At 33.4% G+C, this 57,222-nt stretch overlaps 1 long non-coding RNA gene across 2 annotated transcripts; it reads left to right on the top strand.

Annotated features, from left to right (window-relative positions):
* Positions 1 to 15,023: 15,023 nt before the first annotated feature.
* LOC107945697 (uncharacterized) lies at positions 15,024 to 41,091 on the top strand. 2 transcript variants are annotated; one of them, XR_001696668.2, is made up of 7 exons: positions 15,024 to 15,386; positions 15,658 to 15,746; positions 16,027 to 16,051; positions 16,210 to 16,248; positions 16,738 to 18,253; positions 33,991 to 34,146; positions 40,500 to 41,091. It is a non-coding gene; the product is annotated as an uncharacterized lncRNA (long non-coding RNA). The 2 variants fall into 2 exon arrangements; XR_001696669.2 differs by lacking the exons at positions 33,991 to 34,146; positions 40,500 to 41,091 and having other exon boundaries at positions 15,038 to 15,386; positions 16,738 to 18,456.
* Positions 41,092 to 57,222: the final 16,131 nt, after the last annotated feature.

Here is a 57,222-nt window from a genome sequence, read left to right as displayed (position 1 = left end):
ACAGCTTGGCACACAGGCGTGTGGATTGGCCGTGTGAACCAAGTTAGAGAGTTACACGGGCACGGACACGGACTGGAACACAGTTGTGTGTCCCTACTTCGAATGCCCACATGACTTGAGACACGGGCATGTGTCTCAGCCATGTGAGTGACACAGCTTGGCCACACGGCCATTGACCCCTGCAATGCGAAAATTTTCATCTTTTCCTAGAAAATTTTATATATTTTCGATTTAGTCCTGATTTGTTTCTAATGTGTTTTAGGGCCTCGAGGGCTCGTATAAGGGACAATATGTTTGTTATTGATGGAATTTGCTATGATTGATGTTGTGAAGTAAATGATTTATATATTTTATAGTTTTGAAATGTAAACTCTGGTAATGCTTCGTAACCCTATTCAGGTGACGAATATGGGTTAGGGGTGTTACACCCACAATCGATGCAGTTTGTGGTACGAGAATAATAGAAAAGATTGTTTGGTTGAAGGCTTGAAAACATCAAGGATCCTCTTATCCGAAAAGACAGGTATGATTTTAGTCTAAGGTTTATTGCTATAGATATCACAAACATCAATTTTCAAAATTTTTAATTTTTCGCTTGTAAGAAAATCATTTTCGAACCAATTTTCTTTTCCAACAATTGGCATCAAAGCCAAGTTGTGGTATGTTTATAGTGTAAACCAAGATCGAACCTCTCTCCTCATCTTGTTTGATTGATATTTGATAAGATGTGACATTTTTGTAATTATTCGCATGTTTAGGGCAATGTATGTGAATGAATGTGATATAATATATATTTGTTATATAATAATTATTTTTTGCCAAGGTTGTGGTTCTTAGGAAATGGACTATGGACTATCATCTCCACGTATGGCATAAATGTAAATTTTCTAAAAAGGAGTCCAAGATAAGGAAAAGATTGAGTGATTGCGGTTGAAGACCCAATGAATGCCTTGTGGTACAAAACTGTGTAATCATGTTTTTCATTTATTTTCTAGAAATAAAACTATGGAAACCTTGACTAACAATTTTATTTTATTACTCATCTTCTTATATATCTTCTTAGTAATTGTGAATAATATAATTATGATACATATATATATGAGATGATCTGTCTAGGATTGGATCTAGCAAGGGAATATTTGGTTTTAAGCGGTCGAACACGACTCATCTCCCTTTCCTGGGAACCTCCCTTTCCTAGGACCCTACCTAGTGCACGGTTCACATTCACTTCTTCATTTTTTCCCTTTTAAAGAAAAACTGCGAAGAATCAAAATTGTTGACTTTTATGAATAAATGAATGTTAGTATTATATAATTGCCAGATCATGTCATCCGTATATGAGATAAGCATGCCATATAGTTTAGGGATGAATGCCACATTACTTTTCATGCATATATTGACCATTCATGATTGAAACCGAAAATTATAAACCTTGCATGTTTTAAAATATTGAGTGGGAGAAGGTTCTTAAACAAGACATACGGCCTCCACTAATGGTCTTTTGTAATGGCATGAAATGACCTACCCCAAGGTAGACGTTGTCATACAAATTTCACTGAGGAGACTTCCTGAAAGTAAAAAAAAAATTTCTTATGATCACATGATAGTTAGACTGATCCTTGTGGTAGATATTATCATGTGAGACATTAATAAATGCTGTCTTCAAAGAGGAGAACTAGTCACAACATGCTACTAGGTGAGATTGTCCCAAGATGACTCATTTGTGGTGCATGATGCGATAGGTGTTGATTTGATGGTTATACACTCAAGATCATCTAATTAAGTTACTCCCCAAGGAACTATGCTTAAGTTAGAATAATGGCCAAACATTACATGACTATTAGTACGTGTGAATGCCTAACCTGCCGTCAAATGTAGTAGTCAATTTGAGTCAATTTTGTACTTAAGGAGCTTGTTTTCTATGCAATTTAGTATTTTATATTTTTTTCGGTAATTAGACCTTAGGATTAGAATTTAATAAAATAAGTGTTTTTCAACACATTTTGTAGGTGTTGTGACCCAATAGGTTGCCATGGGCCTTAGGTTGTGCTAATGTGTTTAATTTAGTGTGTAGGATGAATATATAAATGCCAAATTGATGTGAGAGCAAGGGACGAGTGATGCACAAGCTTCCCGACCCATCAAAGTACCAAACAATCGACTAAGGCTAGAATTGGGTGTTGTGCCACGACATAACCTTGGTGTGGCGCAACACACATCGACATCTTGCCTAAGTGATTCGAGATTATTTTTGTCCGTGTGATCAAACTTATACGAAGATATGTCACGTGCAGAAGACTTAATTTGGGTTGGCAACACCTCTATAAATAAGACATTAGGGGTTGAATGTAATCAAGTCGTCCTATACACCTTTAAAAACCATCGTAGTTTAGAATTAGTTTTAGATTATTTTTTTTCGGTTTTTAGATACTTTCTTATTTTTATTATTGAATCAGTTTTGATTTAAGGACTTGTTTATTTAATTAAAGTATTCAGTTATATTATTCTTTTCACTTGTTTTATTTCGTTATTCTAATAAAGAGATTTGCTACACCGTTCCTCATTCGATACTTAATCCACAATTATTCAAATCTATTTTCTTCTTTGAATTGGTTCTGTTTCTTACATGGTTCATTTGATCGAAGTCAAGATTATGAATAACATAAGTGGCTAAATCCCTTAGGAGAGATTAACGAGTGGATGGGGGTGTGACTAATGGAGGATTTGAGATTTCTCAAGATGGATTGGTTGGTATAAATTACGTGTTCTTAAACTGTTACAGTTGACAACCTTAATAAGTTATCATAGCATAGACGAGATTAGAAGATAAAGTCGAATCGAGTAAATCGTAATTTACCCTAGTTGAGAAAGTGATGTCAGGAGATAAGAGAGTATCAACCAATCGATTAAGTTAATTAGAGCCGAGAGGTAATAATTTTCTTAATCAATGACTAATCGACTCTGAAGTTTGATCTGCCACAATTCGCTATAGCAGATTAAACTAGTTTCATACTTAATGAGCTTGAAAGTGAACAACTTTATTATGTTTTATTTACTTTTTCTATTTTAGTTTTCAATTAATAAAAGTGTGATTTGAGATGTTTATATGACCTTAGGGACCAATGTAGGCATAAGTGCAGGCTAAGGTGTTTAGTGAGTGTGCAAGAAACTATTCGGAGGTGTGAGAACATGGGACTAGTCACTGTGTTGCCACACGAGAGTTCGATGTTGCAACATAGTGAGCAGGAACCTAAAATACCAAGTCTGCCTTTAGTGTTGTGACAAAGATAGAGGTTGTTGCGACACACCCCTAAAGTTGAGCTTGAGCCAAGCAAACTACCTTCAATGTTGAGACATAGGCAGTGGATTTTGTGACACCAACCCTGTCTATGAAGCAGTAACAAGTTAAGGGCATTATAATTTGCACAATGAAATTTTAACGTCAACCAAACTAGGGTAAGGATGACAACCAACCCTAGTTTTATAAATAGGCTTAATCAAACACTTGAAAGACATCTTTTCTATAACTTAGAATTTTCCTTTCATTTTAGTTCTCAGTTTTTAGTTTCTTTTGTACTTTATTTTTGTTTTGCAGAGAATATGACTTGTGGATTTACAAAAATATTTTAGGATTTCTACACTTCAATCATTCGAATACAAATAACGATTTCTCTTTAATTTTACTCTTAATCTATTTCTCATGTTTACTTTATTCATCAAGTTTATATTGTTTATGAGATCCATGAGGAAGTAATTCTTTTAGGGGGATTAGCGAGAGAATGTGTGAGTAATTAATTACTGTGTAGGGTTTCTTAGCGGATCAACTATTTGGGATAGGAAGAACTTAAACCATAGGCCTAACAACCCTAGGAAGTCATATAGGTGGGAATTAACAAAAAATTTGTATTGCTTATCCGTAAACCCTTACTCAAATCCAGTCTAGACTGTGAGGTTAAGAGATAAGTAGTTCTTGCCGACTTATTAGTTTAGTGAAAGATCGAGATATCCTACTAGGTTAGTGACTAGTTGGTTGAGTAAAACCCAAAATAGGAATTAGTTATGACCACAGAAGCGAGTTAGTCTCCCATGCTTGGATTTAATTGAGTCATATATTAGTTCCCCAATTTTACTATTTTATGCAACTTTATTTCTTTTATTATAAAAAATTACTTTTCCATTTACGATTATCGTACTATAATTTATTTAAATTATTAATTAGATCTATTTACATTTAGGTTAATTTAATTTGGTACTCGCCTCCCTTGGGTACGATCCTTGGAGTACTTACATACTCCGTTGTACTTCTATATTACAACCTGACCCGTATACTTGCGGGCACCACCTTAATTCCATATTTTTAGTAGCAACATTTATAATCTCGACATTAGTATGTCGGGAGGTAGTCAAAGCCCTAATCTGAAGTTAGTTACAAACTCTAAAGCGAGTTAATCTTCTAAATTAGTTTATCGGTTTAATTCATTTGTTTTTATTTCTTTCTTTATTTTTTGTTAGTTATTTATTTTTAATCCTCTTAATCTATTTTATGATCCATCGTAATATTGGGATTAACAATTACTACTTAGACTTAGTATTATAAAAAGTATTTTCATTATTTGTTCTATCCTCCCTTATGTATGATCATCGAAATGCTTTTGATATTTCATTGTATAACTATATTAAAATTTGACCCATGCACTTGAGAACACTGCTGTAACGCCCTGAATTTGGGCCTAGAAGGAATGGGACTTGAGCGTAGGATCAGCTAGGAGACTGCACATAAACGTTTAAGTGTGCAAGAAAATGACACAAATTGCTTGTTTGCTTTAATGGCTAAGTGATTTAGGTGTGTATGGGAGAATTTGAGAAGCCTGGGTTCAAGTATTGGCTTTTACAGAATTTTTTAAATTTTGCTCTTAAGTGAATCTGGACATAGGCAGGTAGGCTGTTTAAATTTTAATGTTAGTTTTATGACACAACAAGAGCCTATGGTGTAGTGGCAAGGTGGCAACACAGGTGTGGCAAGGAGGTGGTGTCACAGGTGTGGTAAGGAGGTCAGAGGTTCAAGTCTCACTGCATGCAAATGAGATTATTTATTTTGCTCATGCGGGGGCAAGAGTTGGTGTTGGATTTGAACTTTGTGTTGGAGCGTTTGAATGGGTCAAATGAGTGATTTAAGGAGTGGATCATGGAGGATTTCAAGGAGAGGATTGGAGGAGAGATTTTAAGAGAGATTTGAGGAATTTGAGTAGATGAAGAAGTGTGTGCCGTTTGGAGGTTTTCCAACTTTGAGATTTCGGCTAAGGGGAAAAAAGGGTGTTATTTTCGGCATTTTGGAAGAGCTTGGTCAGATTTGATCTTTAGGTGCTAAGGTGTTCGATCTTTTGGGGCAATTTTCATATTTTCCTTTTTAGTTTTCGTGTCGGCTATTGCCGGGTTCTAGGGAAGTACCTCTTAGGTTTGTCCCATTCCGCCCTTTTTCTTTCTTCTTTCCCTCACTGAATAGCCAAATTTTCTCTTCTTTTTCTCTGCTGACCAAACCTTCTCTTTCCTTTGTCTTCTTCTTATCTAGCCGAATATCATCCTCTTTCTGTTCTTGATCTTTACCTCTGATTATCCCCTTATTGTTTGAGAATTAATTCCCTTTAATGTTGTGATTCGGTCGTTACACTCCTCTCTGTCGGCTCGAACTCCAAGAGTGTTGAAGTGGTATCAAGTGGTACCAAATTGTCGAAACTCTTTCTCTTTTCTCTCGTTTTAAAGTAGATACCTGTTTGAAGGAAAGTAGTCAACGTTCGTCAGGGGTATAAGTGGGCAAGGCCACTTTTATCGATCAATATTTTGGGGTGTTCGCAGATCTTAGTGCGATTTCACAAACAGGTGAGTAATCATACTGCCTCTTCGGTGAATCGACAAAAGACGAAAAGTAGAAATTTCGGCATCTGAGGCCTCACGAGCGTGCGATCGCTTATGTGGAAAAATTAAGCCCACAACCAAGAGTAGTAGATCAAAGAGACCACTACGAGTGTTCTCGTGCACTTGGACCGTTATGAGCCTCGTTAAGCAAAAATGGGCCGTGTGGGCCCAATGGGCTCGTGGGCCTCACACGGATAAAAATTACGAAAAGTAGCAGAAAATGTATTAGGCTACGTAGATCGCATAACTAGGATTGAATTTAGGCCGAACGAGCCACACGAGTTTGTGTGCCCATTTGGGCTGAATAGTGGGCTTTTGAGCCTAATTGCATGGCTTCGACCAAATGGATCATCTGTGTAGACCTTCGAAAAGGTCGTTAACTTTATCGAAATACCCTCGATGGGTAAAATTATTGAAATACCCTTAATGGGTAAAATTACTGAAATACCCTCGATGGGTAAAATTACCAAAATACCCTCGAAGAGTAAAATTACCGTAATGCCCCCGTTAGGGCAAAATGACTGCTAGGGTTCTATGATATATATTACTGTTGTTGAGTAAGACATTCTGCATACACGAATAATTTATGACATGACATTCTTCATAGGGTTGGGATTTGTTATGGAGGAAGTACTGTTTCTAGTGGCTCTGCCACAATTATCGTTACTGGTGGCTTTACCACATATACTGTACTGGCAGCTCTGCTGCGTTATTATTACTGGCAGCTATGTTGCAATATTGGTGTGTGGGCTGGGTGGGTCGACTTAGTCCCTACATGGTGTGTTGGGTTGGTACGGGTGGTGTGCTGGCTGGATTGGGATGGGTTTGCATACTTGCATCATACTGATACTGTATCGTGCTTAGGCCCACACTATTTCTATATTGGGTTAAGGCCCACATTGTACTGATACTGAATAAGGCACAGGCCTAGACTGTTACTACGTGATAGGGGATTACACACTGAGTTCTCGTAACTCACCCTTTTCTTTTGACAATGCAGGTAATCCCCAACCTTAGATGATTTGGAACTGCGACGGACTCGGAGGTGGCCACACGTTCGCCAATATTTTATTCTAGACCAGTTATTTAAATTTTTTACTTTGGAGTGATTTTTATGTAATAAGGCCTCTGGTATTTTAATTTTCTTTAATTGGGTTATAATTGCTTATTTTGAACTACTTAACGGATACAAATAAGTTTTCACAACAAAAATAGGTTTTCAAGGCAAACACATATTTTTTAACCTCAAGATATCTGTATATGGAGTAGCTTCCACGAATTTTTAGACCTATAAGAACAAATCATTTTACCACGTGGTTTTTTTAAACTTACCAAATGGTGCTAAGAAGTAAGAAATAATTAAATTTTTATTAAATGAATTTCCCCATCAGACTTTAGTTTCGTAAAACACTTCTATGTGACATGTCAGATTCAGCCGTAACGTCTAGGCCGGGTTTGGGGTGTTACAACTGCCTTTCTTAATTATTATATATTTTGTGTTATATTTATTCTATAAACGATAACTTGTTTATAGGCGGTTAATGCCTAAGGAATTAGGTTGATGTACTAGTTGGATGGAAATCTATATTCTTACTAGTTGATTATGATCACCCTGAGGTGGCTTGATTCAATGGGCGTAGGAATTATAGTTGTAATGGCTTACAAATATTTTCAAGGTTTAATGTAAGATGCATGCATGATCTAAATGCATGTCATAACGTTGTGAAAAAATTTTGAACATTTTCTTAATACAAAGATATTAATATATGAATGTTTTATTTTCAATTCAAAGATGACACCAACTCCCTTATCGAACATACTTACTAGAAACAAACTTAGAAAAAATAACTATAAGGAATGGAAAAGGAACCTGATAATTATCTTAAGCTATGAGAAACTTAAAACAATTTTTTATAATAAGTGCACATAGGCCACTCAAGGTGAGGCTAGAAAGCGTTAAGAGGAGTCTGAGGAGATAGCTCATTGCTATATGCTGGCAAGCATGAGCAGCACCCTATTTAAGAAACTAGGGAGTTGGAAGACTACCAAAGTGATTTTGGATAAGTTAGAAGACATGTTTGGAGGCCAACTTGCCTTAGCTCGACAATCTGCTATAACCAGCTTGATGAATGCCCAGCAAAAGCCAAACACTCCAGCAAAAGATCATATGATTACTATTATGGGATATTTTGTCTAGGCCGCAGCTAAAAAGGCCAATTTGGACTAGAACACTCAGATTTAGATAGTGTTCAAAATATTTTCCAAGGACTTTTAAAGGCTTTCGGGCTGCATATAACCGTGGGAACAAGAACATGATACTTAGACAACTCAAAAAGGAGTTACAATCCTATAAGTTGGTGTTGAATGGTGGTTAGCGGTTCTGAAAAGCAGAAACAAACATATTTGTCACTTCTTCTTCAAAGGGAAAACAAAGCATCCTAAGAAAGACAAGGCTAAGTTCTCTAGGCCAAGACAAGTGGAAAGGAAAAGAACCAGAAAGCCTAAAGACTTATCTATTTCTAAATGCTTCTTTTGCAATAAGAAAGGGCACTTCAAGGAAAATTATAAAGAGTGGAAGGAATACCTGGCCACCAAAAGCAAATGTATGAAACCTTTTATGGTAGATGCTTGTTTTGTGGAGGATTCGATAGACTGCTAGGTCATTGATTCAGGAGCCACTAATCATGTTTGTGTTTCTCAACAGGGGTTCGAGGTGGCGAAAGATCTTAGAGATAAGAATCTATCATTATGGACCAAAAATGGGACAATTGTGGTAGTTGAAGCAGTGGGAGATGTACATCTTTAGGAAGATTATTTTGAAAGACGTTTTCTATGTGCCATGTTTCAAAAAAAAATTAATTTATGTTGCATGTTTATAAAGAGACAACTTGACCATGACTTTTAATAATGAAATTGCAATATTTAGAAATTGCAAACTTTTCTTTAATGGATGGATGTCAAATGATTTCTATTTTATCAAGCCAAAGATGTACACATTGCTTTAGATTGAAATATCAAATAAAAGACTTTAAACTTCTCACTCTAATGATGTGCACCGTTGGCATTTGACACTCGGTCATATTAATAGGCAAAAAATCACTAGACTTGTGAAAGATAGCATATTAAGTTTTCGTAAAGAATTTGATCTTCCACAATGTGGATCTTGCATGAAAGGTAAGATGACTAAGCAATCTTTTAATGCAAATGAAAAGAGGACTCAAAAACCCCTAAAACTTGTGCACACAGATGTATGTGGCCCTATAAGCGTTAGTGCAAGAGGTGGTTAGGAGTATTATGTAACCTTTATTGATGGCTATTCCAGATATGGGTATGTATACCTAATGCACCACAAATGTTAAACCTTTGATAAATTCAAAGAATTTCATGTAGAAGTGGAGAAACAACTAGGTTTACCTATAAAGGCACTTTGGTCAGTTCGAGGTGGGGAATATTTGTCTGATGAGTTCTTAAGGTACCTTATAGAGAATGAGATTCTATCCCAGCTAACCACGCTAGACACTCTACAATAGAATGAATGATAGAGAGAAGAAATCGAAAATTGTTAGACATGGTACATTCGATGTTAAGTTATTCAAGCCTACCAATCTCTTTCTTGGGATATGCAATACAAACAATTTTCTATGTTTTGAATGATGTGCCAACTAAGGCAACATCAGAAACTCCATATGAATTGTTGCATGGCAGGAAGCCATTTGTAAAACATTTAAGGATTTGGGGATGCCCAACCCACGTATTAGACAAAGATGCAAGGAAGTTGGACTCACAGATGGAATTGTGCATGTTTGTAGGGTATCCGAGTGGAACAAAGTGTGGTTTGTTTTTTAACCCAAAATAGAAAATTTTTATAGTGTTAACTCAAGCTGCTTTCCTTAACGAAAGTTATATGAATGACTTAAAACCTTAGAGTAAAGATGTACTTGAGGAACTTTTGGGAAATATACAAAACCTTAATGAAACGATCCAAGAATCAACTCCTAATAGTAAACCTGCAAACGATCAGCAACAAAGGGTGCTTCATCATAATGGGAGGGTCTCTCTGTAACATCACGAAATAGGGCCTAAATAGAAAAGTGGTTACGAAACCACAAATCTGAGATAGAAAAGTTTATTGTGATTAATTTTTATGATTTATCGATTGATTTGAAGCATGTGTTAGAATACCGATAAGAAATTTCAGCGATTGCATGTCTGAATTGCATATTAGGGTTTAATTGCAAAAGTGGGTAAATATGAGCTTTAGATGATAAAGGATTATATAGAAGTGCATAATTGAAGTAGAGGTCCTTAAATGGTAATTATACCATTAGATTTTCATGGAAAAAAATGGGCCTACATAGATAAAAATAACTAAAGCTTTAATGAAGGGCATTTTAGTCATTTGGTAATAAAAAGAATTAAAAGGGAAAAAGATGGCAAAATGTGCTCATCTTCTTCCATAAGGGCCAAAACTTCAAGGGAATCCATAGATAGGGTTTCTTCACTTTCTCAAGCTCATAGTAAGTGCATCCAAGCCCCGTTTTTAATTTTTTTATACGTTTTTGAAGTCCTTGTAGCTCGGTTTAGCTTATTTAACCATTAATTCATGTTAGGGTTCATATTTGGAAAAATACCCATAGGTGAAATGTGTTTATTTTGATGTTTTATGGTAGAATATGAAGTTTTAAATTATGTTAAACAACTTTTGCTAGGCGATTTTAAGTGAAAACGAGTAAAACGACATAATTGGTAAAAACACCTAATGTTCATAAGTAAATGTTAGAGTGGGAATTTGATGTTTCCATAGAAGGGAAAGATGTTCAACATATCATAAAACATAAAAATAAGGGATGAAGTTTAATTTTCGAGCTGTGGAGAAAAAGTTTAAATATGCAAAATTTAGGGGCAAAATTGTAATTTTGCCAAAGTTTGAGTCAAGCACTGTTTTGATGAATGTGAGTATTAAATAAGCTAAATTTTCTATTATAGATCAAGAGGAATGAAATCTGGAGTTAGACTGGGAAAAGAAAAAGGTTGAGTACTAAGTTGCTAGATTTGATCGTATTTTGTACTGAGGTAAGTTTACGGTAAACAAATGCAATATTTCAATAATTATTATTAATGTTGTTATTTTCCAGAAATTATGTACTTATTTCATGAAATTATTTAATGTTGACTCAAGTATGAGATGATAGAGAATCATTATAAAAAAGTCCTGTTTAAGCATTAGGAATGTATCGGATACAAATGTCATGACATTAGGGGGATGAGACCCCATGTAAGACCATGTCTAGGACACGGCATTGCATTATTGAGGTTATGAGAGGTCCCACGCAAGACCATGTCTGGGACATGGCGCTGGTACCAAGATGAGAGGTCCCTCGTAAGATCATGTCTGGGACATCGCATAGGAACCGATATGAGAACTCTCATGTAGGACCATATCTGGGATATTAAATTTGTAGTATAGGAAACATCCCATGTAAGACCATGTCTGGGACATGGCTTTGGCATGTTATTATCAGATAGGAGACCCGAGTATCTTTAGTATTCCAAGTGGTTCAACTAGCTAGTAAATACACTATGTTACATGAAAGTTTAGGTAAAAGCATAATAAATAGATTCAAGTGAGTTATAAGGGTTAAGAATAACTCAGTTATCAGTTGAGAAAAAAAATTTAGCAAGGGAGGAGTAAGTTATAATCATGAGTTATTTAAGTAAGCAAGTAAGTAAACAAGTAACAGAGTAAGTAAAGAAGAAAGTAAAGATCATGATATTTGATAACAATTTATGAGTATAATTATTTATAATAAATGTTGTTATTTATTTGCTTGTAAACTTACTAAGCTTTATGCTTACCCCCTTTATTTTCCTTCTTTTTATAGTATCGCCAAGCCAATTTGGGGATTGTAAGGGCATCGGAGATCGTTTCACACTATCAACAGACCATCTCAGTATTTTGTGATTCGGAACGTTTTAAGTTATGGCATGTATAGGGACTTAGTCATTTTGTGTGTGTGTCCTTATGATATGGCTAATGAATAGCATGTAACTACTCGATAATTATTAGCTATTGAAATGACTATTTAAGAACATGTTTTGGTGTTATGTATGCCTAAATGATAGTTAATACAAAGAAATTATAAAAGAGTAAAAATTTGCAATGGAACAGTTTTTGGGCAGCGGCATTAACGTGATTTTGAAAAATCCCCAAGGATAATAGAAATGAAATTAGAGAGTGAATGAGATATATAATTAAACCTTATCGAGTCTATTTTCACATGGAAGAAATGGTGTACGTAAATGAATTTTATATTTTGTAATATTTGAATTTTAGTGAGACAGGATCAGAATGGTTTTTGAAGTCCCCTGTTCTGACTTTAGCAAATCATTAAAAATTGTACAGAAAGAATTGAGTCATAATTTAAATGTCTAGATTCCTTAGTGAGCCTTTTTTCAATAAAAACAAGTGAAAGCAGCATATAAATCTCGTACAATGAGACAATTGATTTCTAGTGAATAGAGGTCAGAACCATTGGACACTGAAATAGGGGAGACTTTAAAGAATTAATTGTACTATTTGGCTAACTCAAAAATTCTATAAATTTTATGATAAGAAGATATATGAGTCTAGTTTTAGGAAAATTTTACGGATCTAAATTTTGAGTTTTGGAACTCAAGTTATAATTAAATTAGTGATTGTCACACAAGTGGACAATTTTATTGTGAATAGTGAAATAAATTATTTTGATTTATTTAGACCCGAACCATTTCTGTTGCATGTTTTAGGGTCTCGAGGGCTCTTTTTAGGGACATATTGATTGAACGTGAGCAAATTAATTTTAAAAGCAAATTTTTATGCTCTGAATTAGTAAGTTTAGTCAGGTAATGCCTCGTGCTCGACTCCGGCAACGATCTCGGGTAAGGGGTGTTACACTCTCGTAGTCCTAAGTTATTCCAATATGGCAGAAGTTCTTTTAACACTAAGTCTACTGAACAAGAAGATGATGACCTATTCACACACGATGAAGTGATGCAAAGTGCTGACACTACACCAAAACAGGCTTTTAGCAGCATTTTTAGTCGCGTTTGGAAAAAAATGCCGCTAAAAATCGAGCATTAGCGGCACTTTACACAAAACACTGCTAAAGATCGAGCATTAGCAGCACTTTCAGGAAATCGCCGCTAAAAATGAGCATTAGCGGCATTTTTACCAAAAACGCCGTAAAAACCTAAGCCCAACGACATCTTTTTCTGACCTTTCGGGGCTTTAGTGGTGTTTTTAAAAAAGCACCGCTAATGCTTAGGGATTTAGTGGCGTTTTTGGAGAAGCGCCACTAATGCTTAGGGCTTTAGCGACGTTTTTGAAAAAGCGCCGCTAATGCTCAGGGCTTGAGCGGCGTTTTTGGAGAAGCGCCGCTAATGCTCAGGGCTTTAGCGGCGTTTTTGGAAAAGCGCCGCTAATACTCAGGACTTTAGTGGCGTTTTTGAAAAAGCGTCGCTAATGCTCAGGGCTTTAGCGGCGTTTTTAAAAAAGTGCCGCAAAAACATTTTATCTGTCTATTTACTATTTAATTTGTTTATTTATATTAATTAAAATTCAATTTATTTTTAATTCAATATTTGATAAAAATGGATAAATTTGAAATAATGACACGTAGAAATAATTTGAAATAAAAAAATAGAAAAATATTTGTTAAAAATTGAAAAATTAAAATACTATTATTTAAAATAATTTTAAAATTTTTTGGGTACATGACTGATTGATTTTTAATTTATATATTAAATAATTTCATATATAATTGTAAAAGATACGATAGTATTAATTTTAAAATATTTAATTAATTATCATTATAGTTTAGGGTTTAATATATATGGTTTAGGGTATATGGTTTGGGGTATATGATTAATTTAGGATTTAAGGCCGGTTTAGGAGTTACAATTTTAAGGTTTATAGATTATGGAATTAGGGATTAGGGATTCTAGTTTAAGGGTTGTGATTTAGGGGTTAAGGGTTAGGGGTTAGAGATTAAGAGTTAGGGATTTAGGGTTTATGGATTCAGTGTTAGGTTAAGGTTTAGGGTTTAGATTAATTAGTGTATTTTAATTTATATTAAATAAGGTTTATGGGTTAGGGTTTAAGGTTTACGGTTTAGATTAATTAGTGTTTTTTAATTTATATATTAAATAAGGTTTAGGGGTTAGTAGTTAGGGGTTAGAGGTTAAGAGTTACTAATTTAGGGTTTAGAGATTTGAGGTCGGGTTAGGGTTGAAGGTTTAAATTAACTAGTATTTTTTAATTTATATATTAATTAAGTTCTTATATAATTGTAAAAGAGGGGTTAAGGGTTAGGGGTTAGAGGTTTAAGGTTTAGATTAATTGGTTTTTTTAAATTTATATATTAAATAATTTATTATATAATTGTAAAAGAGATAATATTAATTTTAATATATTAAAATTATGATTATAGTTTAAATTGTTTAAGAGATAATAGATAAATTATATATATATTAAATGGATTAGGATTTAAGATATATTTTAGATTTGTTAAATGATGAAATTTTATACAATTAATTAATGTTTTTATATTTAAAAATATTTAATCTAAATTTAGATTAAATGGTTTAAACCATTTGATATATTTAAAAATTAGAATTAAAAAAATTGATAAATAAATAAATTAATATAACAGATTGATATGGATAGGTAACTATTTATTTTGGATAGGACCAAATTATAACAAATAAAAATGAAATACAAAAACTAAAATCATTTCACATCGAACATCTAGCAAAATAGTTATATTTTAGTTTGGAAGAAATATCTCTAATAAAATGGAGATTAAATCGAAAATGAATAATATAAAATCATGATTAACGTCTCAATCTTTAATAGAAATTTGATATGTGAGAGATTAATTGCTTACATTAGATAATTTTGATTTAATAATTAATTACAGCCATTTAATATTTTTTCTTATTAAAATATATGATATTTATTTTGAGAGTAAAAATTTAATTTATGAAAAAAATAATACATATTTTATAAAATTAGTTGACTAATAATTTTTAACAGACAAAATAAAAAATATTTAGTAGAACAAAACAACGCCGTTTTACCCCAAATTTTCCCCCGTGAAATCCCTAATCTTACTATCCCTATTGTCTTTTCCCCTCTCCCTTTCTCTGTTTCCTCTTCACCTAACCCTATCAAAGGAACCCAACTTTCCATCTCGCTACCGGACGATGATGTTTTGAGCTCCCTTCTTCATCGTTTTCTCTACTTCCCCTTCTTCTTCTACTCTCCAATGGCTATCACCGCCGCAAACGTTTAACAAAAAAAACAGCCTTTTATTCATACCCAATGCCAGTGTATCCACGCGCGTTCCATTTTCCCATGTCAAGACACTCCCGTGGCGAGAATCCGTTACTCTGCTTTGCTCAATGACCCTCGGAATGCTTTCTTTTTTCTTCAGGTTTCATAGCTACCTGCAATGCTTTCCATTTTCTTCTTCCTAATCTCGATATATACTATTTATAAGAAAATCTATTTTTATGCGCTCCATGTTCTGCAAAACCTTCACTAGTATCTTGAAACAGTTGAATGAATGAAAGAAATGATGTATATAAAGGGAAAAAGGTCCTGCCTGCTGTTTGTATAGATAAGCACACTTGCAGACATTTATGCACATAAATATTCACGTATTTGTATTTTTCTGCTTTCTTAAAATATGTCTTGGTCTACAGGAGAAAAGGGCATTGGTCCTAAAACTGGAAAGCCATTGCACTACAAGGGTTCCTTTTTCTATCGAGTCATGAAAGGTTCCCTGGCCCAGGTTTGTTGTTTTATCTTACTTCTAATCGGGATTTTCCACTAGCTGTTTCCTGTAGAACATGGCTTAGAAGTGGAATGTCGTTTAGTCAATTACTATTGTTTATGCTGTAGGAAACAGGGCTGATGGTCACAACTGCTTTTCTTGTGATATAGTTTTTAAGGTTGTATTTACCATGTTGTGAATCCTCAAAATTTTACTGAACTTCGCTGTGTCCAACCCAGTTTTTTTACACATAAATGTCTTTTTTCTTGTGGACTAACATCTTATGTTTGTTATGTAGGGTGGTGATTTTGGAAGAAGAGATGGTATGCAGTCTTTGCAAAGAGGACTTTTATTTTAATTTTTTGTAGCTGTTAATTGATTTTACTTTAGATAAGATCTCTTTAAGGGTTTCCATCTATGTGACTGCTGGTTGAAGTTTCTCTTGAAAAGCACATTGATATTTTAACTGTACTTTTTCCAGGAACTAGTGGGGAAAGCATATATGATGGGAAGTTTCCAGGTGAGTGATCTCTTCCCATCTATAGAATTATTTCTACTTGCTTATTTTGAAATATTATATTATATATGTTAGCTTTTGTAGGTGTCTGTGTGTGTATGATCTTAATGTTTTTTTCCCCCACAATAGTTCAATTTGAGTTTAGAGGAGTAATAATGCTTTGGTATGAAGAATATCGATATACTGTCTATTTGTTTGACAGGGTGGCCTACCAATGTATGTCACAACACTGGGTTTATATGGCTTTAGTAAGTAGGTTCTCTGTCTATTTGTTTGTTTATTGTCTATTTGGCTTTAATAAGTAGGTTAATGTGTCTGTCTATTTGTTTACAGCTTAATCTATTTGTTTGTTAGTTTATTGTCTATTTGGCTTTAATAAGTAGGTTCTTTGTCTTTGTTGGAAACATATGATATCCTGCTTAGGTAGTTCCTACATTCAAGGACATTGTTTTTGCGAGATTGATTTTATCTTAGTGATTTTTCTGATTGCAGATTCCTGCTCAGGATTTGACAATGAGACGGCTCAGAGGTTATGAAATTAAGGTAGATAGCACTGTAATATTTCCAAACATATATGATGATACTTAACTATTTCTTCGATCATACATGTGAGATGCCCTTGGACATACCCTTGAGCATGTTCTGTAGTTTTGCTGAGCCCTCAATGTGGATCAATGAAAAATGCTGGTTGCATTGCAAAAGAAACTAGCACCTTTAAGTTTGCATTGTGGTTAAGACTTATGTTACTCAGACTCAATGATGACTGTTGGGTGGGGTATATGTCTAACACAGGTATGCTCAATTTTATTTATATTTTCCTATACATTTGGAGGATTGCCGCCCAATTCTTATGTCCAAAACATATGTATATATGGATGCCGGACACAGGTACTTCAAAAAATGAAGAGTTGGAGTAACATGGGTATTTGTATCCGAATGTCAATATATATGTTGAATATCATTGAATGAAACAAAGGAAATGTGGTATTTTCTTGCAAATAACCTGGTTTAAGTTGTTTTATGCACGTGTGCTATGTACATGTGCCTTATACATAGTATTTGCACTTAGTTACATACTAGTTCATAGGCTCGAATTAATATCTTTTCAAGCTGTTTGGGGTTGAAAGGTAACATGATTAATATCTTTTGAGCAGATTATATCAAATATTTTGTGTATTTCTTTTCAAAACAAATAGACAGACCTATTTGTTTGTTTTTTTTTTGTGTATTTCTCATTCTAACAAGCACATTAATCTGTACAAGGATATGCAATTTTTAGTTATAACATTGGACTAATATTTTCTATTTTTCTTCATCTTGAGTTGATTTGTACATGATTTATTGAAAAAAAGCTTTATAAATGTTCTTTGTAGGTAAGTCTTTTTGGTGTTTTTAATAGATTTTTAGTAGTTAACTGTTGAGTAACTTTGGTGCTCTGTTGATGTACCATGATTCAGGATAATCACTTAGTTTAGATGCTTTATAAATGTATATATAATTGGAAGAAGGAATTATTTGATGTACATGAAAAGATTTCTCCTTTAAGAATGAAAATGATTACTTATTGTTTATGGAAGAAGGAATTATTTGGCAAAAAATAAAGAAATAGGACTTTCGAGAGTGCAAAATATCTATGTATGTATAATTGGATGTTATTAATGTTTAAATCCAATAATTTCTTCAGAGAAAAGACAGCAACATTAGTCAACTTTGTTTACCTAATGTCTTAATGATCCACAGATGATTTCATATATGACTCTGATCATTGTTTGAAAATGTTTATGTCATGTTTTATATGTACATAGATATTTTCTTTCATCTTTTGAAATTCATTGTGGAAATGCTTAATGATACTGTTTATGTCAAGTTCTGAGGGGAAGATTGATGTTATGAAAAAGATTAAGTTTCCACAGATGGAGTAGAAATTTGCTAGTAAAATTGTTCAACGACAAGCAAAGAGGCAGCACTACCTTGTCCCATAAAAGAAATTTTGGAAAAGGAAAAGAAGGTCAGTCTCTAATATTTTAGCTTTATAGGTTTTATTATATGTTTTCGGCTATGAGCATATAAACTTATGATAGTTTTGAAAATGGTGCTAAAATGTGGTGGATCTGTATCCTGATGCTACTTTATTGTTGGTGGATCTATAAATTGAAGTGTTTAAATGTTGTAAATTGAAGTGTTTAAGTGCGGGAAAACTGGAAATAGGCATGGCAACATGCAAAAATAGGCATGGCAACATGCAAAAATAAAAAGAGGGAAAACTGGAATTAAACTATCAGTTCTTTGTGATGCTGAAGTTGCTTTAATCATCTTCTCTCATAGAGGCAAGCTCTTTGAATTTGCAAGCTCTAGGTAAATAATATTTTTCTTTAAACCCCCTCACTTTTCAATTAATTTTCTGTTCAACACCAATTTTCATACTTAGGGTTGTTTGATTCTGCCATAAAAACTCTCACTTACGCAGATCATTACTCTCCACAACATTGTTCTTTCATGTGGGGTTTTTCCAAGAACCAAAATTAAACTATATTTTATGACTAATCCCTAATTACTATAACAACTACCGAAGATTCGTCAAAGGGTTCTTAATGATAGCTACACCGATGACGCGGCTATTATAGAAAGATGTGGAGTTTGAATGGTTTAAGAAATGTCAACAAAGTTTCAACCAGTTGAAAGCACTGTTGATCGAAGCACCAGTTCTAGTTCAGTCGGAATCGAGTAAAGAATTTGTGATTTTTAACGATGCATCTTGAAATAGTTTGGGTTGTGTTTTGGTGCAGGAAGGCAAAGTAATAGCTTATGCTTCCAGACAGTTAAAGTCGCATGAAAAAAACTATCTCACGCATGACTTAGAGTTGGTGGCTACTGTGTTTGCTTTGAAATTTTGGCGACACCATTTGTTCAGTGAAAAATGTCACATATTTACCGCTCACAAGAATTTAAAATATCTAATGTCGCAAAAAGATCTGAATCTGAGACGACGCAGATGGCTTGAGTTGTTAAAAGATTATGAGTTGATCATTGATTTTCATCCGGGGAAAGTAAACATAGTTGCTGACTCTTTGAGTAGAAAGTCCTTATTTGCTCTGCGAGCTATGAATACACGTCTGACATTATTTGGTGATGGTTCGATCTTGGTCGAGTTAAAAGCTAAACCGATGTTTTTACAACAGATCTACGAAGCTTAGAAATGTGATAGTGAGTTGCTAGCTAAACGAGTACAATGTGAGTCAACTTTTGATTCAGATTTTCAGACAGGACCCGATGATTGTTTACTGTTCAGAGGTAGAGTTTGTGTACGGAGGAATCTGAAGCTTATACAAAAAATTTTGCACGAAGCTCATAGTGGTAGATTGTTTGTTCATCCTAGAGCAATAAAACGTACAGTGATTTGAGACAAATGTATTGGTGGCCGGGAATGAAACGCGAGATTTCTAACTTTGTATCTAGATGTTTGATATGTCAGCAAGTAAAAGCTAAATATCATGTACCTTCAGGACTATTACAGCCAGTGATGATACCGGAGTGGAAATGTGATAGAATTACTATGGATTTCATATCGGGTTTACCCCTATCTCCGAGAAAGAAGGATGCCATCTGGGTTATTGTCGACTGTTTGACGAAGTTTGCACATTTTATTCCTGTACGTATAGATTTCTCCCTTGACAGATTGGCTGAGCTATATATTTCTAAGATTGTCAGATTACACAGAGTGCCAGTCTCCATTATTTTGGATAGAGATCCACGTTTTACATCACAATTTTGGAGAAAGTTATAGGAAGCTCTTGGTAAATGGTTGCATTTTAGCACTGCATTTCACCCTCAGACCGATGGTAGGTGCAAACGTGTGATTCAGATTCTCGAAGATATGCTTTGTTACTGTGTGTGAGAGTTCGAAGGCAACAGAGAGAAATATCTACCATTAGTTGAGTTCGCGTATAATAACATTTTTCAGTCAAGTATAAAAATGACACCGTATGAGGTTTTGTATGGTCATAAATGTCGAACTCCGTTATACTGGACTGAGCTTAGTGAGAAAAATATAGATGGGGTTGATTTGATTTGTGAGACTGAAGAAGAAGTGAAAGTAATCTGAGATAGCTTGAAAGTAGCTTCAGATCGTCAGAAATCGTATGCAGATTTGAAACGTAAAGATATAGAATTCCAAGTCGGCGATAGAGTATTCTTGAAAATATCGCCCTGGAAGAAAGTTGTTTGATTTGGTCGCAAAGGAAAACTAAGTCCGCGATTTATCAGGTCGTACGGGATTACTAAAAGAATCAGACCTGTTGCATATTGATTAGCTTTACCGTCAGAACTTGAAAAAATTCATAATGCCTTTCACGTGTCTACGTTATGACAGTACCGATCTGACCATTTACATATTATCTCCTTGAAGGATGTCGAGATTCTGTCTGATATGTCGTACAGTGAAGAACCGATCAAATTTCTAGCAAGAGAGGTGAAAGAATTGAGAAATAAAGATATAGCTTTAGTAAAAGTTCTCTGGCAGTGACACAAAATAGAAGAAGTCACCCGGGAACCCAAGGAAGCTATGAGAAAGTAATAATCGAACCTCTTTTCTGGTAAGATTTTCGGGGACAAAAATCCCTTTAGGGGGAGAGTTGTGACAGCCCATTTTTAGTGAAATCAGAGTAGTGCTTTCAGGACCACAAATCCAAAGTTGATAAATTTATTTTATTACTATTTTATGCTCTACATAATGATAGTATTACCGTATAAAAATTTCGTTAATAAATTTTACCGTTTACATGCTCAATTTGATAGAAAAGACTAAATCGCGTAAAGTGTGAAAGTTGCGTTCTAATAGCTAAAGGCATTAAATAGCTATGGAACTTTAAAGTGGAGGTCCTTATATGGTAATTATACCATTAGTATGTTAGTGGATGATAATGGCTTGGCAATTTTGAAATTTGGCTTAGTTATTAAGGTTAATTTTGGAAATTAATAAATAAAAATTAAATAAATAAAACAATTAAAGTTTTCATCTTTTAGTTTCTTCTTCAACCGAATAACAAGCAAAAATAAGCCATTTTTGCACTTCACATTCGGCCAAGCTATAAGCTCAAATAGGTATGCATTTTTGTCCCATTTTTGATAATTTTTATATTTTCGGGATCATTGTAGCTTAATCTAGCTAGTCCAGGGACAAAATTTGCAAAGCTGTTAAACTATTAGGGTTTTACCATTGATGAGTATGCTTGAGTTTTTATGTTTGATGATAGAAAATGAATGGTTGTTAGATAAACAACTTTTGTAAAGGAATTTTTGATGAAATTATCCATTAGGGGTTAAATTGAAAAATGTGACCAATTCATGGTATAATTTGTAAATTTATGAAATATATGAGCTGTTATTAGTATGTATAGAAATTGGCTAGGCTTGGGTAAGGATTAAATTGCATGAATTTCATCTTTTTTAGCCTAGGGACTAAATTGTAAATAATTTAAAGTATAGGCACAAAATAGTATTTTTGCAAAAATTACATGTTAGACTAAATTGAATTTGAAATATATTGAATTGGATGAAATTTATTCATATCGATCTAGTTAGGCCTCGTATGGAGTTAGATCGGGGCAAAGAGAAAGTCTCGGCTTAATACCCTTTGTATCTACATGCACTCCCTGAGGTAAGTTTTCTTAATTAAATTGTGTATTTATATGTTTTAATTGAATTATATGTATGTGAATTGTATAATTGTCATGTATTCTTACTGATCGCATATCCGATGATCTACAACTACTACCGAGTCTCATTTAAGCCTTAGGAATTCGTAGGATACAAGTAACATGTCATTAGGGTTACCGATTTCAGCTCGAGAGAGCTTACCAATTCTCATCTCGTATAACCCGTCCACAATGCTCATTCGATACATAAATCCGTCACCAATAGTTCCCTTTTTTCATCTTTGATATCTTCAATAAACTCAGAATGTTCATCTACATCCAATTTAGTGTTGTACAGCTCATTGATTTTTTTAGCATCCCATGGGATTAAGCCTTCTCGAAAAAAGATAAACTCTAACTCATGGTCATAAAGGTTAGCGTAAAACTGACATACCAATGAAGGAGAATAGCTTCCAGGATGTGTGCAGAATATCTCCCACTTCAGCTTAGAGATGGTTTTGTAGACTTGTTTGCCCAAGTCTTGCTGTTATGAAAGGAGAATGCCCTGTTTTGGATGGAGGTTACGCTTCAAAATGTTATCTTGAAATTGGTCCTACGATGCTTTCGTTAAAAAGATCACCGACTCCGTTTTCTCTGTTGGAATGGATGATTTCGATTCACGAACTGTAGTTGCAGAATATAAGTCTTCTTCAACAGGTTTGGTGGCTTTCTTGTCTGATCCTCTTGTTCTTTCTATATTTTGGTTGTTTTGTGGAGTGAAGATGGTTTAAAGTTGTAAACGTACAAACTTGGGGAAGAGAAGGTGAATAAAAATTGCTACTTTGTATGTGGGACAGTCGGCACAGTGAAGGAGGTTTATATCGAGTGAACGAAAAAGATGGAAAGGTGTGACTTTTGTGAAGGAAAATAAAGCTGGCGGGAATAATTACATCTAATGAGAATTTCACCCGCTCAAACAGATCAGACGGCTAGGTTTCTTTTGATCAAACGGTGGGATTTAAAATTTCTGATCTGCCCTAATGCTTGCTCAGTCAAAAGTAACAGTACAATAGTACGAACTGCGTTGACCATAAAGCCCAAGCGCTTCAACAATGATACCTAATTATTCTTCAAAAATAAAAATAAAAAGTAAAACAAACTTGAACAGAAAAAAATAAGACATAATAAATTTCATAAGAATTAAAGTTTTTTGACCAATTTAATGGTCTCTGCCTGCTTTGGATCCATACTCCCAAGATAATGTTTTAATCGCTGCCCATTCACTTTAAACTGGTGTCCATCATGTAAATCTTTTATTGTGATTGCACCATGAGGAAATACTTTGACAACTTCGAAAGGTCCAGACCAATTAGAGCGCAATTTACCCAGATGCAGTTTTAGTCTAGAATTGAATAATAAAACTTCTTGACCCACGATAAATTGTCGCTACAAAATAATTCTATCATGCTATCGCTACAAAACTTGCTTAATTGCCCACATTGCCTTGTGCTCCAGTTCAACTAGCAACTGACATGGTTTCCCAAAAACAAATTGATACAACGACATCCCTAATGGAGTTTTTTATGTTGCCCGTAATACCCACATAGCGTCATCCAATCTGGAAGACCAATCCTTCCTCGAAGGGTTCACAACCTTCTCAAGAATGTTTTTAATTTTTCGATTCGATACTTCAGCTTGTCCACTAGTTTGTAGATGATAAGTAGTAGCCATTCTATGATTAACTCCATATCTCTTCAGTGCGACTGCCACTTGGTTGCAATGAAAATCTATACCCTGATCACTAATAAATGCTTTTGGTGTGCCAAAGCGGGCGAGTATATGCTTGTGAAAAAATTTAAGCACTGTCTTTGCATCATCCATTAGGACTGCAACAACTTCAACCCACTTCGAGACGTAGTCAACAGCTAGTAATATATAAAGATTTCCAAATGAACTTGGAAATGGCCCCATAAAATCCATAGCATAAATAACGAACAATTCAACCTCCATAATTGGTTGTTGCAACATTTCATTGCGTCAGGATATAGAACCAGTGCGCTGACACCTATCGCATTGATTCACAAAATTGTGGGATAGCAGAATAATAATAAAAGCTAGTACAATCCTGATTGGAGAACTTGAGCGGCAGTTTGCATGCCACCAAAATGACCTCCATAATGAGCATAATGACAGTGCTTCAGGATGGAAAGCATCTCCTCTTTGGGAACACAAGGTCGAATAATATTGTCATTGTAGACCTTGAATAAATACGGTTCATTCCAATGATACTTTACTACTTCATGAAGAAATATTTTTTATGGCTTGAGACACCCAATGAGATTTTTCCACACACTAGATAATTAAACAAGTCCACATACCAATGGGTTGTATCTACAACAAATAACTTCTCATCTGGGAATGTGTCAAAAATTTCAAGTATGTTTCCATCTTCGCTACCAACTTCTAATCGAGACAGATGGTTTGCAACCTAATTCTCTAAACCCTTGTCGTCTTTTATCTCGATCTCAAATTCTTGCAACAGTAAGATCCAATGTATCAATCTTGGTTTTGCATCTTTCTTCGCAAAAAGATATCTCAACACCAAGTGATTAGTAAATTCGGTAACGTTTACACCGACAAGATAAGAACGACACTTGTCGAAAGCAAAGACTACATCCAACAATTCTTTTTTTGTAGTGGTATAATTGATTTGAGCATCTGTCAGACTTTTGCTAGCGTAAAAGATGGCGTGAAATATTTTTCCCTTGTGTTGTCCTAGAACAGCACCCACAGTAAAGTCGCTTGCATCGCACATAACTTTAAAAGGTTGAGACCAATTTGGTGCAACGAAAATGCGTGCATTTACTAGCTGTGTATTTAATTGAATGAATGCATCTAGACATGCATCGTGAAAGAAGAAATTTTGATTCTATTATAGTAATGAGCATAAGGGCTTTGTAATTTTCTAGAAATCTCTAATAATTTTTTTGGTAAAACCCCGCATGCCTAAGGAAACTGTGAATACTTTTCACATTTTTCGGTGGAGGTAATTTCTCAATGACTTCCACTTTAGCTTTGTCTACTTCAATGCCTTGACTGGAGATGCGATGGCCTAACACAATGCCTTGAGTTTTCATAAAATGACATTTTTCCCAATTTAAAACAAGATGTGTGTCTTCACATCGCTACAATACCTTATCCAAATTGTCAGCGCAATGATCAAAATCATTCCCAAAGACTGCGAAATTATCCATAAAAACCTCTAAAGAATCTTTAATCATATCCGAGAATGTTGTTATCATGCACCTTTGAAATGTGGCTGGTGCGTTGCAAAGACCGAAAGGCATATGATGAAAAGAAAAAGTACCAAAAGGATAGGTGAAAGTTGTTTTCTCTTGATCCTCCGGTGTAGTTACAATTTGATTATACCCAGAATAGCCATTTAAAAGCAGTAATAGGCTTTTCCAACAAGCCTATCCAACATTTGGTCAATGAAAGGAAGTGTGAAGTGGTCCTTCCTTGTGGCAGCATTAAGTTTACAATAATCCAAATAGACTTGTCATCCCATAGGAATGCTTTTAGGAATTAATTTGTCTTTATTGTTGCTAACCACAGTGATGCCACGTTTTTTTGGAACCATTGCACTGGACTTACCCAATTGTTATCAACATAAGGGTAAATAATTCCAGCATCAAGCCATTTTATAATTTCTTTTTGAACAACTTCCTTCATCTTCTCGTTTAATCTTCTTTGTTTCTCAATCGATTGCTTTCCTTCATCTTCCAACTTGATCTTGTACATGCAAAAAGATGGACCAATACCTCGAATTTTGGCAATACTCAGAGCAATAGATCGTTTATGTTGCTCAAGATTATGGACCAATTTATCTTCTTGATTTACATCCAGTGTTGTGGAGACAATAATTGGGAGAGTATAGTTATCACCAAGAAAGAGGTATTTAAGATGAGTAGGTAATGGTTTTAATTCCAGAGTAGGAGCTTCGTCGATAGATGGCTTGAAAATTGGAGCTATTCTATTGGCTAAGTGTAAGGATTCAATCTGTCATCCATGCCTAAGTTCAATATTATTAACTTCAACCATGTTGTCACAATCATCTAAGAATTCATCATTAGATGTCATTGCAAACTCCTCCGAAAGTATTGTGCTTTGGTCATTGAATTCTTCCTTGATTAGATCATCTAGCACATCGACAGTATGGCATTCTTCTTTATCCTTGCATTGAATAGATTCAAAAAAACTGAAGGTAACGTGCTCATCAATAAGTCGTATGGTCAGTTCACCTTTGTAAACATCAATAATAGTTCTTCTGATGGCTAAAAATGGTCATCCCAAGAATATGGGAATGTCCTTGTCTTCCTCACAATCAAGTATAATAAAATCAGCCAAAAAATGAATTTATCTACACGAACTAAGATATCTTTGATCTGCCCTTCAGGTTGAGCCAAGGATTGATCAGCTAGTTGCAATGTCACTACAGTAGGTTTCATGTGACCAATTCCTAACTTTCTGAAAGTAGATAGTAGCATTAGGTTGATGCTAGCTCCTAAGTCGCATAAAGCCTTGCGCAAATAATGGTTGCCAATTGAACATGGGATAGTAAAGCTCCCATGATTTTTCATTTTGGGTGCAATTTCTTTATCAAAATAGCACTATAACCCTCTATGAGTGTAATAGTTTTCATATCACTGAGCTTATTCTTCTTGGACAAGAGCTCCTTCAAAATTTCTCATAATTTAAAATTTGCACAAGAGCGTCTACTAAAGGAATATTGACTTGAAATTGGTTTAGTGTGTTCAGGAACTGTTAGTACTGCTTATCCTGCTCATTCTCCCTAAATCTTTGTGGAAAAGGTAAAAGCAGAGGTACATCTCATTGCACCGAAACCTTTGATTGCATCGATAATTTTGAGGGTCAGACATTAGGCATATGAGTAACAAGTTGTGGAACTTCCTTGTCTTGTACATCAACAAGCTCTTCAAATTCAATCTTCTCACCAGGGATCACTTCAATAGTATCTTGAGGTGCTACAGTAGAGTCTGTAGTCGGTTCGCTAGTTTGTTTACCACTCTTGAGAGTGATAGCCTTACAGTGTTCTTTTCCTCTCAGATTGGGATTTTTCGTGTCACTAGGTAGTGTGCTCGATGGTCGAGTATTCAGATTCGAATCAAGTTTTCCTAATTGTGCCTCTAACGCCCAAATAGAAGATAAATTCCCTTTCCAATAGCTTTTGTGTGAGTCATATGCTCCCGCATTAAAGCTTTAAGAGCTACTAACGACTCAGAAGGAGAAGCTTGCGTGTACTGTTGTCGTCGATGTTTTGGAACATGTTGATTCAACATTGAAGAGTGTTGTGGCTATGTCTGTTCTAAAGTGGATGCATCTGGCTCTGCTTTTAGTTCGGTTGTTGTTGATTGTAATTTCTTTATCTTGAATTATAATTGCCTTGGGTAGATATATTCTCATATCGGAATGTCGCAACATTTTTTTCGACATTCTGATTTCCCCAAGACTATTGATTACGTGCAGAATTATTATAAGAGGTGCCATAAGAATTGTTGCAGATGTTATTGACATAAAAGACATTCTCTGCATGTTGTGGACAATCTTTATAATTGTGGTTGTCATTGCAAATCTCACAACGAAAAATAGGAACATCAACTTGTTGAGTGACTTGTATAGGTGCAACGTCACTAGTCCCTTGAATATTTTTATCATATTTGCAAGAGAAGAAACTTGAGCACTAAGTGCAGATATTGTGTCCAATTCAATAACTCCCACAGTAGATTTTGCTTGTCTAGCTCTAGAGATAGGATATTGATAATCATTCTGAACAATTCTCTCAAGAATTCCAATAACATCATTATAAGTACAATCCAGTAGAGGACCATTGGTTGATGCGTTGACAAGATTCCTCGTTTGTGAATTCAACCGATTATAAAAAATCCCACTTTGTGTTTCCTGCTAAATGTTGTGCATGCGACAATGTCGAAGTAAAGATTTATAACATTCCCATATGGTGTGAAGATTCCCATCGTCCAACTGATGATAAGTTGTCATATCATTTTGGAGACGAGTGTTCATTGTTGGTAGGTTAAATTGCAAAAAAAATTATGTTGCTAGTGCATTCTAAGAAGTAATTGATCCGGTAGGTACCCCATTGAACTAAGTACGAGCTCTTCCTTATAAGGAATAAGGAGATAATTGCATCTTCAAAGCATCATCAGGAACGCCTTGTTGACTTAAGGAAGCACAAATCAATAAAAATGATTTAAGATGTTCTTGTGCATCTTCATGTGACAACCCATCATATTGCCCATTAGAATTCAACATTTGAAACATTACTGGCTTGGGTTCAAAATTTCCATGTTGGATTGCTGGCCAACAACTCTTGATTGTATCTCATCCAAGACAGGTGCTACAAAATCTCGTATAGTCCAGTTTTGTGTTTGAGCATCTTGTGGCAATAGTGGATCATTAGCCATATTCCTTTATTCTTGAAGTCTCCTCTGAACGGTTCTTTCAATTTCTGGATCAAAATTGGCAAAAAACTCTGAATTGCTCAGAGTCATACAACACCTAAAATAAAATGTGAAAATAACGACAAAAAGAAAACAAGTTAGTAACAACTAAATATTATGAAATAAAAAATAAACATCAAACAAACGCCATCCCCAAAAATGGTGCCAAAACTTGATCGGCTTCTTAACGTTGTAGTAATAATGTGCAAGCATACACTGTGGATGCAAGTATAGTAGACAGATATGAGTTTGTCAAATATCGATCTCACGAGGATTGTTGTCTTTTGTCTATCAATGTCAATGCAGTAAATAGATGGGAATGAGAAAAATTGTGAGTGTAGTTTTCGAAGCAATAACTTCAAAACAATAAGATAAAATATAATACTAAAAAACTAGGATCCTCAGCGTAAATATTTAACAAAATGCTAAGTGCTTAGAAGGTATAAAAGGATAGGTGATTGTCGATGCATTAAATTGTAATGAATATCTTACCAAGCTTAACTTCTATATTTAATCAAAGACTTAAACATGCACATTAGCCACACCTTCCGATGATGGCAATTGAACACTATTAAGAACAAGTGGATTAAATTCCTCTAATCCTCAAGCAACTTCTGTTGTCATACTTGTTAGCTTGAACTATCGCCGCATTTTCAAGTGTCAGTGACAACAATAACACTTCCATGCTGAAAACATTCAAACCCAAAGATTAAACAGTAGAAGCAAGATTGAATAAAATAACATTTAACCCATAATCATGTATACTTCCGTACAAACATGAAATATAAAGTAATCACCATCATTTAGAAAAGAAATATAAAAAAAACAAGTAGAGAGTACTATTTCTAGAAAATCTTGACTTGATCTCTCAACTCCCTCTTGCGTCTCACTCACGGCTCTTCGTCAAGAACTAATCTGCATCCCCTTCACGTTGCTTCATCCGATGGAGGTTTAAGCTGTCATCACCGAAAAGCTTCAAAAGATAGGTTAAAGAAGATAATCCTAAAAAAAGCTCTCTCTTTTTTTACGTGAATATTTATCTTCTTCCAAATAGTAGAGGTGTCCTTTCATCAAAATCATGCTGGCTCTGTACGTACAAGTTGGTTATACTAGACTGGATAGCTCAAACATTTTTGTTCTCATTCGGACAGCTATCAGGTGCAACGACAATTCTGGGTGCAATCTAGAAATACTCATGCAGCGACATCAATACCAAAACATGACAAATTAAGGATAAATAGGTTAAGATCCACTAAGTTATATAATGCAATTTACTGAACTGAAAATGCTAAAATATGTGTTAAAGATAACTAAATCGGTACAAATTAACCAATAAGTAGGGAGAAAACATATGTTCTTTCTAGTATTATCACTTATATTTTGGTGATCTAACTACCAGAGTGTGCCAGAATAGATAACTTCACGTCTACTCGTGTTCAATTTAGATTAAGCTAATTTGGGTGTGATACAGTTGACACAATTTCATGAGCATATTTGCTAAGTTGCATGAACTCTTGCTCGTATTCGACTATAGATTTATTTCTTTATTTCAATTTAAGATATTCTTTCTTTTTCTTGTCCATGTATCGTTTGCAGACATATTTATTTCTAACCTCGAATATGAAGAAATCCCAATTAACCCTATCTCCCAGTACCATAACTATTAGTGTTGACCACCAGTTATAGACCTCATCTTTAAGCAAAGACATGGCACATCTGAGATAATCATTAAGGCAACAGGCCATTTCATTGAAAAATTCCTAAATGTTTTGAAGCCCATATTCAACCACTGATTTGTCATAATTTGATGTAGCAAACTAAACTATTTTTCACACATTAAAATCTTGAACATAAGCATTTTAGTTCAGTTTTAATTACATTTTTGTAAAGTTAAGTTAAGTTTAATAAAGTGTGTAATTTGAGTCTTTTATTGACCTCTAGGGCCAAATGAGGCCTAAAAGTGAGCTAATACACTTTGGGAGCGTGCAAGAGACCATTAGAAGGTGTGATCACTCGATACTGGTTACTAGGTTGTAACACAGAGCACTAGATTTCACAACATAGGGAGTAGAATAGAAGAGTACCAAGCCCACCTTCAGTGTCATGACATAGCTTGAGTATGTTGCGACATACCCTTGAAGATACCCTGGAGTTCAGCATACTACCTTCGATGTTCGACACAGGACCTAGTGTGTCGTGAAATCTCCTCTGTATGAGAAATAATTACGAGCCAGGGGCATTTTGGTTCGCACAGTCAAATGTTAAGCACGAGGACGAAAACTAACCTACGTTTGAGAACGATGACCACCCTAACGTCTATAAATAGGCTTATTTATCGCGTGCTACAACTTTTATATTGTATAATTTTCTTTTTAGAGTTTTAGTTTTTCTCTTTTCTTTGGTTCTAGATTTTATCCCAGTTCTTGTTATTTCATTTTATGGAGAGATTGAATTTATGAAGTACTGTTACACTTTGTGAGGATTTTGCGTTTAATTTTAATACAAATTAGGCTTCTTCTAAACTCTATTATCTTTAATTGTTTGTTATGTTTATTCTTTATATCAAGTTTATATTGTTTATTAGATCCATGAGTGACTAATCGCCCTATGGGGGTAGTCAGTGGAGGTATGATTAAATAACTGTTTTATAAGGTTTTTAGTGGATCAGTTGTTCAAGAGAGGAAAAGCCTAAAACTCTAGGCCTTACAACCCTAAGAAGTCATTAGGGTCAGAATTAACCCAGATTTGGTATGGTCTATCCGTGTACACCTTAACCTTGACCCGGTTTAGACTGTGAGGTCAAGAGATAAGTAGTTCTTCCCGACATAATATGTCAGTGGAAGATTGGAAGATCCTTCTAGGATATTGACTAGTTGATGGAATAAGAAAACCCAAGGCAATAATTGGTTAGGAGCATTTACATAGGTTGATTGTATTTACAATAAATTTGGCATGAGAATAAGTGATTTTAAATTTTTTATTATTAGACTAAAAAGTTTTATTTATTACACTATAAATAGGTATTAAGCAATCGAATATACCAATGATATAGAGAATACAAGGAAATAAGCATGGTGGTATGAATGATAAATTGTTGAATCTGTGATTTTCTGGTGGATTAAAGTTGTGAATATTGTGATACCTAGTGATGACCTAAGGCACTATTTGGTATAAACCTATAGCCAAAAAACCAACCCTATTTATTTATCTTGAATACCTAATTTTGAGCCAAAAAACATTTCTTGATGAACATATGTACAAAACCCGAGCCAAAATATCAATTTTTACTTACCCTTTTTCTTTAGTCCTGAACTACACGATTATAGACATATGGCTATTCATATTGAGGATTAAGTAGACACATTATGGTGGATTTTGTAAAAACAAAGTGAAATAGGAAGGATCAGTGTGATATAATGATTATAGGTTAGCCAAAATGTGCAACAAAATAAAAATTAGAAAGAAAGTGAGTAGAAAAAGTACTTGAAAAGTTTTTTAAAAAAAAGGCATTTGTGAGTGAGATGTATTGAAAAAAATGTAAAAAACTCACAAAATTAGAATAGCTCATTCATTAGTTCACAAAAACTCGTGAGCTAACCGCAATTGTTATATTATAATGTGATCTCCTTTGTGGAGAAATAAGGAATGTGAGAGAAGGAGAATTAAGGCGATGAGGGGGAAAGGGTTATTAAGGGGGAGAATAGCAGACAATATGATGTGCCAAACTATTTAAATGCTTGAAACTATTTGATGCCTACCATTCTTGAAATACATACCTGTCCTAAAGCCTCAGAACGTTAGAAGCCAAAAAGCCTATGTGATTTAGGTAGGCTTATTCGCAATTTGAAATCATATTGAATAATGGCACATCTGACTGTTTGTATTCTTCTAGGATAATCAAATTACTTGTATAATTTATTGATGGATTCTTACATTTGAGACCCTTAATGCTTGTTGCTTTGTAATATATTGAACTTAGGTGTTCGATGCCAAGATTATGTGTAAATATGAAATACCTATTCATGTGCTCCAAAGCTAACACTTGTACCATACTTGCTCAAGGATTGTCTTTTCATTTATTGCTTTTGTTTTTGTTGCTTGAGGACAAGTAATGACTTAATTGTGGGGGATTTTGATCTCTTATAATCCGGTGTAGCAGATTAAAGTAGTTTTCACACTTTAGGAGCTTGAACATAAGCATTTTAGTTAAGTTTTAATTACATTTTTGAAAATTTAGTTAAGTTTAATAATTTGTGTAATTTGAGTTTTTTATTGAACTTAAAGGCCAAATGAGGCCTAAAGGTGAGCTAATACACTTTGGGAGCATGCATGAGACCATTAGAAGGTGCGATAACTCGATGCTGGTCACTAGGTTACAACAAAGAGCATTAGATGACGTAACATAGAGAGCAAAATAGAAGAATTTCAAGACTGCCTTCAATGTTGCAACATAGCCTTAGTATGACACAACACACCCCTAAAGGCAATCTAAAATTGAGCACATTGCCCTCGATGTCGTGACACAAGACTTAATGTGTCGCGATATCACCTCTGTACGAGAAATACTTTCGAGCTAGGGGAATTTTGGTTTGCATAATCAAATGTTAAGCACGAGGATGAAAGCTTACTTAGCCTTGAGGACAACAACTACCCTAAAGTCTATAAATAGGCTCATTTAACACCTGTTAGACACATTTTTTATATTGTATAATTTTCTCTTTATACTAATTTTTTAGTTCTTCTATTTTCTTAGGTTCTAGATTTTATCCCAGTTCTTGTTATTTCCTTTTGTGGAGAGATCAGATTTGTGATGTATTGTCAAACTCTGTGAGATTCTATTATTAATTTTAATACAAATCAAGGTTCTTCTAAACTTTATTTTCTTGAATTGTTCTTTATTTTTATTCTTTCTATACATTCTATATTTTTATTTGATCCATGAGGAACTAATCCTCCTGTGGGGGATTAGCGAGTGGAGGTATGATTAATTAACTATTTTATAAGGGTTTCTTAGCGAATCAACTATTTAGGAGAGGAAAAACCTAAAACCCTAGGCCTGACAACCCTTGAAAGGTTTAAGGTGGGAACTAACCCAAATTTGATATGGCCTATCCATGAACACCTTAAACCTAAACTAATCTCGACTATGAGGTCCAGAGATAAGAAGTTTTTGCTGACTCAATATGTTAGTGGAAGATCGAAAGATCCTACTGGGATATTGACTAGTTGATTGAACAAGAAAACCCAAGGCGAAAATTGGTTATGATTACTAAATTGATCTAATTACCCATGCCTAGATTTGATATATTTTACTATTTAATTTTTGGTGTTTATTTATTCTTTATTTTCTGTTATCATTATTATTCAATATAGTTCACCAACACTTTTCTTTTCATCCTTTGTAAGATAAACTAATTAAAGTACTAGCTAGATCTATTCATGTTTAGATTAGAATTAATTTAGTACTCGCCTCCCTTGGGTGCGATCCTTGGAGTACTTATCTAATCTGTTGTAACTATACTACAACCTGATCTGTATACTTGCGGATACCATCTTTTATATCTTTTGTGCAGGATTTCTACTCTAGATGTTGTTATTATAACGAGGCTTATGAAATCATTGAGAGAATTACCAGTAGCAATTATCAATGACCAACCAATCGAGCAGCGTCAGGAAGATGAGTCGCTGGAATACATAAAGTGGATCCACTCACTCCACTCGCATCTTAGGTATCTTCGATTTCCTCAATGCTTAAAAATTTTACCACTAATGGGTTTAATAGTTTTACAACTCAGCCATCTAATCACTTTGAAAGTACAGCCTATGTTTATTATGGGGAAGGACATTTGTTTGAAGAATGTCCATCAAACCTAGAATCCGTATATTATATGGGTAATCAAAACAAGAACTGAGGAAGGTAAGGACTGCAAACCAATTTTTATAACCCATCTTGGTGAAACCACCCTAACCTTTCCTAGAATAACCAAGGGGCTGGAACCAATAACACTTACGCCCAACCTAGACTGACCCAGCCATTTGTTTTTACCTAACAAGTTCAGAAGCAACCTCAAGCTGAATCTTCCAATGGCTTAGAAAACTTGTTAAAGGCATACATAGCCAAAAAGGATGCCTTAATCCAAAGCCAAGCAGCCATATTAAAAAACTTGGAAAACCGAATGGGCCAGCTTGCCATTAAACTTAGAAACCATCCACAAGGTGTTTTGCCTAGTGATACGGAGAATCCAAGAAATCTGGGGAAGGAGCATTATAAAACATTGACATTGAGGAGCAGAAAGACATTAGAGTCTAACATTGTCAAAGTTGAAGAAGAGCCAAATGATGATCAAGACTCAGTGGAAATTCAACGGAGTGTTGAAATTTCAATTTCACCAGCACCAGAATTGAAAAAATTCGATAAGGTCATTTCTGAACCAATCAATTCTGAGAAACTAACAACTTTGTTAGATGCAAAATTTCCATAGAAGATAAATCAACCAGTTCAAGTAAATAATCCTCCACCACTCTACCTTCAAAGACTTCAAAATCAAAAACAGGAAGTCCAGTTTAAGAAGTTTCTAGAAGTAGTCAAGAAAATTCATATCAACATTTCATTGGTAGAAGCACTTGAACAAATGCTGAATTACATCAAATTCATGAAGGATATCCTATCCAAGAAATGGAGACTTGGAGAATTGGAGACAGTAGCCCTGATGAAGGAATGCAGTGCATATCTTCAAGACAAGGTACCCCCAAAGTTGAAGGATCCTGGATGTTTTACTATACCTTGCAACATTGGAACAACTTATTGTGGTAAGGAACTATGATATTTTGGTGCAAACATTAACTTGATGCCCATGTCTATATTCAAAAAATTAGGGATAGCTGAAGTTAGACCTACTACAGTTACACTTTAATAAGCAGATCGATCCTTAGCACATCTAGAAGAAAATATCGAGGATGTATTGGTACGTGTAGATAAATTTATTTTCCCTACTAAATTTGTTATTCTAGACTTTGAAGTAGATAAAGAAGTGCCAATCATCATAGGAAGACCTTTCCTAGCAACTGCAAGGACCCTTATTAATGTGCAGAAGGGCAAGTTACTATGCGTGTTCAGGACAATCAGGTAACGTTTAATGGTTTTAAGTCTATGTGATTTCTTGACACACTTAATGATTGTTCTACAGTGTCTGATTTAGAAGAATTAATCATGGAAAAGGAACTCAACTATGTTGAGGACCCATTGGAGAAAATTTTGGCATCACACCCTCAAAGTGATGAATAGGAGGATAGATACTTAGCTTTGCTAGAAGCTAATTAAAGGGGATTTAATCTGCAATCCCACTTTGAGTATTTGAAATTAGAGAATAGGGATTATGCCCAATCAAAAGTGCCAATTGAGGAGCCACCTAAATTAGAACTGAAGGTACTTCCCTCACATTTAAAATAGGTTTATTTAGGTAATGTTTCTACTTTTGCTGTAAGTGTTTCAGTAGAATTGACCGAAGAGCAAGACAAGAAACTCGTCCTAGTATTGAAAGAATTCAAGAAGGTTACCGAATGGACCATAGTTGATATATGTGGCATTAGTCCGTCTGTATGCATGCACAAGATCATCCTAGAAGATGGTGACAAAGGGACGATTGATGGACAATGAAAACTGAACCCCATCACGAAGGACGTGGTAAAGAAAGAAATCATTAAGTGGTTAGATACTGGTATAATTTACCTCATCTTAGATAGTTCGTGGGTAAGTCCGGTCCAATGCGGGCCAAAGAAAGTAGGTATTATGGTCGTTGAGAACGAGAATAATTAATTAATACTGACTAGATCGGTTACGGGTTAGAGAATTTACATTGATTACTGGAAGTTGAACAAGGCAAAAAGAAAAGATCTGTTTGGCCAGTTGAAAAGTGCAAAGTATTTTCAAAGATTGATCTTCGTTCCGGCTACTATTAGTTGCGAGTTAAAGATTAAGATGTGCCGAAAACTGCATTGAAAACTTGGTACAGACATTATGAACCTTTAGTGGTGCCGTTTGGTTTAACCAATGCACTTGTAGTGTTTATGGACCTGATGAACAGAATATTCAAACCATATCTAGATCGATTTGTTGTGGCTTTCATCGATGACATTTTGGTTTATTCACGAAATGAATACGAGCATGCTGAGTATCTGCAAATTATTTTGTAAACTTTACGCAAAAAATAATTATTTGCTAAGTTTAGAAAATGTGAATTCTAGCTATGAGAAGTTTGTTTTCTGGGACATGTTTTGTCGGCAGATGGCATCAGAGTAGACTCGAGAAAAATTTCAGCTATTATTGATTGGAAGCCTCCAAGAAATATATCTGAGATTAGAAGCTTTTTGGGACTAGCTAGATATTACAGAAGATTCGTCAAAGGATTCTCGATGATTGCTATACCGATGACACGACTATTATAGAAAGATGTGAAATACGAATGGTCTGAGAGGTGTCAACAAAGTTTTGATCAGTTGGAAGCACTGTTGATCGAGGCACCCATTCTAGTTCAGTCTGAATCAGATAAAGAATTTGAGATTTTCAGTGATGCATCTTTAAATGAATTAGGCCATGTTTTGATGTAAGAAAGAATTGTAATAGCTTATGCTTCCCGACAATTAAAGTTTCATGAAAAGAATTACTCGACACGTGACTTAGAGTTGGAAGCTATTGTGTTTGAGTTGAAAATTTGGCGACACTATTTGTTTGGTGAAAAATGTCACATTTTTACTGATTATAAGAGTTTGAAGTATTTAATGTCGCAGAAAGATTTGAACCTGAGATAGCGCAGATGGCTCAGGTTGTTGAAAGATTATGATTTAATTATTGATTATCATCCGGGAAAAGAAAATGTAATGGCTGATGCTTTGAGTAGAAAATCTTTGTTTGCTTTGCGAGTGTGAATACGTGGTTGTCATTGTCTGTTGATGGTTTGATTTTAGCTGAGTTAAAACCTAAACCATTGTTCTTACAACAGATTTGTGAGGCTAAAAAATGCGATGATGCGTTGGTAGCTAAACGGAAATTTTGCTAGTCAATTCTTGATTCAGATTTTCAAATTAGGTTGGAAGATTGTTTACTTTTTAAAGGTAGATTTTGTGTACCGAAGGATTCAGAGTTAATTCAGAAGATTTTGTTTTAATTCAGAAGATTTTGTATGAAGCTCATTGTGGTAGTTTTTCCATTCACCCTGGTAGCACTAAAATGTACAATAATTTGAAACAGATGTACTGGTGGTTGGGTTTAAAGCGAGAGATTTCAGACTTTATATTGAGACATTTAGTATGTCAGCAAGTTAAAGCATAACATCAGGTACCTTCTAGTTTATTGCAGCCAATAATGATACCGGAGTGGAAATCAGATCAAGTTACTATGGACTTTGTATCGAGTTTACCCCTATCTCCGAGAAAGAAATATGCCATTTGGGTTGTCGTTGATTATTTGACGAAGTCAGCGCATTTTATTCTGGTACGTATAGATTACTCCCTTGAGAAATTAGCTAAGTTGTACATTTCTGAGATTGTCAGATTACACGGGGTACAAGTTTCCATCATCTCAGATAAAAATCCACGATTTACGTCAGGATTCTAGTAAAGGTTAAAGGAAGCTCTAGTTATGTGGTTGCATTTTAACACTACATTTCATCCTCAGATCGATGGTCAGTCCAAGCGAGTAATACAGATTCTTGAGGATATGCTTCGATGATGTGTATTAGAGTTTGAAGGCAACTGGGAGAAATATTTACCATTGGTTGAATTCATGTACAACAACAATTTTCAATCTAGTATAAAGATGGCATCGTATAAATCTTTGTATGGTCGTAAATGCCAAACTCTATTATATTGGACTGAGCTCAGTGAGAAAAAGATACACGGGGTTGATTTAATTCATGAGACTGAAGAAAAAGTAAAAATGATCCGAGATAGTTTGAAAGCAGCTTTAGATGAACATAAATCATACACGGGCTTGTCTCTTGGCCGTGTGAGTCATATCGTCGTGTGACCCCTACAATGTTGAAAATTTTCGCTATTCTCTAAAAAATTCTTTGAGTTCTCGATTTAGTCCAGACTTGTTCCTAATGTGTTTTTAGGGACTCGAGGACTCGTATAAGGGACAACATGTATGATTTGGATTGGTTTTAATATGATTATCGATATGATTTGAAATGTTTGAAATTTTTTGTTTGTTTGATTTGAAAACTTCGGTAATGCTCTATAACCCTGTTTCGGCAACAAATATAGGTTAGGGGTGTTACATATACCCATTTAGGAGACATTCCCAGATAAACACATACTAAAGGTAAATCATGTCCATAATACCCCTTGGTTTGCTAATTTCCTAACTTTTTAGCTTGAGGTTTGATGCCGATTGATAAGACATATCATCAAAAGAAAAATTTTCTTCATGATGTGAAGTACTACTTCTGAGAAGAGTCATATTTGTTTAAGAAATGTACAGATCAAATGAGTAGGAGATGCATGGCAGAAGATCAAGTACATAAGATTTTATATCATTGGCACACAGCTCTAAGTGGGGGACACTTCGGAGGTACACGTATTGCAGCTAAAGTATTACAAGCCAGATTCTTTTGGTAAACACTATTTAAAGACGTGTATGCCTACATAAGGAGTTGTGATCAATGCCAGAGGGTTGGAAACATTACCAATAGAAATTAGATGCCCAAAAAAACATCATCGAGGTAGAATTATTTGATGTTTGGGGTATTGACTTCCTTAGTTCTTTCCCTCTGTCTTTTGGTCACAAGTACATATTGGTAGCAATAGATTACGTGTGTAAGTAGGTTGAGGCCGAGGCATATCCGATGAATGATGCTAAGGTTGTGATGAAGTTTTTGCAGAAGCATGTGTTCACAAGGTTTGGAACCTTGAGAGCTATCATCAATGATGAAGGGTCCCATTTTGTGAACAAATGGTTGAAATGGTTACTCGACAAACATAGAGTGAAGCACAAGGTTTCCACAGCCTACCATTTGCAGACGAATGGGCAAGCTAAATTGGAAAATAAAGAGATCAAAGGCATACTCGAGAAGGTAGTTTGCCCAAACCAATGAGATTAGTCCAAAACAGTGGATTATGCTTTATGTTTCTACATGACAGCATGCAAGATACCTTTAGGGATGTCATCCTATAGGTTGGTCTTTTGGAGAGCATGTCATCTACCCTTGGAGTTAGAGTAGAAAACTTATTGGGCTCTCCAACAACTCAACTTGGATCCTTAGCTTGCTAAAGTGAAACGATTGCTTCAAGTCAACGAGTTAGAAGAATTTCGAATGTTCTCATACAAGTCTTATTATTCAATTCCAGATTAAGGTTCTTTCTAGGTAAGTTAAAAATCACGTTGGTCCGATCCATTTACGATTCACCAAGTTTATCTATACGGAGTTGTCGAACTTCAAAGTAAGGGAGGTAATTTTTGAGTCAATGCTCAACGCTTAAAACATTACTAGGGGGATAAAATTGAATGGAATCGAATCTCGTTTATTTTATCAGATATTTAATTTTTCTCATTTTTCTTTTTAAATAAATGATTCAAGGTATATTTTTGGGATTAGTATGTTTAAATAAATTTTGTCTAGGAGATTGAAACTTAAGCGAGACCGCTTGTGACCCCTCCAATCTTTCTTGGGAATTGATTTTAACATAATCTTCCAAGAAATTATTTTCTAAATAGCAAAATAAGTTTTTAGTTTTTCAAATAAAAAAGGGTCAATTTTGATTCAAGTTTTAATTGCTACTCAATTTCAAATTTTCTTTAAGTCTAGGTACTTAATTGCACTATTTTCAAAATTTGGTTGCTCTTTTTGTAAATATTAAAAATTATGTCTCTTTCTGTAAATATTAACTGCACCATCCATGATTTAAATTCTTTTACTTCCAATTTTATTTATTGAGTTCTTAATTTCTCTATAAAGGTGGTAAGACAAATTTTTCTCCTAAATTTCAATTTTATTTAATTATTTAATTTTTCAATTTATTGAATTATTAATATTTTATACTAATTAAATTTTTGAGAAAATATTTGTTTCTATCTTATGTTCAGGTTGATCATGCCTCGTAAGAGAACTCGTGTCTCTGTCCAAATTGACGAATCCCAAAACAAATTTCACTATGAAGAAGCCAAAGCAAGAATGAAAGCATCTTCAAGAATCAACAAATGCATCCTAGAAAAGGCTTTACACTGAAAGAAAGCAGCTACATTGATTTCATGGCCCGCATTCAAAAAATTGCTAAAGCTCTCAATTGGGAGTTGTTTTTGTGAGAAAAGAACGAGTGCATATGAGGAATTAGTTCGTGAATTTTATGCGAATTTGACCTCAAAACGAATTAACGAAAGTTTCTGTCTGAGGAATCAACGTACTAATAACCTCAACCGCTATTAATGAATTCTTTGAATTACCTGATTTCGAAGATGATGAATATTCTTCATTGATAAGAAACATTGAGACTAGAAATCCGTAAGAAATTCCCGAGGAACTTACAGTTTTAGGTTCTAAGTGGACTGTGTCAAAGCAAGGAATTCACAGTTGTCGCAGAGAATATTTGACACCACTAGTGAAGGTATGGCTCTATTTCATGTTATTCAGCCTTATGCCTATTTCACATGGGACTACAATTTCATTAGAGCGAATGGTCTAATTATTTCCTCTCAGAATAAGTTTTAATTTTGATTAGGATATATTTTATTCAAAAATTTGAAATTTTGTTAAGTATGCTAAACTTCAGTATGAATAAAATTCTATTCTTTCAATGATTGTTATATTAGCAGAATTATGACATAAATGTATTCTTAATAAAGCAAGCGAATCATACCATAAAATTTTTAGTTTCTTAAGAAAGTTAGGCATGCATGAAAGTTTAAGTCTCTAGAATTGACTTAGTAGTTTCTTGAGGTGAAATCCTAGGAAGCATGGAATGTTGAAAATGATTTATACAACTTTGTTTTGGACCGTTTGAGCCTTTCAAGCCAACCTTGATGAATTTTTATTCCTTGAAACCCAACTTTGAGATTATATGGCCTAATTTTATTTGAACCTTTGCAATATTTAGCCATCACTTCTCTCTTAATCATCTTTAAATTGTCTCAAACACTGGAATCAATACTATTCAGAATATTCTTTGAAAATAAGTTTAGGGGGGTTGAAAAGAAGTACCAAATGCTGAAAAAATTGTAGTATATACAACAAAATGCTCGTGAAAAAAATAGAAAAAAGGAAAAGAAAAAGAGAAGAGCATACGTACTTCAAAGAAAAATAGATGTACAAAAGAGCATGTGAGAGCAAAATAAGTTGGTGTATTGAAGGTAAATATTCCGAAGGTCTAATTGAAGCTGAGTCTAGGGTTTTAAGCCTAAATTTTTCTATCTTTTACCTACCCCTAGCCTAGCCATGTTACAACCTATTTAAAAGACCTATTGATTCAAGTTTCTATGCTACCTACATTAGTGGAGAGAAATTGCTATGTTCAACATATGAAGGCATAAATTAAACTTGATGATTGCAGCTTAACCTTAAATAAGGGAATAAAATCACATTGGTAGGGATTTAACATGTCTTTATTGAGAAAGAATTTAGTCGATTTTTGCTATCATAATAATACTTGAGATTAATTTGAATTATATGTATACTTAAGTAGCATAAATATCAAATTTCTTATTCTTGAGCATAAGTATACTAAATTCATAATTTTGGGAAGAATGTTTTTCTGAAGGAATTTTTCAAAGGTGTTTTCAAGAAATTCTTTTCAATTTGTGCATTACTTGGGACGAGCAATGAATTAAGTTTGGGGGTGTTGAAACATGAAAATATACACATTTTTTCATGCCCTTTTTTAACTCAAATTCATGCAAATTCGTAGTAATTCTTGTTAAAAAATATATAATAATTATAAAATAATTAAATTGTACTTAAATTATTAACATGTTGAATTTTAATTAATTTTATAATAAATTTTGATTAATTTTTATCATTTTCGACAGATTCGCATAAAGGCCGAAAATTGGCTCGGCAGACATTGCTAGATGCGCAAATCCAAGAAGCGATTTTTGAAGCATTCAGATGAATTAATTTTTCGGCTGAAGACAGTCCAAATTATGAATATTAATTCATAATATAATTAATTTTAATTTTAATCCAAATTATTTTGGGTTAAATAAATTAATTATGAAAAGAGGCCCAGTTGAGCTGAACTGAGAAAACCGATCCAACCGAGCACTGGGCTACCCAAAACCGTCCCACATGCTGACCCAATCAGCTTATTTGGCTTGCAAAATATCCCTTGAAGACTCCTTTAATTTTCATTCAAACCCCTCCACTATTCATGCCTTTCTAGATTTGCCCCTACTTTAAAAAGCAAGTTTGAAACCTTCAAACTTGCTACATGTGTTGCCGGCCATGAGGGGACTCTATGGCTGCTTATTTTTGGTATTTTTAGCAGCCTAATAAACCTATAAAAACCCCTCTTGGCTGCTCATTTGAAACACATCTCAAATCTTCTCATCCTTTCACTTCTCTCTCACTTTTGCTCTTCAATCCCCTTCTGTTATTTTTCATTTTCTTCCCCATTCCCTTGTCGATTTCAACTCTTGAAAAAGAGTCCTTCAACCACCATTTTGACCACCATTCAAATGTTCCTGGAAGTATCGGTTCGAAAAGAACAAGAGAAGGAGGAGCGGAGCAACTTAGTCAAGCCTCGGAGCAACACCAGATTTGATTCTTGTTCCTTATCCTTTTAATTTTATTGTTGTTGTTATGAACATGTCTATGAATAATTGTGATGTTGATATGTTTAATTTAATTAATATTGCTTAAATTTAATTCGTGTTAGGTTGATTGCATTTTGTCCACTTAATTTATTAAAATTGTGTTTGTGTTGTTATAGCCCTTGGTAAGATGTTTAATAAAGTAAAACCTTGACTAAGTTATTCTTGCATTACAATTGTAAGGTAACTAATGAATGAATTATTTAAACGAATTTAAATTGTAATTAATTGACACAATAATTAATCGGTGCATGTTTAATCATCTAAGATAGTTGAGGGTTAAATTAGCAACGGTATCTAACGATAAATTAGTCTTGCATAACTTGCAAGATTATTGTGATTAAACTGTTTCAAGGTAATAATACATTGTTAACTCATGTAATCTTTTATGTGCTTATGAGATTGAATTAATTGTATGAATTAGCATAGAGATATGTACAAGAGATTATTTTTAATTTCATATGTATGTATGTGCATTAACGCATTTGCTTACTAAAATTTGTTTAATCGGTTGAATTGACATAGAGATATAGTCAAGATATAAATGGATTTTGGTAGGTGAGTATGTCCATAAGTTAGCAAAAAACCAAGTTGTCATGAATTTATTTGTAATAACATGAACTTGAGTTTAGTAATTCTAAGTTAAGAAATGTAATTAATCTAACAGAATTATGTCATCTTGATCAAAATCATCTTTTGAAATCGTGCATTGGAACTTTTATTTCCTCTTTATTTATTTTACTTATTTAAAAATCTTAGTTTTTAATCACCTCCTCAAATTAAAATATTTTTCTTCACCAAACTATTTTTAATTGCCTTCATAGATAATTCTTTTCACAGTCCCTGTGGGTATGATAACTCGACATTTACTTGTCACTTTATTACTTGTTGTGATTGTGTAGACTTGCACATTTTCGTCGTTCCAGTTACGCTTTCAGTTGAATCAATAATCAATCATCAATTGTGAGTTCAAGAAGTCATTCATCAAATCGTAACTCTTGGATTTTTAGATTCCTGAGCAATTCTTATCCTTCTCTTATATTTTACATTTATTCAAATTTTTTTAATTGGGTAGGAATATTTGCATCTAGAATGGTCAGTAACTAAAACCCTAGGAATGTTGATTGACTAAAGTGGGAGTGGTTAGCTTGGGTTTAAGGTTCAAATTAATTATCTAGATTAGGTTGAATGTGATCAAACCTTAGAATTGACGACTCTTGGAAGTAATTTAGATATTTCGGGTATTTTACTTAGCTCTAACTCAACCATAGCCCAGTTTAGCACCATTAGGTCGAATGATAAGTGGTCTAAGTTGAGTAATTAAGTTAGTGTTAGACCAAAAGGTATTAACTAGGTTAATTATTATCTAATTGGTAAAAATCCCTGAATCTAATTTAATCATGACCATGGAAGTTAATTGCCCTTCGATTTGCTTCATTCTATTATTAATTTAGTATTTCGTATTTTATGCAATTTAGTCATGTTAATTCCAACTCTCAATTTATTTGCTTTAGTCATAATATGATGAGTAAATTAGAAGCTATTCAGACGTAGGTTAGTGTGACACCCTAAACCCGACAGAAATGGACCGACCTGAATCTGAAGTGATACATTAGCAATCAAATTGACTCTCCATCACAAAACCACCCCAAAACACACTCCAACCTTATAACACCTCAATCCTAACTAATAACTATCTAATCTTATTATGAACCATTTCAAAACTATTTTTAAGGATTTAACCCTAAAGGTATTCTAGTCATTTTACCACTTAAAACTAAACGATCCTAATTTAATTCTAAATGACTACCAACTTCCTTTTAATCAATTTTGGGAAACCCCTAAAATTCATTTTAATTAATCATTTATTCTTAGTCCATTTACTAATTAAGGCTATGTTAGCTATCCATTTTCTAATTAAGGCTATATTAGCTAAATTTTATTACTTTAAACATATACATACAATTTTAATTAATCTAATTAGAACTAATAAACATGTATTCATAATTTAAACATTCAAAATCGTGCTTAACAAAAAATAATTAAATCGTGCAATGGACTTACCTTAGCCACAAATCTATCCACTCCTTGACAAACTACAATTGAAATGTATTAGTGAAAAATTCATGCTTTAATCACCATGATATCACTTAGCAACTTACCATAACCCACACAACATTAACCATAAAATCGATTATTAAAAAAACAAGTATAACATCTCAAAATTATAATCTGAATAAAAGTCTCAAATGTCCAGTACAAGTATATCAAATTATCCAAATTGAGTGTCATAATGCCATCTAATTTCCTTGCCCTTGCTTCTCAACTCCCCAAAGTTAGAAAAAAAAACTCTGCACAAAGCTGTGAGGGTCTGAGCTGATAAACCTCAACGAATGGTCATAAATTCAATAACTAAATCACACCAAAAACATACTTAAACCAATGAAAATCATTTATCAAATTTTGAGTATATGAATCATAGTTTCAATTATATTTTCATGATCAATTATAGCATTCAATTGACTGAAATTTCCAGCAACAATGCAACATCATAACATCATAATTCCATATGTTATTTCACGAGTAAAAATCACATTTATTACAGCTTATGGAAACATAATTTAATTAACAAACAAACACTTATATTGGCAAATGACATCCATGGAAAAATATAAACATGTGATCATGCATTGGATAAATAGATCTTCGATCTCCCAAATATCGAATAAAATACTCCGGTTGAGTGGGGTGTAGCCATACACTCCCTTATATCACCTCGAAATCACCAATAATTGAGTGGGGAAAAAGGCTCAACACTCCCTTATACACTCCAAAAAAATCAATACTCCTAGAACCATATGCTCACAAATAACACATATAGTGGTCAGTACTCACTAATCTTATGACATGTCATTTATATCCACTGGATCTACAATGCAATATTGCCAATACAACCAATCATATAGTGCATAAAAACTGATATTTAATCACTTAATTCATGATATAAAAATTAAAACAAAAAACCCTAAATGACCTTCTTTGCACCAAAAACCATTTATAAACATCATTTCTAATCTATCAACACAAAACTTAAGCATCAATTTCATCAAACAAACTGTTTCATAATTTTCCAAAAAATCAACTCATGTTCTTAGTTAAAAACAAATTTTTCAAAATTGATCAATCAAATGAGTTTAATCTTTTGTTTCTGGATCAAAAACCTCTTAATCAACATGATTTGAGCTTAGATATCCATTTAAACTTAGATTCCAACTCAAAACCATGAATTTACCATTGATGAATTTCATGTTCAAGAGAGAAAAGATCAAGATTTGAAAAATCATTTTAGTCGATTTAAATAAAAATTAATGATTAAAAACAACTTTAAAATGAATTTAGAGTTGAGAAATTACTTTAAATCAATCTAGAATCATCAATATTGAAGATTGGATCAAGATCTTTGAAGAACTCGAATGGGTTTTTTCCCAACTTTGAAAATCTTTTCCGGAGAATTTTGAGAGAATTTGGAGAAAATAAAATATTATATTTAACCTTTGATATGTGGACTTTGAAAATGAAAAAGTAAAATAAGAGAAAAAAACTTAGAAATTGGGTGAAATTGTGTGTAAAGTAAGGTTGTTGCAGTGTTTTTAAGCTAAAGAACCCCCACTTGAGTTTCCAAAATTGGAGAAATAGGCATTAGGCCACTCCCACAATTCCCTTATTTTACAAAGTATGTATTTCCCTCCAAAATTCCAAAAATATGAGTAATTTCCCATATATTTAATATTTTAAATTTTCTTAATTAAACCCCCATTTTAATTTATTTTTCAATTCTAATTTGACCCAAAATATTTATTTTACCCAAATATTATTTAAAACTATAAAATTAATTTTTCTTAATTTTTTTATTTTTGGAATATTATTTCCCGAGTTTTAAATGAAATTAAGCTAACTAAAAATTTACAAATAAACCCGATTAACTCCTAATTTTCACTCGGAACTCGGTAAACTTACCCGAAACTACTAGACCTATTTTTAGGGCCTTATAGTTAGTGTATTAATTATTTTTTATTTAGTTTAATCAAACCTCCCTTAGGTACGATCTTCGGAATACTTATGTATTTTGTTGTAAATAAAAACTATATTACAATTTGAACTATACACTTGTAGGCACCACGTAATCTCATATTCAATTGCATATTCCTAAGCCCGAGTGCACGCACGTCAAGGTGCGATAAACTATTTTATGAATTTTTCAACGCAAAAGCTAGAGGCCCAATTGAATAGTCGAGGTCAAGTGCTTGGTTTTCATTTGTCTTCTAATAAAAGGGCTTGGTGTTTCCTAGTACATTCTGTTGATATAGCCTTGAGTAAAGCATAAGTTGTCTAGATGTGATTAATTGAGTGATTTGCGATAGGTGCATCGGTTCTCATCTATTCTCGTGTTCAAAGGAAATCATTCTAAATTCAAAATAAAATAACACAAATAATTGTTATGCTCAACTGGAAGGAGGAAATGATAATAGATTTTTATGTGTTAGAGTTGTGTGACTCGAATCATGTCATTTGAGAGACAAAAGTTGAATCCATATAGAACTATAATTCTCCTATTAGACATTGATTATAATACAATTGTTTAAGCTTTAAAATATGTGTAGTGGAGCTCCTCCTGTATCATTGGTTTTTCAACATTAGTGAACTTCTCCTCTTTAGCCCATGGTTTTTCTCGATATGGGTTTTCCACGTAAAATCTGCGTGTTCTTATTTTTCTTTATTACTATTTTACGATCATTTCTATTATCATTATCAATGTTTAGTATAACATTATGGTCAGTGTTAAATCTAACGTTGATAATGCCAATATAGAGCAATCACAAAGTAGAAAGAAAAGAAAAGTAGAACACAAATTTTACGTGGAAACCCTTTCAGGAAAAAACCATGGGCAAAAGAGGAGAAATTCACTGAGTTACAGTTGAATGATACAAGAGAAGTTTTGACTACATCTATTTAAAGGTTGAAAAACCTTATTCTAATAAAAGACAAATAAAGGAAATGTAGTTCTATACGTATTCTACTTAAGCCTACCATAGACCCTCTATTTTTACCACTATATTAATTCTTTAATAGAAATTGGGTCACAAAACTCTAACACTCAGTCAAAAGAAGTTAAGTAACCTTATAAGCATGTTTAAACTAGACTATTTCTTCTGATTATTCTAAATTTTGTTTAGTATTGCACATTTTCAAAAGAGATACTTGCACACACGAGCATGAAGATCTATTATATCTAAATCTACCTAATTTCATAAATTACTATTACTACTATGGTTTATTTAGACTATGAGACTTTGGCTTTATTCATTATAATTTTTGCATAAAACTTAGTTGTCTATAATTATGTTTTCAATTGCAAATATTTATTTAAATATTTTTATAGGATGCATTTTAGTTAAAATCATTGTTTTGCTTAATGAAAAGCAAAATTTTAACTGTAGGGGTGTAATGACCCAATTTTCGCTAGTGCCAAAAAATATAGTTTCGAAGCCATATTCTATAAATTGAGTTAGTGAAATTATAAATAAAAGGATTTACACATCTAGAATAAGATTATATTATTGGATTGTTGAGTAATTAAATCAATAAAGTCATTAATTATTGTATAAGGACTAAATTGTACAAGTGTTATCACTATATAGTTTTAATCAATAAAATGCTAGAGGCCTTGTAACAACCCTAACCCGTATCTGTCACCGAAATAAGGTTAAGGAGCATTACCGTAAAACAATAGCATAAATGCATTCATTTCCAAACATTATAATATTCATAGCACGATTCATTCATACACATGCATATCGTCCTTTATTCGAGCCCTCGAGGCCTTAGAAACACTTAGAAATGATTCGAGATTAAATCAAGAACATTTGGAAAGTTTGAGAAAAAGTTGGAAAATTTGGACTGCAAGGGTCACACGACCATGTGACTCACACGACTGAGACACAAGCCCATGTCTTAAGCCATGTAACAGTCAAAATAGGGATACACGGCCATGTCCCAGCCTGTGTAACTCTTTGAGTTAGGTCACACGGCCAAGCCACATGCCCGTGTGCTAGGTTGTGTAACACTCGAAATGGCCTCACATGCCCGTGTGCCAAGCCATGTAACTGCCTGACTTGTAGCCTTTAAAAACTTAAGGGGACACACGCCCATGTCTTAGGCCATGTGGACATGAAATTGGCCCAAATCAAGTCATTTCCATCACCCATTTCAAACTTGTACCTAAACACATTTTGCACATATGACCAAGGCGTCATAAACATACCAAAACATACACAACATAACCAATTCAAATGAAAAATTATACTCAACCAATATGCCATATAAGACACCTCAATCACAATCAAACTAACATACCTAAACATATGCGTATTTGATTACATTGCTACCATTTCAAAACATGTCATACTTGACCTATATATGTCAATATAAACTTACCATTTGAACCATTACTCATAAGCATCAAAATCACATAAGTGATACAAACCAACCATTTGAAATTGGTACCAAACAACCAACATATATATACATACCAAAATCAACACTTAGCCATAATAACACCAACCATCAAGGCATCAAAGTACCAAAAGTACCACAACTCAAAGCAACACTTCCATACCATAACATGAACTAACTCTTCAACATAAGTCCACCTATACATGCCATTATAAACTTGACTAAAACATAGAAACAACTGATATAATCGTTGGATAGTGTGATAGATCTACGGTGAGCTTCCAAGCTGATCGAGCTTTCGATAATCTGTAAAATAAAGGAAAATAACTACGTAAGCAATGAATGCTTAGTAAGCTCATATAAAATTTAAACATAACATTCTATTTCAACAATGAACTTTATAGATTAAATATAAAGTTATATCAATGCCTTAGGATTTATCAACTACATAACCATCAACTCACAAATGAATAAGTCTATCAACATTATATATATTTTTCATTCCTAACATAATAGGATTTTATAAGACATTTTACACCATCATTAACCTTTTCATAAAACTATGAATTTCTTCCTTTCCTTTCTTTCCATTCCATTTACTTAGCATAAACTTAACTAACAACATAAATTCACTAATTAGTATATTTATTCATGACATAGGTAAGCTCATCCATAACATACGTAAATTTCTCATATATAAGTACATCGTTCAACTCATCAATCCCTTTTTCATCATAACACATCTCAAATATGAACTTACCGCTTCATTACCTTTTCTTACTTGTTTCATTTGCATAATACAAGACATAAGCATAAACATCAACCATATAATAAACCATTTCATTAGTAAATACATATTTTGATTCATACTACTCTTTCATGAACATAAGCATATTTCCATTTTGGACACTTACCATTTCAATGCATAACTTTAAAATTAAACACGATAGAATCCAACCAATAGCTTGGCACAAGCCTAAGCATCATCAATAACACATGTTAGTGCATTTATTCATAATTCACTTGAATTAACATAAGTCACTAAACATAAATAACCTCACTTGAAATCATCACTTTCATGAACTTAGACATACTTTCATTTAACATTTCCTTTTCATTCCTTTTAATAGTTTTCATGACATAAGTCATTTGAATACTAACCATTCCTTTTCTTTTTATGCTCGTTGAACCACTTAGAATATCATCGGATACACAGGATCACTCATACGAAGTGTGCTAACATATAACCATAACATTTCCTTTCCTTTACATCATTGCTCACACAAGCTGTGAAATGGGTCTACTCAGATAAGTTGTAGGTCGAAATGTAAGCTACATGATGTTGCTCACATTAGTTGTGGAGTACCTGCAATAAATGCAGGACCTCAGCCATCGATAGGACATTCAAGACTAGCACCCAAAACATGGAAATCCTAATTACATGTCATTTGTATCCTACAAATTCTTGAGGTTCAAATAGGGCTCGATAATGATCGAAACATCGTTGGATTTCCATCATTTCTTTACCTGATAAATTGCATAATAACATATATATGTTGAATCATTTACACTAGAAGAACACATTAAACATTTAGTTTATCAACATTTAAGTAATTATAATTCATACAAACTTACCTGGCTAAATTGCAGAATTGACTAAGTATAGGGGTTATTTGGTAATTTTCTCTTCGCTTGGATTTTCCACTCATTCTTGATCATGCAAAGGTATAGCCGTAGCCAAACTTTGAAGCTTGTCTATGGTGTCTTCAGCGGTGAACTAATAAAATGAAGAAGAAAACCTTATGTTTTCTTATTTTTTTAACCTTTATTCTTTATTTTAATAATAAAATAACTTATAAAATTTAAAAGAAATTAAAACATAAATTGTAGCATCTTAAGAATGGGTAATTTACCCATTAAGGCCATCCACTTATAATTCTTTAATAAATTAACACCTTTAAACTAACAGCGATTGACTTTTTCAACTATTATGATTTAGTCCTTTTTGCTTAACTAACTATCCAAATATTAAAATTTATTAACGAAACTTTAATGCAACCTTAATAACATCCCATAAATATTTATAAAAATATTCATAGTTCGTTTTATAGAAACGAGGTCCCGATACCCCATTTTCAAAAACCACTTTACTTTAGGGTCAAACCACTTGAACCTAATTGTTCATTCGAATAGCATAAATTACCAACATTAAAATTTATTTCAATACCATATTTAACTTGTAAATATTAAATAAAAATATTTACAAACTAAATCATCGGATTTGTGGCTCCGAAACCATTATTTTCGACACCACTAAAAATGGGCTATTTCAGGGCTTATATAGCAATTCAACCAAGGACATCAAAGGAATAAAGCTATGATTAAAACATGGTTAGTGCCATGAAGGGATCATGGCCATCCTTTTCCATTAGAAAAAATACATTGCACTTTAGCCGTTGAATTTACTTTTATCAAGCTTAATTATATCACTAATTATATGTATAAATATCTAATGACTAGTGGGACAAAGAAAACATATTTCCAAACCATCTTCATATTTTACTTTCATCCTCCCAACCGAAGAAGACAAGAAAGGAATAAGGGTTTAAAGTTGCTCACATTCAGTCCATAATTCACGAAGGTGTGCAGGCCTTTTGCTTAAATTTTTTTTTATAGATTCTTCATTATTTAAGCATAATTAAGCTAACCCACGTGTTAGATTTTTTAATTATAATATTTTACAAATTTTCCATTAATTATTTTAAGTGATATTGAAGCTTAATAGTTATGAAATTATGAAATGTTATGCTTAGATTATCTTAGGACCATATTAGAAAATTGTGGTAAGTGTTGCATTAGGTTAGAAGTTAAGATAAGTTATATAGTTGATTTTATGATGCTAGGGACCAAACTGAATTGAACAAAAATTGTTGGAAATTTTTATTACAGATTTTGAAAGTATGAGGTCCCTAGTGAATGAATATAAAGTTGGATTTTAATTTGATAATCAAAAGATACAAGCATTTCAAACATTCGGTTTGGAGGGACTAAAATGAATAAATTACATTCCATGCTTGATGTGTTTCTATGTGTTATGTAAGAAACTAATAAGTTTTCCATTATGGGATTTATCGTGTGTAGCTAAAGATGACATCAAGAGGTCGGGGTATAATGGGAAGGGGAAGGCCATATTTAAGTAGCCTTATTTCAATTTTGTGCTTTCATGACTTGCTTTTAATTCATAGCGTAACTAAGTACTAAATTGAGTAAGGTGATATTTACTGCTTTGTTTCATGAAATGTAAGATTTACCTATGATTGATATTTGGTGAAATTGTGATTTAATGAATTGATATGATCATGTATGAAATTAAGCTCATGTTATGATATGATGAAACACTATGATAAGTATATGAATCAAACAAATGTTATATGATATTGTGATTGAATGATTATATGTTACAAGAAAGCATGTCGATGAATTGTAATTGATGTAAGAATGTTTTGTAATTAATAAGTGACATGTGAATTTTTAATACATTTATGATTAATGCCTTATTAGAACATCTCAAATATAGTTCAGGTATAATTAGCATGTCATAGGATTTGTGTGTGTTGCTGGTGGGACTATACTACCACTTTGCTTCAAATGATATCGACACTTCTGTGCAATTGATACAAGACTTTGGTGTGATTGATATTGTGGATTTTTAGAGGGAACTGTGCATACATGCATGATCATCACTTTAGTGCTTACTAAGAAGTGTTAGGGGTTTAAATTTGTGTATCTGTCTTAAGTTTGCATCTAATTAATAAGGGCCATAGACTATGAAATGTGTGATGGAATATGATGATTGATTTGTATATTGAATAATTCATGCTTGAATTTGTAAATTGTATGTCAAGGTTAAGGTAATGAACGATAGCATGTGAAAATCATGCAAATTGGATATTAGAAGTCTTGAGGGCCAATAATGTTACAAAATTAAAATTGGATCCAATTGATAAATTGAGATATAAATGTGAATATGAGATATCATATGAAATGTCAATCTGAGTTTGAGAATTACATATAGCATGAAGGATAAAACAAAGAGTTGATAATGGTGATGTAAGATCGAAAGTATATTAGTAATGTCTACATACATGTTTTAAACCAGATGAAGATTTGTATGAAAGTATAAAAGTATAAATCTTGAGATAATGAAATTTGATTGCTAAAACTAACATTGATAATGGCAATATAGAACGATTGTAAAAAAAGAAAAAGAAAAAGAAAAATAAGAACACACAGATTTTATGTGGAAAATCATTCGGGGAAAAAATCACTAGTATAGGAGAAAAAATTTCACTAATGGTGAAATACGAATGATACAATAGGATTTTCATCAAAATCTATTCATAGGTTGAAAAACCTTATTCTAATTAATGTCAAATAGAAGCAGTGTAGTAAGGTTGAAACGACTTATTCTAATTAATATCAAATAGAAGAAGTGTACTTCTCTACGGATTGCACTTCTACACCCTATACCGTACCGTGGGGGTCAGAGGTCGCAACTCTAATCCAATTTTATGCCTAATGGGGATCTACATCGGCTACGGCCTTTGCCCCCATAGATCCCCCTATTTTTCCACTATATCTTATTTCTTTAACAAAAATTTGGATCACACAACTCTAACATTGATATTGATTGTCATGAAAATTTTATGATTAGTTACATGCTTAATTTGATTATGATTTACCATGAGTTATGTTAGCATCACTAAGCTCTTTTACTCAATGTATGGATTTGTTTGTTTCTATTCGTAGGTGGCGTTTAGGTCTCAAAGATTTGAGAAGATTGATAGGATCCAGGACTCAATTCTCGACTTAACAAAGTTTGTATAGCTTTCGTGCAATTTCTAGCAATTTGGCATGTACCTAGTGTCAAAACTTAGTTCTGGAGTCTATTTTGATGTTTTGGTATCTAATATGCTAGACACTTGTAATTGTAGTGTGATTATATAAGTATAATGGTATGTAAATATGTTATTCTATGGATATGTTGGTAAATGCAATGTTTATGTCATGATTCAAGTGTTGCTTACATGCCAAGTTAATGGAATTAATGTTTAAAATTTGAAATGTTATGATCATGTCAATAACAATGTGTTTGGATGTGTTCAAATACACTTGAATAATGTTTCAAACATGTTTTTAATGTCCCATAGTGTTTAGAAATGAAATGGTAATGTTTTGAGCAAAATTAGGTGACTTTAGGGTCATATTTGGGTCTTAGTAAACTTGTTTCAGTACAAGTGTTTAGATGTATTAGAACAAGTAAGCAGGTAGTAAAAAAAGAACAGTACCAGCCATATGTATTGGTACATGTACCCACTTGTATCGATACAACTATGTTAGATAGGGGTACTTCCCCTGTTTTGAGTTGTTTTGACCCCTGAGGACCCAAACTTGGTCTCGATCACCCAAAACACCTAGAACTTGTTTTAAAATGTTTCTAAAGTGTTCTAAATGATTTTAAAATCATTATAATCAATTTGAATATCCTATATGAGTTGGTTAATTCTTGAGGTTCTTATTGAATTTTAAATAAAAGTTAATTCGAGTTCTTTTGGCAACAAATGTGATATCTCATATTTGAACTCAGTGATCGATTCAGATGTGGGGTTTCATAAGAGGTATGATGAGTCCTCATCATATAGACATAAATGTACTCTTGTAATTTAGATTTATGTGAATTTTGAAGTAAAATATCACAATTAGATGCATAATTAGGGTAGATTTCATCAATTGTATCATATTTACATTTTATGTTATTTATAATTATTTTAGTTAAATTTGAGTAATTTTAAGTAGTAAATATTTTAATATGTGTTTTTTCTTCAATTAGGTCCAATTTTGTATGAGGAGCAAGTTTGAATACGAACAAAAGCAAGACAAAGATTGAAAAAAGAAGAAAAAACACATGTGTTATGACGTATAGTGTTCATTGCGCTAGGTTATGCAACATGAGGAGGTCTAGTCATTTTCCTATTTTTGCACTTGGTTTCATTTCTTCACACCATAGACGAATTAAGCCTAATTTAGGTCAATAAATGGTTATATATAATTATTCTAAGGCCTTAAATATAGAAAACTTTTTTGAAGTGATAAGAAGTTTTAACATTATCTTTTATTTCCTTTTAGGTTTTCTTTTCATTTTCTTTCTAGTTTTCACTCAAAGTAATTGTAGTCATCATGCTAACATTTGTTGAAGTGACGTTTGTATTGAGATTGGAGCTACAATTATTTAATAAATTTTTATTTTCTCTTAATCTCTTGTCAATTATTATTTTTATGATTATTTATTTTTGTTTGTTATTTTTATGTTCATTATGAACTAATTGCTCAAGTTATTGTGAAGTGAATTGAAAGCTAATGAGTTGTTGATCAAATTAGGTTAGAGAAAAAGTTTAAGTTATAGGGAAGATTAATTATTCACTATGTTCTTCATAGTTAATCTAAGTGGTGGTTAGATTAAAGAATAATTTGGGAGAGTTAAACATCAAAGGGTTTACTTAACCTTAGCAAGCTAGTTGAATAATTACCAAAACTGACTTAGATATACACCAACTATCGAGGCTTCTTATAAGATATACACCAACTTAGGTAGTGGGGTTGATGAAAGTGATGGCTTATGGTTTAGCTAATTCATATACAATAAACATTAACATAGGATTCTCTAAACTCCTGTAAGCTATACACCAACACAAGTACCTACATATTGATTGCCATCTTAGCCTTGGACCTTAGACTTACCAATAGCTAAATTACATCAGTAAATCCCATTAATTGTAGATAAACTTCATCATTACTAAATTAGTTATTTTATTTTATTTGTTTATTTTATTTTTTAAATAATTATTTTATTTCCTCTTATTTAATTCTTAGATTTATATTAGTTTACTTATATCATTGTGCTAAAGTTTTATTTCATTATTTTAGAATTGTAAACCCCTTTGTGGGTTCAATCCTCGAAATACTTCCTTCAACATGAATATTTCATTGTAATTTATTACTTAGTAGTGATCATGTATACTTTTGAGTCATAGAGGAAAGTTGAATCCAAGTTTGAAAGAGAGCTTTGGAAATTAAAATAGATTCCATGAAATACAATACGACTTAGGAACTTGTATACTTACCATATGGGATAAGACCCATAGGGTATAATTAAATTTATAAAACAAAAAGAAATGTGGAAGGAATGGTTAAAACCTTTAAGCTAAACTTTTAGCGAAGGAATACATGTAAAAATAAGGCATCAATTATTAGGAAACCTTTTTACTTGTTGCAATGCTTAAGTCATTTTACATTCTTTTATCCATTGTAAGTACTTTTTATTACAAGATACGGTAGATGCATGTCAAGGCATCATTATTGAATGGGTATCTTGAAGAAATAATTTATATGGGGCAACTAAGGGGTTTCATAGATAAAATCTAAGACAATAAAG

Source organism: Gossypium hirsutum, chromosome D12 (assembly GCF_007990345.1).
Source record: "Gossypium hirsutum isolate 1008001.06 chromosome D12, Gossypium_hirsutum_v2.1, whole genome shotgun sequence".
Taxonomy (NCBI): domain Eukaryota; kingdom Viridiplantae; phylum Streptophyta; class Magnoliopsida; order Malvales; family Malvaceae; genus Gossypium; species Gossypium hirsutum.
Note: the sequence above shows the minus strand (reverse complement) of the source record. Positions and strands in the feature narration are given on the sequence as shown.